Source organism: Anguilla anguilla, chromosome 13, assembly GCF_013347855.1.
Source record: "Anguilla anguilla isolate fAngAng1 chromosome 13, fAngAng1.pri, whole genome shotgun sequence".
In the NCBI taxonomy this organism is placed as follows: Eukaryota; Metazoa; Chordata; class Actinopteri; order Anguilliformes; family Anguillidae; genus Anguilla; species Anguilla anguilla.
Window position 1 is genome coordinate 10009170 of NC_049213.1, and position 71328 is coordinate 10080497.

The window sequence follows — 71328 nt, forward strand, 5'->3', positions numbered from 1 at the left end:
CAGGGGGGACCGGTTTGAGGTGAGCCGACAGCCGGGCGTGACCCTCAGGCGGGGGGGGGGGGGGTCAGACACATTTATTAGCGCTCCCGAGCGCGGCCGTGGACGTCGCGCCGTTTTACGACCCTGGCGGAGCGGCCTCTTCCCACGGACCGGCGGTGGGGGAGGGGGAGGGGGGGGTAGGGTTGGGCGAGCGTCGCGTGACGGGCGCGCGGCCTCCCGCTCGCTCCTTCCTTCCAGCCGGGCCGCAAATCTGTTTCGAATCGCCCGGCCGGCGGGGGCTACCGGTCCAGCCCGCAGGAAACTCAGCCGAAGTACAGGACATTGTTCTCTTTCATGAAGACAAGATGTTTTTTTTTTTTCTTTTTTGGGTGGTGGTGGGGGGTGAGTGGGGGGTGAGTGGGGGGGAGGGGGGGGGATTGAAAGTGTAATAATATCAGAGCTCAGGAGCAGTAAAGACAGGCCGGATTCCCAGGGGCTGCCAGGGACTCTTTAAGACGTGTCTCCGGTGAAGAGTCAGCCCCTGACAAGCAGCCTTGGGCGCCTGAAACCGGAGAGCGGGGAGCTACAGTAAATCAGCCCATCCTCTCTCTCTCTCTGTCTCTCTGCTCTCGCTCTCTCTTTCTCTCTCTCTCTCTCTCTCTCTTTTTCTGTCTCTCTCTCTGTCTCTCTGTCTCTCTGCTCTCTCTCTCTCTCTCTCCCTCTCTCTCTCTCTCTGCTCTCTCTTTCTCTCTCTCTCTCTCTCTCTCTCTTTTTCTCTTTCTCTTCGCTGCGTGTCTTTCTCTTTCTCTCGCCCTGTCCCTCTCCCTCTGTTCTTTATTCTGGAAAGATAATCCAGTGAACTCTGCGCAAACCTCTGCCACCTGCTGCGCCCGTCAGCAGCGCATGCTTGCGAGTCCGCGCACAAACACACTGCGTAGTCACACAGCTTAAACTCTAATGGACGGCGACCGGCCGTCCAAGTACACGTTATATTCCTGTGTATTTTCATGGCGGGAAGTTGTGAGAAATTATGCTTTTCATAATACTATACACAGAATGGGCATTTGCTGTCAATTGATCCAAAGCTATTCTGGCCTGTTTTGCTAACTCTCATCTGAATGGCAACTGGTGAAGCTACCGTAAAGTAGCTCGTCAGATGAGGTCAGAAAGTAAACATGAAGTACTTCTGGGTATAAAATGTCCCTGCGTGCCTTAATACGGCCGACACGAGATGTACTTCAGCAAAGGCTTTCTCCGTGAGTACCTATTAAATCTAAAGTTACACAAGCAGTATATTTTTTTGTTGACAGACTGCATGCATTTCAGTGCCTACTATATAAACAAATGAAAGCATATTTCCATACAGCTGCATATGCCACAAATGTAAACTCAAATACACAACAGGATGTACTAATATCTGCAGAAATCTGTACTTGGCAACCATATCATTCATAAAAATTAAGGAAAAGTATTCTCCTTGGAAGTGTTTGTGTATCTTCTTCTAGTCAACCACTCTAGTCTTGTTCAATTCTAGAACACTAACAAGAATGCCAGCCCTATTTTGAAACTCATGCTTTTAAGTGCGCTTTGGGTCCCTGTGTCTCATACAATTACCTGGCACAAATATGGGAAGCCTATCAGGGTGATTGTAGCCCCTGTTGGCTATTGGTTTCAAAGTCATGTTTTCGGCCATTGTGTACTGATTATAATAATGGGTTTTCCTTTCTGCAGCACCCTTAATCTCATGATCTCACCGTACTTTTCTCCGAAGAGAGGGGGTGACTCACTTCACCAGAACTAAAGTGTATCGCTGACTTGGGTTTGTGCACGGCAGCCATTTCCAACAGAACGCTCATCACAAGTCTGCTAGGGTGTCAGAGCGAAAGAAGTAAAATTTTACTGATTTAATTAAACTTGTGGGATATAACTGAAAGGCCAGGATTTAGATGAACATTTCCGAATGTCAGATTTTGGCCAGGACACAGAGGAATGTCCTACTCCTTGAGTGTCATGGGATGTTAAATGACCGGAGCAAGAAAGGACCTTGTTTTTAACATCTGACGTGGAGGATCGCTTCCCCACAGCAGAGTTTCCCCTTCACTGCACTGAGGCATCAGCTGTTCCACGTGGCCCAGAGAGGACTGCCCCCACCTGGCCCATGAACCCGACATCCTGCTTTTCCCAGGTCTCCCCTTCACACGATAACCAAGCCCTCCTAAAGCTGTCTTACACATGACATTCAAATTATGATCGTAAGACCATCTGAAGAGCTGTTTACACACTAACCAAGGCGTGATACATTCATTTGGTTTGACATTGATTAAAGACAAAAGGTTCTCTTCCATTTTAATATTTGGCGTAGGTCCCCTTCTCAAGTGCATCAAAAAAGTGGTTAGATTACTTGCTATGAAAAAGCTCTTAGCTTTAGCCCAAAAGTTGGGTCGTTGCTGGACGATAAGGATGCTACCCAGATTTTGCAGTGACGGCTAGGAGTATAGGATAGGATGTTCTGCGCCAGCGATGTGTGGCAGTAGTTTAAAAAAGAAGCTGACCTGCTTTTTCCCTTTAAATCGTATCAGCAGGCCCTCTGGCACTTTTCTCTGCGATTTTTCTCAGGCATTCCATCGTTACACCGCACCAATGGAAAATACGCAAACAGTTCACAGCGCTTCATTATCCCAGCTATTCACTTTCCCTCGCCCCTGGCCAGGACTTTTCTTCCCCTTTTACACAAATGATTACCTCACAGCAAATCCGGAGGCGTATCGCTGTTTAGAAATGTCAAAAATATGTCACTGCACGATCTTCCCACAGTCTGTTGTCAATGGGCCGTGCGCGGACCCGTGCACATGCAGTGTGCGAAAACTACGTCTCGCTGCCCTGGAGAAACTGCAGGTCCGTAGGCTACTCCTGCCATGCCTTGTCCGCCGCTCTTGCATAAACCCTAGAGCGCGATACGGATTCCACTGCCGTGGGAACCGCAAAAAGCTGTATGTGAACTTAGCTGTCACACCTCTGGGGCTGCAGGAAGTGAGAGAGGGGAACGAGCCCTGAAAAACAAGAAAGTTCTCACAGCGTCACATACATCATGAAGAGCGGTGACACCATATGAATTGGCTTTATTAGAATTATGTTGCGCCGCAATTAATATCGTGTGAGAAAGCACAGTCACTCTGGTACCTGAGCAGCCACGGATGCATTGTTGCAGCAGGACGTAGATGCTGGTGGATCTTAGGATATATTTTCCCTCCGTTTATGTAGTTTTATCCATTTGTAGCTCTACGAGCACTATGCCGTTTTTTTTATTAATGAAAATTATCATTTAAAATAAATGATCAATGTGAAATGTAAATTGATTTTAAAAAACAATCTGCGTTTTTTGAACGCCTTCCTTGGGGTACACTGCAGCCTCGGCTCACGCTGCCTGTCTCTCAAGTGAATTAAATTTTACAAATTTCACTGCACCCCGTATTTTACGCACCGCCCTTTTATGGCATTTCCGAATAAAGAACAAGAATATTATCTTCATAAAAACAACTCGAATAATACCAATGGCAATAATAATATGCATTTAATTGTGCTATATTTAACAGTGTGTAATATTGTAACAAATATTTAAATATAGGTTTTTAAATTAAATGATTTATTGTCGGCTATATTTCTGCACATTATATGTATAATCTCAACGTTTATCCATATAAACATAATATAGTGGTATTATGCGCGACTACTCGTGTCCTGGGTAGCAAAATACGTATCCAGGTAAAAAAAAGAAAGTAACATAAAGTCACATGAGCTAAGAAACAGATCTGAGGTGGGAAGTTGGGGTGGCCATAGCGGTTAAAGTTTCACCCTGAAAAATGTGTTTTATCTGAGGTTTATGGTCTGAAACATCTGTTGTAATTTCTGTCAAATTGAACTTTTATTACCTGATCATTAAAGGCGCGGCAATGGGAAAAACAGATGCGCGAAGCCCCTCCCGCCACCTCAGCTCTTTATGGTGTTGGTGAAAATTGAACCAAAGGGAGCTCTCTGCTTTATAAAAATTAAGGAAATCATTTCCACACACACCCCTTACAAAGGGAACAGTTCGGAGTTCTCAGTGCGAAACGGGGGGGACGCACGGCGCGGGAGGAATGGAGGAAGGGGGCTGCTGGTTTGCGGGTAAAGCACTATCACCCTCGCTTTACAGAGTTCGAGCTGGCCCACCGTAAAGCCTTGCCGAGTGACTGGCTCAATGTGGGCTCTTTCTGGGGACATGGGGTGTTCCGAGAAGTTTGACAAATGGGGGAGTCACTGATAAGGATCTATCGTGAAGCTCCTTGCTGTGTAATGGCCCACGATTTACATAGTCTCCCGCAGATGTGGGCGTTTGCCCCGTGTGCCCGAGTTCTCTGTGTTGTGTGTGTTCACATATTTTGAAGGAATATGTTTTTGTTTTTTGTTTTTTTTGTTTGTTTTTTTCTGCAAATGTTTAATTCTGTGGGAAACACTCTACATATGGACACGTTAATACTCATTTCGTGCTTTTAATTTGTCAGGATGAGAATGTAACGCATTCCAGATAAATTAGATTAAATAAAAAAGAGTGTGTGAATTCACTTAAAATCAACTTTTGTTAGGGAAGACATCATCAGTAATGAATAATAAATCTGGAAAGGAGCGAAAGTGAGAAACATTAGCACCTGTGAGTCCATGATACCTGTGCAGCGCCTGTGAAACCGTCATGCCTGTGAAGTTCCAGTGTGGCCGGCTATCTGTGCAGTACCAGCGTTCCCCTGCTACCTGTTCAGGCTGCGTGATCTGAGTTCATGACAGGAGGAGCCAGACAATAGAGGCCTTCATTTCTCCGAAGGCACATTTCTGGGTTACAATAGAACCTGCCCACCCTCCCTGCGAATGAATCATAAGCAGGCAGATCGGGAGGATCGCGTTACTTCACCCACTTACATATAAAATTACGGGACTTTTCCACCGCCATTCACGTCTTTGCTTTGCTTCATTTTATTTTGGGTGCCCGGCTATATATCTAAAGAAATAAATATGATTTTTAATTAAAACGAGGCACCAAAAAGGCCGACAATCTAGATGAGAGTTCCACTCAGTGTCATGTATTGCCATTTTGGAATTGTAGGCTTCTATTGTGATCATCTTTTATGATTAGACAAATAAAATGAGATTTTGCGTGGGTGATACAGAGAAGCTAATTTGAGTAGCGTTAGCTATGTGTGTGCTAATATGCACTTTGAAATGACCTCCTTTTAACCTCCCCAGACCTGTAGCTCACAAAATAGAGATGGAGGAGGGTGTTAAAGTTTGATGTTCATGTGACAGATTCCGCTCAGAACGGAAACATTTTTCCTCTTCCGGAATCCACAGGCACAGGTATGGCAACAAATCTCACATTACAGCATGACTCTCACGAAGAAAAATCTGCAGAAAACCACCACACTATTTAAAATGGCTGCTGTTGGTGTTGTTCCTTTTATTTTCTTTGCTGTCTTTTATTACTTGGAAGTAGTGATTACTGTACTAATAACTCCATGTAGCACAAACCAGTTTGACTTGTGTACACTGTATCAGCGTCATGGCACGGTGATAAATATATTTTCCTATATATACATACATATTCATGATTGATTGCTTGGCACCCTTTGCTTTTTTCATTCTGACAGTCTTAGTAATAATGATTTATGAGATGAGACTGTTCCAGTCAGGTATTAGAGAATCATCTCTTTGTTTCATGTCACTGCTGTTGCAATCTCCATTTGGAACAAAAGTAAATTTGTGATTTAAAAAAAGCCAATATTAATAACCATGAAGACAAATTGCCAAGGATGATTGTTTACTAGTGATATGCAATAGACCAATTACACCTACAGCTTAGTGTCTGAAAAGCAGATTTAATTTAAAACAAGAAAGGTATTATGGTTTCAGACATAAACACGCTCAAAACAAATGTGTTAAGAACAACACATAATGTGTCATTTTTTAAACACACCTCTGTGTGTAATTAAAGACGATTCATTGTGTGTTACTTTCAACACTGTCGCCCATTGTGACACATAAATTGTATATTTGTAACATATATTTTGTATAAAAGAGACAACTTTGACATAAAATGTGTTGAAAGTAACACAAAAGTAGTAACAGAAAAAATGTGTCAGATATTAACACATCCTTCTTTGAGAGGAAAGCCGTAACTTTTAAAAATAAAAGCACTGAAGTGATAAAACAGACCCCATTATTGTCAAAAGGTTTATTTTGTGTCAGATGAAATTATTGTATTTTCACGACGTTGAAACTAAGACACATTGCTTTTACATCTAACACCTCACAGTGTTGTACGAGCTTCATATGTAACATAACAGACTGGCAGTGATTATCTGGCATGCCATGGTATAGAGATGTAGACATTGTGCTTAAATACATAGCAGATGTAACCTGTATTACTGCATACATTGACAGTACACAATATTTGTTCATTCATATAAATTACAGTGCACAACCTTTTCATTGTCATTTTTACTGTTTTTCAAACAATGGGCTTACGTGATTTAAGACACAGTCATTAATTAATGTCATTCAGCAGTAGATCAAGCAAGGTATAAACTGATTGGATGCTTTAGTCAAGTGCAGCAGTGCCAATGTATGCAGTAACACAGGTTTCATCTGCGATGCATTTAGGCACAATGTCTCCATCTCTATACCATCCTGACATGCCAGATGATCACTGCCAGAGTCTGTAATGTTACATATGAATGTCCTTCAACACTGTGAGGTGTTAGATGTAAAAGCAGCCTGTCTTAGTTTACACGTCACAAAAATACAATGTTTTCATTTGACACTAACAAAAACTTTGGATTAGAACATGGGGTGCGGGGGTGGGGGTGGGGTGGGGGGGCTGTTTTACCACTGCAATGCTTTTATTTATTTATTTTTAATTATGGCTTTCCTCTCAAAAAGGATTTGTAAATATCCAACCCACTTTATCTGTTACTGCTTTTATGTTACTTTCAACACTGCACTTGGCTGAAGCATCCGATTCGTTTATATGTTGCTTAATCTACAGCTGAATGACATGAATCAACAACTGTGTCTTAAATGGCACAGGCCATTTGTCTGAAGAAAAAAAAAACATAAAAATGACACTGAAAAGGTCAACGCGCTGTAATTCATTTGTATGAATGGACAAATATAGTGGACTGTCCTTAAATATAGTATGATGTACTGAAAAGAAGTAGGCACAAGATGGGCAGTCTGAGGCACACAATTCTCGGTGTAATATTGTAAATTTGCATTTTATTCTGGTATGTCCCACATAAAGCAGACATGTTACAATTTATTTTAAATAGAGGTCCATTTCTTAATTTCTGTAATGTCTATTCTATCCTATGTCTATCCTGCCGTGATTATATATATATATATATATATATATATATATATATATATATATATACTGGATAACATGGTAGACATAACAGAAATAGAAACAACGGTAAAACAAAAATGTTGCGGAGGAGAAATTATTGACCATTCGAGTTAATTTACATTTATTGAAAAAAACTAAATCCGTTGAATAAATCCCAATTTAGTTGGGGTGGAACCTTGAAACAATCTAAACAGCCTTCGATAATTGTCCATGCCATTAATCCGCTTTTCTGATGTGTTAAAGTTTGTCAACAGCATCTTTATTGCCTTTCAGAACGTAGCCCGTGGCGAGGCTTCTCGCCTTTTGGTGAATGCTGTAGACTGAGAGATTTGATCAAAAACTGTGGGTAGAGAGTATGGGGAATTAACCGGCCGGCGAGCTCACGCATTGTACTGCTGTTTCCTTAATCTATTGAAAGGGAAAAACCAACAACATTTAGCGTAATTAAAGGCACTGCTGAAGCCCTGCATACCCCCCACCCTCTCCCCCTTCCACCTCCCCCTTGAAGAGCGAAGCACGCGCTTAGGGGCACATAAGAGGGAGGGCACGCGGAGATCGAAAAAGGAGGTGGATCCGGACTTGAGGAATTTATTTAGCATCACTTCCCTACTGGTCGCTTATCATAACATGTTCTTGAGTGTGTACTCAAGTAGTACCTCTTCTGCGAGACCCTTCTCTGTAGGCACCACAAATGCTTGTTAAGTTAGGCGTCAGATCGGGAGAACTTGATAATACAACAAATTGCCAAAGAACAGCGAATACGAAGTGAAACTTGGGATGCCCCGTAGCTCACACTATACGCAGCTGTAAACATTTTGAAACTGAAACAGTGACGGACATCAGGGCTGAATCTGGGTGAACTGTTTTGTAGCGCACGGCTTATATACTGAGTCCCTTAACTGTGGACCAGTACAGTATACCAATTTCAAACGGAATCAGTTTGCAAAATGGAAAGGCCCGTGGGTTGACGAAGAGTCGCGGATTTCTGTTTTCTTACTCAAGGACGGGTAAGTAATTTAAATGAAGTTTTTTTACAGTCATAATACAATGAGAATTCAGGATAATTTTTGGGACGTGGACGACTCTGTGTCTGTTCTTGTGTGTGTGTATGTGTATGTGTTTTTTTTTTTTGTTTTTTTTGTTTTCAAATCAAACGGAATCATACATCTAAAATCAGTGCGATGCTAAGTTCATGAAATGCCACCAGATAACATTTATGTAAACCTATCGTATTATTACTAGCCTGTGCGTCTAGATGTTCATAATGTATTAATTGTTTGAATACGCAGGGGTATTTATTAAATTGTTATTATATTTTTCTATAGGAATAGCTTACTAACATTTCATCACAGGCCTACTTTTAACGCATACTCGTCAGTATGCTCAAGCTTGCATTGCATCTCGAGAAGTTCCCTGAATCAGCGTAAAATATCAATTAATCTCTTCATCATCTAAATTAAATCACAGTTAAATATATGAATATTTTCTGAAAACGCTGTTATAATAAATTTGTATGTTCAGTAAATAATAGGTTACACTTGAAGCATTCAAATTTAAATCTTTGTTATGGAGTGTCATGTCATTGTTGGTGTTTATTACGTCTTTAAAGCCGCTGTACATCACATAATTTTACAAGCCCAAGGTTTCGGTTTGATTGCTTAATTTCTCCATTTATAAAACAGAGAAATCTTCTTAAAATCGATGTAAAAAGAAATGTTAACGTTTATATATGGGGGCTCCGTTGACAGTCATATGTGTAATATTGATCTACGTAGGCAAACTGAATGCCCTACAGTACATTAAGATATGTAGCAGTGTTTGTGGGCAAGAATATAGTTTCACAAAAAAATCGTTCTTATATTATATAATTTACATAACAGAATATGTCTCCAACTTCATAAATCATATTATAGTGGTAAACGCTGTTGTCTGAAATGTATCGTTTTAGTTTAGCTGACAGGTGATATCTAAAATCTGAAACGAACCATGTAGCCTAATTGTGGAATTGTATTATTCGCTATTAATACTGTACATTACATACAATTCACTCAACACTATATAGTGACTAAAAATATTTTTTTGAAAAATGATTTACCTCTTTTGGGAGAAGTCATATAGTTTAATTTGATATAGAACAACGATTTTAAAACGTAAAGTTAAATTTATTTCTGTTGAAATACATTTTTCACTTTGTAGTGGAATTATTTGCCTGTAAACATTTCAGTTGTTGTCATTTATGCTTTTCATATGTGTTTGCCCACTCATGTAAATCTGAAGTTTCTAGTATCTCTTTTCCTGTCTTATTTAATGCAGTACGTTTGCTCCTTGTTTTGTATAACATTCCTGGTTTCTTTATCAAAAATTTTCTACTTTATCAAAAGTATTTATGATATATTTTCAATATGTGCAGAGACAGAGAGAGTGAGAGAGAGCAAGAGGAACAACAGTGAGTGTTACACACACATACTCAACTCTTAACAGGGTTTATATCAGCCCTATAGGTATTGAATGTACTCTATGGGATTAAAATGTCCTCTATCAGTGTTCATTTAACACTGAATATTAAACTTTGCGGGTGTCCTGTGTGTGCCTGCATGATGGGGGCTTGTATCGGGGAGCTCCAGCAGACGCAGGTGACAGAGGTAGAAGTCCTTTGTTCTTACCCGTGGCTGTGAGGTCCTCCTGTCTGTCTTTCTAAAGTGCTCTAGATTACACGCTGACCTCGCTGTGTCGTGTTGCTACTAGAGACAGAGTACCTAATTATGATACTTCAGGAAAACGCGTGACGCATTCTTTAAAGAAAGCTTTTCATGTTCCTCAAGGTCCTTCAGTGGCTTTCATCTAAAAACAAAAACAAAAGTCCCATTTCCAGCACGGTTCATACACCAACTTCAGACCGCAAAGAACAAGCAGCACGTTGCTTCCTGTGAGTTTAATAAAAATGTTGATTCATATCTTCCTGAAATCGACGTACAAAATATGATGCAGCCATTTTATAACTTTTTTGTTTGTTTCCTGAAATGTAATATAGCTGGGTTAGATTGAGATGATTTATTTAATTGTGGATACGCAGTCATCTAAATGAGCTAACAACTCTAATCTGCTGTTACGCTGACTGATGTTGTTGCTGTTCTTTGGTATTATGAAGAATGAAACTCCACCATCTAGTCCTAATCTACAGGTACATATTTTGTTGTACATGTCCCTGCTTTATTTTGTACAAAATAAAATGTTCAGTGTTAAATCAACTCTTACGGAGTACGTGTGATCCCCATTAGACAAATTAACACTGAACATTTACTGTGTACCAGTTGGGCAGCCATACTGTTGTGGGCTGTTTAATATAAATCTTGAATTCAAATACAAAATAATTCCAAAAAACAGCCTCTCTCTGCACTGAGAGAGAACCAGTAGAGTAAACGGAGAAAGGTCCATCAGGTGCTTAATCTACAACGCTAATCATTCGTTCATTAATGAATGTGACACAACAACAACAAAAAAATCTATGCAAACTCTTCCTGGAAGTTTGAGCTAGGCATATGTTCACATTTTTCCCAACTGAATTATGAACAGAAAGCAGGGCCTATCGATATAATTCTCTCCGCCTTTGTCCTTTGTTCACGCGTGACCTGATGAAAGTAGCCGCTGCTGAAGCAAGGGGCGGCGATGCGGGTGCGATTCGACTCCGAACTCCAGGCCCCATTCCTGCGCTGTTTTTCTTGTCCGAGCCTTTTCCTCCCCTTGCTTCCCGCTACGGATTTTAATAAGCAGGGAACGAGCGGCGCGGGGTCCGGGACAGGGGACCGGCATTCGAGGAGAATTCCCCTTCCTGTATTGAGGCGCCCCCCCCCCCCTTCTATGAAAACACAAATTCGTTCCCGAGTCCTCTGTAGCTCGAGCTTTCTGGAATGATAAATATTTTTATAGGAAGCACCGTTCATCCTGACTCTATCTGAAGGAAATACATTATCCCACCGTGCACCTCAACCCCTCTGTTCCGCTGCTAAGATCTCGCCCAATTCAGAGCGGTAGAAAGGGGGCTCCGTCCAAAAGTCTTCTGGTCATGTGATGTTTTGGCCATGTCTGCCATCCACACACTTACCACAGCCACTGTGTGCCTCTCAGCGTACCAACTGAATCAGTTCTAGTACAGGGTTATTTTTCACGAATGTGCTCCATTTCGTCGTTAAAGAACTTCTTTGGAATCTTCATGAGGGAGGAAGAGGCCAAACTGGATTTGGTCTCACGCAGTTTTCACTTGAGATTGGCCACAATTCCGCCACACTGAATATTTAACTCGACAGCACGCGGCATTTTATGAGGATATAATATGCGGTTGTGAGCTTGAGGGATTTTTAGTTACAGAGATGCTTTTCTCTCATCTTTCAAAAAATTGAGAAAATATGTTGTCGAATTGTAGTCTTAACTTGATAATAGTTTCTATGCCAAAATATTATGACCTGTCAGTCCAATATTAAAGGCTCCTCTGTGCTTCGCTCTGGCTAGTTTTTACCAGTAGAAACTTTCATGTCCGGAATCGTCCACAGACCACCTAATACAATATTACACACGGGAGATTTTTTTGAAGGGGGTTTGGATATTTTCCAAAGATCACAGGAAAAGGGGAAAAAAAATTCTAATGAATTCAGAGAGAAGTAAAATTGGGATCTAATCATTGCAGACTTCTCTACTCTATGTATAGTCTTGTTTGTGTTTTGTATCGTTTACTTCCACATACTCACAGTACAATGCAAACCATTCTTATTTTGATGGGGACACCTGCTAGCATATTTGTTATCAGCCTTAGAAAGCTTACGGCTGCATCCAGTCAGTGTTTGAGTCTAAATGTTACAATTAAACACAGCAGATTTAGATTTTTTCAACTTCTCATGTGTTTATTAGCCAGCCATAGCGAACCATGTTGAGTAAACACGGCAGTTAGTCACAGTTTCAGTGAAATGTCTAACCACCATCAAAGCTCGGTGGCTGCTAGGTAAATAGACTTAAATCCTGCTTGTGTGCCGGGTGTGGGTAGAGCAGGGCAGGCGGGGGGTGTGTGTGTGGGTGGGAGGGGGGGTTGACACTTTCCGTCAGTGTTAGAAGGAACTGGCGGAACTGCTGGGAAGTCACTCTTACGGCAGCAGCTGCGCAGTGGCACTGCAGCTGCGCAGTAGCTCTGCAGTGGAAAAGCAGCCTTCCATAGTCACCTGTGGCCCTTAGCTCCTGTGTTCCTCGTCAAGAGATACTCATCTGAGAGGACGTTCACCGCATTCCCCTCCTCACTTGCTTGCGATCGTGTTGCTCTAGCCCGTTTTCCATTTTATTATCTGCCATTCAGGAATAAACATTGTTGTTTTGTAGAAAATCAAAGTGCTCCCACTTTCTCTTGATAAAAATAAAGAAGCAAGATAAGGCTGAGGAGGAACTAAATGTGCGGTACTTTTATCTTGAAATGGACGTGTCCTCTCTGCTCCAAAGGATAAACTGTGTCCTGTTTTGCCTTGCTCTTATTTATGAATGAAATACCTCCTAGCCTTCACACGCTGTATTCCTTCTCAAAAAGCGTAAGACGGGCATCAGTTTAGCTGTACATGAACGCATTCAGTGGAAGCAGTGTACAAGAACGTTCTGTGGTATTCCACAATTTTGCAGATCTGTACGATGGCCGCGATTTGCAAACAAGATTCAACAAGGAACACTGCAATAAATGCTGTAATGATAATAGGGATAAACAGTTCTCTGTTTCCAGCCGGTTGCCAGTTTGGTGGTTAATGAGTGTCAAAATGTCAAATGTCAAAATGATTTTCAGAATTTTTTTTTTTTTTCGAGTTTTCGCCCTTATCCTGTTACGTTGCTGGTCTTGGTCTGAATATTGCATCAGAAATACTTAAAAGAGGAGGTTGAGTGCATTGCAGCCTTGAGTGACGGCTGGGTACTGTATTTACGGGTCGTGCTGTTTTAAGTTTGGCAGCCTTTCCCGAGGTCCCCAACGTGTTAAAGGCCCCCAGAAAACAGGCCGGGAATCCGAGGCCTGCCAGTTGTCTTCGCTGCGCGTACCGCAAAACTGTACTGGAAGTGCAGGCGGTTCAGGTTTGACTCGAGGCAAAATTTCTGACTCGAAAAATCAATGAGGAATGAAAGGGGGAAACAGTTTTGGCTTAAAAATGCTTAAAAAGTGTCTTTTAAGATTATATTTCTCAACTAAATATGAGCTGTCGGCTTTCGTCTTGTAGCGCACGTACAAGTAGCTTCTTAGTGAAATGGGCTCGTTGAAGCGCGTGAATGTACCTGTTACTCAAATGAGCCGGTTAGCCGTGTGCAGCCGCGGCGCGGGGCGAAGCGCTCAAAGCAGACGGGAGCAGTCCTGTCAAGACAGTGGCTGGTTGCCGTTGGCAGCAGACTGACAGGAACCCAAATGTGACTTGTCTGCTGTCCCATTCAAAAAAAAAAAAGACAGACAGACTTTGAAAATGCGATCATTGTTGTTTTTGTGTGTAAGGGTGTTCTGTGTCTGATTTACAGACGTACAGAAAAAAGCATTGCGGTAATCTCGCTAATAACCAGCAGAGCTAAGTCGTCGTTCCGTGAATGGGACCTTTGTCTGTGAGCTGACAGTGTGCAGTTTAAAAGAACGATCCCTGACACCCTCGCGCACGGTGGTTTGTTGTGGGATCACGGTACACGTGCAAAACAACTGTTGTTTTTGTGGAAGGGCTTCCCGCACACAAAGGCGCGAGCTGTGCGACACAGCCGGCGTGCTGGCTGCGATCTCACGGCTAACAGCGTGTCCTCCGCAGAACTGGAGCTGCCTGGGGTTTATCACAGTCGTCTGACTTCTGCAACACCAACCGGGAATTCACTGCTTAATTTTTCTTTTTATACTGGGTTACACTGGACTGTCTATCGCGTTGTATTTTATCGCAAACATCTGCTGAATAAGTTAAACATGCGAAAATCATTTTTTACTTTTTAATGTTGTAGAACTATTCCACAAATTCGTGATTTTTTTTATCCGGCAGGAATATTGACTTACAAAGGGGTAAATCTTAGCGAAAGCTAGGCTAATCTACGGACGCTTACCAGTGAGCCGCAAGCGCAATAGCAGTGATGCTCGAGGGTATCTTGTTCTCTGCTTGATTCATAAAACAGAGGGTAATAAAGTGAGGCAGGTAGACTGTAAGTGGTTGAGGGTGAGAACAAAGGCCGATTGTGTGGGCCGTGTGGGTTAGCGTGCGGCTAACGCCAGTGAGGAGAAGGTGCTGTGGCGTCCAGGATACTGAGAAACGGCAGGGCCGGATTTTGGTGAGGTCACAGGGCGGCCTTCTTCCCCGGCTTCACCGCGGGGGCACCCCAGAAGTACTCCCCTGTTCTCCTCCCTCCCCCGGGAGCACGCTGGGGGGCCTGAGGCGATCCAGCACCCCCCCACAAAACTCCCTCCCCGGAGCCAGCCCACCCCTCAACCCCAATGTCTGTCAGCTCTTAACGGCAGACAACAGCTGGCTCCCTGGCTGCCACCCTCTGCATCTCATATTTAAAGCCACACACACACACACACACACACACAAGCATGCACGCACATTCACACACACACACACACACACGCACACACACGCACACATACACACACACATTCACACACATACATACACACACACGCACGCACCCACACATGCACGCACGCGCACACACACGCACTCACACATACATACTTACACACATACAAACACGCACACATTCACACACATACACACACACACACATTCACACACACATACACACACACACACACATTCACACACATACACACACACACGCACACACACACATTCACACACATGCACACACGCACGCACCCACACATGCACGCACGCGCACACACACGCACTCACACATGCATACCTACACACATACAAACACGCACACACTCACACACACACACACACACTTACACACATAACACACACACACTTAAATACATAACACACACTCATACACGTACACTCACATACACTGACAGACACACACACTCAAACACTTGCGCACTTGCACATATACACACAAAAGAACAACCCTGTATACACACATACACACACTCACGCATGTACACTCAGTGTGTGTAAGCCCCTGCACACACTTAAAGAACACACACCCGATGCAGACTGACAGTTCTTCATGTCTCCTCTCTGTAGACCGACTCAGCTATCTGTAATCTGTAAACAGTGTTAAAGCAACCGGTTGATACTCCTTTCCTGTCACTCAAGTAGTTATTTAATTACTGATTTTTCTTCTTTGCACTCTTGACCCTGTTGTGCTGCTCCATTATCTCTCTTAGCCTAATCTCATAAAGCAATGTTCTATAGTACCTGGCCTTCCCAAACTAGAGACACGTATTAGTGTCTTCAGTGTGCAATCTCCCTGGCAAATGGCACACAATACTGTATTCTTCAGAAGTTTGAAAAGGTAATTTAAAAAGTCATAAATAGTGTGCGTAATACAGACATAGCAGTTGCCTGGATGTTAGTTAGCATGTTCTGTCACTTCGGCAAGTCCTTGCACGCAAAACGAGGGCAAGGCTGACAGACGTTTTTGATTAATGAGGAAGCGCACTGTATTCAAATCAACACCGGTGTACAGCAGTGACTGTTGGTGAGGACTGGCGCCCTGTGCGTTTGGGGGCATTGAGGGGAATGCAGTAAACCCCCCCCCCCGCCCCCCTTAGGGTGGGTTGTGGTGTGGGATGGGGGGCGGGGATCTTTGCTTAATGAACAATGAAGGGTCTCCAGGGGCGACCAGATGTTCTACCTGGGACCAGACACCCCTCCCCCCCCCGGCCCACCTTCTCTCGCTCACCCCCGCCTGCCCTGGCGCAGGGGAGGTCTGCCAGCTGTCCCCCTCCCTGACCCCCTGTCCCGGGGCAGTGGTTTTGAGGGTGGGCTGTGGGAGGGCAGGCTGCATTAGGGGCAGATAAGGGAGCCGGGATGGGGGGGTGGTGGGGGGGAAGGTAGAAAGAAGGCCGCGATAAGGCCAGAGAGCGCTGTCCTTGTTCTGAGCCCGTGGAGTGGAAAAGAAAGCGGAGCGTGCGTCTCGGATAAAATTTCACTGAGTGGGGGAGGGGGGCCCACCGCTGTGGGTGGGGGGGGCGCGCCGTTCGGATATTACCCGCAAATTTCTCCTCTTTTTTGTTTTGGAATTGCGATGTGGCGGTAGCTGGGTAACGAAGTTGTCATGCCCACCAAGTTGGGCCAGATTCCTGCTAAGACGTAGCAGCGTCGACGCGGTCACACCCAATCTGCTACGCGTCGCGTTCAGCGCCGCGGTTCGCGTGGCCCGTTAGCGTTCAGCGTGCTGGGTGGCAGTGTGCTGGGTGTCCGCCCTCAGCCTCTGCTCCTGAGCGTCTCCTCGCCACGACCCGCAGCTCGCTCCCCCTTTAAAACAGGACAGGACCCGGCCCCGCCCACAGGGCCCTGCGGTTTGCGGGCGGGCGGGCGGGGGGCACAGAGCGGCTCCTCATTAATGAAAGCCCCCGCGTGATCCGCGGGGATAGATCAACCCCCCCGAGCCCATTAACGGTCCGTAATCGCTCCCGGCATCTGCTGCCGTTCCCCCCCCCCTTTCGGAGGTCGAGCGCGGCGTATTTACGGCGGGCGGGGTCGAGAGGCCGCGGGACGAGCCGGCGGCGCTCCGCGGTCAGGGGTGGCGGCTCCCGGAGGCCGTGGGATCGAGGCCTACCGTACAATGGAGGTTCTGTGCCTTTCCGAAACCGCTTTAGTGAGAGATGTTCACGCACCCCCTGCGGGAAGGGGGACCCGCATTCGGGTCGGCCCTCTCTCTCTCTCGCTCCAGTTCGGTCGCCTTTGCGAGTTCTTCCGCGTCGGTAACGACTGCGAAAGATGGCTCCGCCCTGCGAACGGCGATGCTTTTTGAGGACGAAGAGCGGGAAAAATTGTGCGACCTCTTCGGACCGTCAGGCAGGTCCGGGCTTGGTGAAGGCGACAGGGGGGAAGCGGCACTGCGTCTCCTGGCTTGAGTCACGCTCTTAATTTCCCCGAACGGCGTACCGACGCATGGCGCCTCACGCTTCACGCGTCGAGGCCCGCCGTCGCTCGCGCGGAGAGGAAACCGGGCTTTCCGCCTCTCTCCCCGTCTCTCTCCCCGTTTCCCTCTTGCTCGGAGCGCCAAGTGGCTAGCGCGTGCTCTTCGGCTCTGTCGCCACTCCGAGGGCTTCCGGAGGATTCCGATCGTATCTTTACGCACCTCTCCGTTTCTCTGGCCGGCGGCCAGCTCCGTAGCCGTCGGGGGCGCGGGGGGCGACGGTTTTCGGACGCTTGCAGACGGAGGAGAGAGAGGTGCCGGAATACAGAGGGTCTTTGTTGGGGGGGGGGGGTGGAGGGGGGGGGGGGGGCGCAGAGAGAAAGAGGGGACATGTGCCACGGTGTATTTGCCCCCCAGGCAGTGGGGCAGACACGAGCGCGCCCGCTAATCGTGGCAGGTGGGCCCCCCCTCCCCCCCCCCGGCCCATATGCTGGGCCCCCTGAGACCCCCTTTCACCTCACTTCCATCCCAGCTGCCACTTCCTCCAAACGCCTCCCTTTGTCCCATAATGCACCGGCGAGGGGGGCGTGCTCATGGCGGTCGCCATGGCAGCGTCTTTCAACTCATTTATTTCCGCTGTCACATGATTCCAACTCACGTGGTCACATGGTCCAGGTTAACTGCTGGTCGAATTTGTGCCTAACTTTTCACTATTACAAGTGCATATTAATTTGTGACCTTATTATTATTACAACTCATGCCAGCTTATACCAATATATTTTAGCTAGGTTTTGTGCTTTGCTACATTGAGAAACCTATTCTGATTGGTTCAGACAAATCATCGATCAACAACTCTTTGTAACTCCACCCACGGAAGGGTCTGTGAAACCCAACTCCTCCGTCACGAGCGTTAAGCATGTTGGGAACGCGATACCAGCGAAATGAAAAGGAAAACAGTTTCAGCGAACGGGGCTCAGGTGAAGGGCGATTTCGCGGCCGGGCCCGGCCGTGGCGGGGGGTTTGTTTTATCTGGAGCGGAGAGCTGAGGCCCACTGCCGCGCCTTCGCCCGTTCCCATGCTCCCCTGCTCCGCGGGCGCGGCGAGGCAGGAAGCTCCGAGCGCGGCGCTGGCGGAGCGGAGCGCAGGAAGCCGGGGCCTGACGGGGATGTTCCGTGCCCCCCTCCCCCCCCCACCAGCTCTCTTTGTTCCACTGACCTCTGTGTTCCGCAGGGTCTGTTGCTTTATCAGGGGAGGCCGGTGTAACACTGCCTGTCCCTAAAACAAGCACCGAGAGCGGCTCTGTGAGAAAATGGAAGGTGGGAGCGAGTGCTCGGTCGAACGTTGAACGCGCCTCGTGCTTTCCTTGTTGCCTAACAAAGCTAGATTCTGAGTGCGGTGTCGATGGCAAACCAAACACTTTCGCCGGAGATTTGTTTTGCGCACGCTGAAGTTTCCCAGCATGCTCCAGGGGAATCTCGCTAGGGCGGCGCTAGGTGTCAGTGGCAGTTCATGTCGGTCGTGTTGTGGGCCGGGCTTGGCTTGGCGTGAGAGCGTCGGGTCCGTAGGAAACGCCGCGGCTGTGACGGGCCGCCACGAGGCACGTTTCGCTCACCCGCAGGTGAACTCCCCCTCCCCGGGGTTTTCGGGCTCTCTGGCAGCGGGCTTCGCTTCCGCTCCCCAAAAAACATCTTTTTACAGAGATGTTTTTGACAGAAACGGGGCTTATTTTGGCACGTCGCCCCCCCCCCCCGCACACTTCCGCGCACCCCCCCTCTCAGAGCTCCGCCCACGTCCGCGACGGGCCGCCCCCCGCCTCTTTTGGAAAAGAGGAGGAGGGGGGTGATTAATGGCCCTCCGGCTGTCACGATTGAGGGTGTTAGCGCTAGCGCTCGTTAGCGTGGGCACGCTAAGTGTGCTCCAGAGCGTTATTTTTAGCGGCGCTCATCTCTCCAGAGAAAACAAACTGCAGAAGAGTGACTCACGGCCCTGCCCTTCTGAAGCCCGCTCGGAGCACTCGGCGACCTGAGTGGGCACATCGACCTGGCGGGCCCGAGGTGCCAAAACAAGCTCTGCTTCCCCCAAAAACATCTCTGCTAAGTATAGAAAGAGCGGGTTTCTGTCGGCTGTTTTTGGCGAACGCGAGCCTGGCGTTCAGGAGCTCGCTCCTCCGTACCTGTGCGCGGGTCTGAGAGGGGAGATGTGATTGAGTCATCCATTAGGAGAGAAAAGAAGTAGCATCTGTCTGTTCTTTCCTTTCTTCCACTCTAAATTCAGCCCCCCCCCCCCCCCGTTCCTCTCTGTTGTTCCTCTCCTTTCTCCGGGCCCTATTTCTCATGTTTTCCCTCCGTCACTGTCAGTCTCCCGTCAGTTCAGAGGCCACAGTTCAAGCAGCAGTGTTTGGCCTGGCCCGGCTGAGCTTCCCTGAGGGGGGGTGGGGGGTGGGGGGGGGCAGAGTGTCGCCCTCTGATCTAAAAACACTGCGCACCCCCGGGGGGTCGAGGGGGACTGGGGTGAGGGGGGGGGGGAGGGGTGTGGCGGCCTGGAAAAAAAGCTCTAGCAGCGGCCCGTTGTCTGTTAGGAATTCTCCTCAAAATGGACGTGCTGGCTGTGTGCTTCACCCTGTCCAGTAAAATCGTGCACACCTACAGTATACACACTGGTCCTCACTGCTCTTCATTAATGATTTTAATTATGTTTTTAAAAGGGGAGTTAGCCATCTTTGCAAAATAGATGGAGGCCTTCCTTGCAGTTTACCACTAAAACTGCAAAGACTTCAGCCTTTTCAGACCTCCTCAAGGCCACCCCTCAGCATCACTCTTCTTTGCTGCTTTATCTGTTTTTTAAATGTAACACATTCTAAGTGTATCAAAAGTAAGACAATAAATCTGAAACAGACTGAAGCTGTGAATGATGGGGTGGAATGCAGACTACCTCACCACCTCGACTTAAAACCAACCGCTCTGATGCAGCGTGCTGTTGTGCCCTGTATGGCACTTATTCTGTTCCTCATTTCAGGTGGAATAGTGCAGATACTGTAGGTCATTGGGACCAGGATGGCGCTGAATCTGTGGGTCATTGGACCGAGATGGTGCTGAGTCTGTGTGTGTTATTGCGACCAGGATGGCACTGAGTCTGTGGGTTATTGGGACCAGGATGGCACTGAGTCTGTGGGTTATTGGGACCAGGATGGCACTGAGTCTGTGGGTTATTGGGACCAGGATGGTACTGAGTTTGTGGGTTATTGGGACCAGGATGTCACTGAGTCTGTGGGACCATGATGGCGCTGAGTCTGTGTGTTATTGGGACCAGGATGGCACTGAGTCTGTGGGTTATTGGGACCAGGATGGCACTGAGTCTGTGGGTTATTGGGACCAGGATGGTACTGAGTTTGTGGGTTATTGGGACCAGGATGTCACTGAGTCTTTGGGACCATGATGGCGCTGAGTCTGTGGGTTATTGGGACCAGGATGGCACTGAGTCTGTGGGTTATTGGGACCAGGATAGCACTGAGTCTGTGTGTTATTGGGACGAGGATGGCACTGAGTCTGTGTGTTATTGGGACCAGGATGGCACTGAGTCTGTGGGTTATTGGGACCAGGATGGCACTGAGTCTGTGGGACCATGATGGCGCTGAGTCTGTGGGACCAGGATGGCACTGAGTCTGTGGGTTATTGGGACCAGGATGGCACTGAGTCTGTGGGACCATGATGGCGCTGAGTCTGTGGGACCAGGATGGCACTGAGCCTGTGGGTTATTGGGACCATGATGGCACTGAGTCTGTGGGTTACTGGGACCAGGATGGTGACTCAGATGAGCTCATTCTGGGTCCGCACCACGAGCAGCTTCCTATGCCGTAATGACGTCTGTCACCACTGACCCGTGACTCCCACTTCCTTCCTCTCCATTTCCCCATTCTTTTTCCCTCTCTCAATCACTCTCACTCCCTCACTCTCTGCTCTCTCTCTCTCTCTCTCTCTCTCTCTCTCTCTCTCTTTCTCTTTCACTCACACTCCTTCTCTCGCTTATTCCTGCCAGGTCTAAGGAGATGCTAGTTCTGGTGATCGGACAGCACGAACCCACAGACCGCCCCGGACCCATCCGATCTGAGGAGAGCGTATCCCCCACGCCCCGCCCGGCCCCCCACGGCCTCCAGGTCAGTCTGCTTCTCCGCTCCTCGCGCCAGTACGTTCTGGAACACGGCTGTCACAGCCGTGCAGCGGCAAGCACTGAGAAATCCGAGAAGAAACGATCATGGTTTCTGATAAAATTACGTTACTGTATTTGAACCTATTATTGTTTTATCTTTACTTTTCTCATTAAAAATGCTTACTATTTTAATAGTGAGATTTCAGTTATATCAGTAACAGAACTGTAAGAGACTGCAAAATAAATTGTGAAAATTATGATATATATAATATAATATACGTAATATATTATCTTAAACTGGCAATTATTTATATATTTGGCAGTATATTGTGACACGTGGCAATATATTGATTATAATTTTTTTTTAGTATATTTCCAAGTATATGACATTTCCATAAAGATGTTTTCTGTACCGTGAGATTTAAGAGGCTGCCCATTATTTAAGTGTATTTGGGGTGTGCAGACATGCGCCTGGTGTTTTCGGGGTGCTATTGCATACGCCCAGTCCAGTATAGCTCAGTCTCAATGTCACGGACTAAAACGTGTGCTTGAAGGTGTTGTAAGGCTACAGGGTCCATGATTAAAAAAAAGTGTATTTCTCTGCATGTTTGCCTTGGTTCGGCCTTTTCCGCGCGGACGCGTGCCAATGCTTTCTCCTCGGCTGTCGGAGCGGCTTTACACGCACCGCTGATCTACCTCACTCGGCGCGCCGTCGAGAAGCGAAGCCGAGAGAGATATGTACGGCGTCTGGTTCGGTAAAAAAAAAAAGGCAAAGCGTCGGCAGGACCGAGGTGCGCTTCGCCGAGAACTCCGGCGGAGCTTCTGCAGAAGCACGTTCGGCGCGTCCGTCGTTGGAAAAAGCCGCCGACGCGGCGGCTAACGGCTGTTCCTCCGGCCCGAAAGCGATTTTTGAGCGTCGTCGGCGTAGGATGAGTCGCTTCGTGACTCTCTGACTGGCTGTTGGCACGTTTTGTGACCTGTGTACTTTGCTAACGCTTCGCTGAAAGAGCGGAGCAGGGCACGCTGTTATCCTTTCGAGAAAAGCGCGAGGAAAGCATGTCGCCGGGCAAGTTTTGACAAACGGTAAACGGCTGTTAAATCGTGCCCCAGTGTAAACCTCCGTCTGGCGCTCGGGCGCGAGCTGTCTTTTAAAAATCTGCGCACCCTTACCCTCGCCTCAACCCGATCACCGCTCGACTTTACGAGCACCGTAATTACCCCTGCCCCCTCATCCGCCACCCCCCCCACCCCCAACCCGCCCCTGTATTGTTCCAAATGACTCAGCCCGAGGTCGGTTGCCGTGACAGCATCATTCGTCAGCATGGTTGTGGTGGTTATTCCCTAATTCATCATTTTCGCAGGTGAGCTGAAGGCAAGTCGTTTTGAGTGACAGTGGCAAAACAGAGCCCAGCTTTCACAGACAGGTGAGTCTGGATTAATGCATTTGGGTTTCAAATCTTTCTTTCTATTTTTTGTTCTGTAAAAAAAAATTCTTACTTCTTTCCCCTCATGGAGCACCTGAGAAGGAACTGAAAATTGTAGAAAAACAAATTCTTCATTTCCCCATTTCTGAAGTTTCAGAATGTGTGAAGTCATTGATAGCATGAAGCAATGAAAAGATAATAAATTGAGATTATGAAGGAATGATAATAAATGTTAAAAATGTATTCTAAAACCTGTTTCTCTATTCTTCTCTCAGGTCACTTCCTGATCTTCACGTTAGGCTCCGCCCTCCACCCCCTTCCCTAAATTACTAGGTAAGATGTGACTTGCCGATTCTGGCACTGTAGCCATATTTTCCACTACGGCTGATGCCAAACATTTACACAATCTGCAATAAATCTACCCCGGTTTTTATCGGATCTGAAAGGGTGATGCGTGACAAGCAACCTTTGAATCCTTAGCATAAGGGAAAACTCTGGAAAAGAATGAATGAAAAGTGCTTAAAACGTGGATTTGCGATTGTTGTTCTCAGATTTGCTGGTATCGGCATCGCCATGGCAGCATACGGTCAAACGCAGTACAGTCCGGCTATCCAACCTGCGGGACCCTACGCACCGTACGCGCACCACACCCAGGGCTACAGCATGGCCTCTTACAGTGAGTACAGTACCACACACCACACCCAGAGCTACAGCACGGCCTCTTACAGTGAGTACAGTACCACACACCACACCCAGGGCTACAGCATGGCCTCTTACAGTGAGTACAGTACCACACACCACACCCAGGGCTACAGCGTGGCCTCTTACAGTGAGTACAGTACCACACACCACACCCGGAGTTACAGCATGGCCTCTTACAGTGAGTACAGTACCACACCCAGAGTTACAGCATGCACTCTTACAGTGAGTACAGTACCACACCCAGAGTTACAGCATGGCCTCTTACAGTGAGTACAGTACCACACACCACACCCAGAGCTACAGCATGGCCTCTTACAGTGAGTACAGTACCACACACCACACCCAAAGCTACAGAATGGCCTCTTACAGGGAGTACAGTACCACACACCACACCCAGAGCTACAGAATGGCCTCTTACAGTGAGTACAGTACCACACACCACACCCAGAGCTACAGCATGGCCTCTTACAGTGAGTACAGTACCACACACCACACCCAGAGCTACAGAATGGCCTCTTACAGTGAGTACAGTACCACACACCACACCCAGGGCTACAGCATGGCCTCTTACAGTGAGTACAGTACCACACCCAGAGTTACAGCATGCACTCTTACAGTGAGTACAGTACCACACCCAGAGTTACAGCATGGCTTCTTACAGTGAGTACAGTACCACACCCAGAGTTACAGCATGCACTCTTACAGTGAGTACAGTACCACACACCACACTTGTGTCTTTAGCTATAGGCTTCATAGATGTCGCTGTAACCTGACAGCAGTTGACTGTGTGCTTAAGCTGTGTCTTTGCTGTGCTCCTCTGTTGCTGTGGAGATTTGCAGACTCTAATTTGTCTAATTTTTCACGTTCCCCTCTCGCTGCAGACATTAAGACGGAGGACAGCCTGAGCCACTCTCCGGGGCAGAACAGTCTGCTCGGATACGCCTCGAATTTCGGCAGCCCCCCACCGAGCCAGGCCCTCTACAGCTACTCCACACACGGTCAGCCTGTCTCTCAGACCCAACCTCTTCATCGCTCCCTCAGACACACCTATCTCTCTATCTCTGCCGTTCCCTCTTCCCCTCCCTCCTCCCTCTTTCACTCGCCTTCCCCATCTTCCTTTTCTATCTGTCTCTCATCTGCCCATTCTCTCTCCCTTTCCCTCGCTCCCCCCTCCCTCTCTCTGGCCCCTGGTGTTTACAGGTGGCTGTATGGGCCTGTCCTGTCCTCTCCCTGCACCCCCACCTGCTCCCCATTAGCTGCGGTCTGGATCTCTGGCGTCAGCCAGCTCCCCCCCCCTCCACCTCCCCCCTGGGGGTCAGACCCTGTCCCCTCCCCACCCGCTAGGACAACACAGCAACCAGCAGCGAGCACAGGAGTGTGTGCATGTGTGTGTGCAAGTGTGTATACTGTATGTGTGTCCATGTGCGTGCGCATGTGTGTGTGTATGTGTATGTGCGTGTGTGCATGCGTGTGTGTGGGTGTGCGTGTGTGTGTGTGTGTGTGTGTGTAGAGGACATCCACGTCATACAGCAGCTCTCCACATTCCCCAGCCCTGTGGCGCCCACAGATTGCCACGCCCGTTCGTCTTCACGCTTTTTCAAAGCGCCGTGAAATTGGCCCTGTTCTGCCAGGGCTGGAGGTTAAGGGGCACCGTGCTGGCAGTCTGGGGCGAGTCGGGGGCGACCTGGGGTTGGGGGGGGGGGGGCGGGGTGCGAGCCTCCTGGGGGGCACAGGGGTTACCGGCAGGGTAAAGGTGACGCCGGGGTTATGGGGGGGGGGGGGGGGGCTGTGCCTGGCTCACCGTTTTCAAACACTGCAAACTGCAGAGTGCTTTCAGGAGCCAAAAACACTGACACACGGCTCAGTAAAGTACTGCCTTTCAAACATTACTGTAAAACACTGTTAAATAATACATTCCGTAAATGCCCCATTAAAATAACTACTTATGAATGCCGATGTAAAATATCAGCTCATGGAGGACCACTGCAAAATGTTATGTTTTGATCATAATTGTAAAATATCACCTTGAGTCCCACTGTAATTCATCAACTTTTGAATCCTGTGTGAAAAATCTTTGTGTGAACCCCACTGTAAAATATCACATTATGAACATCATTGTAAACTATCAACGTATGAAGATCATTATTAAATATAATGAAAGTTAAATAAAGTTTAAAATAAAGTTTATTAACGCCAGTTCAAATATCGATGTAAAATATCAGTGCATTCATGCGCACTTTAATAAAATTGCTTTTAGGACAAACATAATTATTCTGGACGGTTCCAATACCCAAATACATAGCATTAAGGATTTTTTACATATTGAAACTGCGTGAAAGTGAGTGATGTATAATGGCCCTTTAGCCTCAGGTACGAGCGGCTTCAGCCTGGTTAAGTCCGGCTTTAGCCTGGTTAAGTCCGGCTTTAGCTTTAGCCTGGTTAAGTCCGGCTTTAGCCTGGTTAAGTCCGGCTTTAGCTTTAGCCTGGTTAAGTCCGGCTTTAGCCTGGTTAAGTCTGGCCTTAGCCGGGTTTGGAGCTGGAAAGTGGGCCGGAGGGCTGCACTCTCTCTCTCCCACAGCGAACACACAGAAAGAGAAGGGAACAGCGGTGGCGATGAGAGAGGCGCACCCGCAGGGGGAGAGCTCTCTTTGGTTGTCGGCGGTAGTTTTTTTCGGCGGGTGCTTTGTCGCGGCGAGAGCCCGGGTCTGCGGTAGACGGCTGAGCGCTTTGAAGGACGAGGGCCCTGGAGGAAGGCGTCCCCGCCGCGCCGGTGGACGGCGGCGATGGATTCCGCCTCGGCGGGGATTCGCACCTGTGTCGTTTCGGCTGTAAATCAGCTCCCCGACTCCCCGGCCACCGGGGGCAGGCGGGGGGAGCGACACGGCGCGGGTTCTCCTCTGGCGCCTGGCTCTCAGCCTTCACAGCGCGCGTGTCGTTTGTGTTCAGAGACGTGTAGCGTAGCGGCTAAGCTGAGGGACAGCTCTCTCGGTGACGTGGTGCTCTCGGCGCGCCGTAGAGCGGAAGACCAGCGTTCGGATCTCAGTCTCTGGCGAGTGAGCCCCCGCTCAGCGCGACTAGTTCGCATCTACGCTTCGGACCATTTATCAGAGCTACAAAAAGCTTTTGTTTCAGTTTTTTTTTTAAATACAATTCTTACACACCTGTATTCACTGAAACGACACCGGTTAGCTGCCTTGCTCGAGGGCACAGTGGCAGTACCCCATCGAACCTGCAACCTCCCAGTTACAAGTCCAGTCTCCTAGCCAATATGCTACACTGCTGCCTGTTTCTTTAAGATGGACCGTGGAGCCTTTGCCATTGAATACGCTGGATACACCCCTAACTAGATTCTCTTTACTTTCCAGGAAGTGGAATTTCATCAGGTATTTTCCAGGGAGCCAATGGAATAAGTAGTTCTACACCATTTAGCCCCTCCCAGCAGGTGAGTCTACCATATAAGGAATAGGTACTCCTTACCTGATATGTATTTAAGTATGTTCAATATATCAGTACTTGATATTATTATAATAGTTAATATACTATACAGATTTTTATGGTTTTATATCACTGCCTGTGACCTCAGCATATTCATGTATCTCCTTCCTCTTCTCAGGATTTCTCTGCATACTCGGCCTACAGCCAATCCCAGTACTCCCCTTACTACAGCTCCCACTACAACAACCCTTACCTCACAGCCAGTAACGTCAGCCCCTCCGCCATCACTACCGCCATACCCTATCAGCACCCAGAACACCCCCCTGTGGTGACCAATCACAGTCCAGAGTCACACTCAGGTAAGAGAAGAGGCCAGGTGTTTTTGACGGTGCCTGTTCATCGACTTCATCGAATTTCATCGACTTGGCTTGTTTATAATGGTTAGCTATACACACGCTCATCAGACGCTATTTGTGTGTGTGTGTGCTTGTTCGTGCACGTGTGTGTATGTGTGTGTGTTCCAGGAGAGTATCACCCACCCCCAAGCCCCCCCACCCCAGGTAAAGATCAGGAGGGGGGCCCGGCTCGAAGAGGATCTGAGGGAAAGCTGAGGGGGAGGAAGAGAACGAGTGACCCCGCCCCTCCTCTGGACTCCGACATCGAGGTGAGACCATGATGCACTGTTCCCGTGCTGACCGCGCCGGCCAATCATAAAGCACTTGGCCTGGCATGCACCTTCAATGTACCTAGAGGGGCTGTTCTGTGAGAACTGATCCATAGCTGGCCATGTCATCATAATTTAATGTATTATTATATCTCAGTCTTCAGTAACAAGTAAATGAGAATTTGCAAGTAAACATCGGGACAGGTTTTCAGTCAGACTTTCCGGATCAGCGCATTTCAGATCAGTGGAGACTGACTGATTTATGAAAGATTGACACTTCCAACTAAACACTTTGAGCGGGTGTTATGTTCTCATCAAACCACCCTGGTTAGCACAGATAAACTGGTGTTGTGGCAGAGCTTGCCTGTCTGGCAGCCATGTTTTTATGACCTCACAAATGACTGTGCCAGTTTTAGGCAGGACTGTGTATGACGAAGAAAAAAACCATGATAAATTAAGGAGTGCCCTAATGTGGCATCAGATGAACACCTCACAGGAGTTTGCCAGAGGGGACAGTTTGATAAATAAAGACGTTCCAATACTGAAACTGCATTCTCTCAAAGTCCAGAGTGTATATCAGAGAAACGACACAGCGTGCTAGGCTAGCAGTACTGTTACAGTACTGTGCAAGCTGAGCAAGCTAAGGGACAGAGAGGCAGTAATTTGTACTAAGCCAGTGCAGAGAGGTAGCACTGTGCACAGGGCTAACCCAGAGAGATAGCGCTGTGAGCGAGGCTAACACAGAGAGGTAGCGCTGCGTGCAAGGCTAACATGGAGAGGTGGCACTGTGTGCAAGGCTAACATGGTCAGATAGCACTGTGCACAAGGCTAATGAAGAGAGACAGCGCTGCACTTGGCTAACGGGCTAATGGGACGTGTGTGTCTCCGCTGCAGCGTGTGTTCGTATGGGACCTGGATGAGACCATCATCATCTTCCACTCTTTGCTCACAGGAACGTTCGCCACAAGATTTGGCAAGGTACAGTCCTCCCTCTCCTGCAGGATTTCCCCATGTCCCCTTCTCTCACACCTCTCTCTACTTCAACAGCCTCTTCCACTTGTCCTTTTTCCAGAGTTTGAGAGTGAATTTTGTGTTTTATTTTCTTTACTGAGTACTTTTCATTAAACCAAATAATAATCATGAAACTGAATGCTAACACTTTTTTCTTCTGTGGACTTTTACATAAGTGGTGGATTGCACCCCTTGTCCCGCACCCCATGAGGATTAGCAGTTAGTTATTTGTCCTCCTCATGTTTGATTGACAGCTGACGACCCTTTATGCAATGTTCGCGGCGGCCGATGGGAGAACAATAGCCCCGTTTCTTTTTCTTGGCCTCGGAAATGTTTTGAATTCCCACGATCCCTCGCTGGTTTGACGCGATGCAAATGGATGTTCGGGAAACAGCGCAAGGCCATATGAGCGGCCCGTTGTTTCTTTTTCTTTTTGTCATGGGGGGGGGGGGGGGCTGGGGGGGGGGGGAGGGGGTGGATGACATGCGCTGATGTGCCAAATACTTTCCCCCCTCCCACAATGCTCCCCTGCTGAACCCGGGAGCTTCAATCCGACATGCTCTGACATCGGACCTCAGCCACGCAAAGACCGCTCGCGTAGAAAAACACAAGACGGTAATGAAAAATATTAGCAAAACAGTTCGCTGTTTGATTATTTATGTAAAGAAAAGGCTTAGGGGCTAAAATCGGGCAGGACCGCGTTTAATTTACCTCGCGACGTTGCCGTCGACCGCCAGACAAGGAGCTCTGTTTGTTTAAGTTCGAGTTTCTGTCCTTAAAGAAACAGGATCTTTTTTTTTTTTTTTTTCTATTCCCCCACATTGCGTGTCTGGTGTGGAAGTCTCCGCCCCCCTTCCCATGACAGCGCTGCGAGAGAGCCGTCGCGGTCGGCGAGTGCTCGGCCGTGGCGAAAGTGAGCTTTGACTCTCGGAGCGGGAAGCAGGCCGAGACGCCAGGAGACCGCTGTCTTCATTGCCCGGGAAGAGCCGAGAGCATTGAAGTCAGACTTAAGATTGTTTTTTTTGTTTTTTTTTTTGCTCCTCGGTAGAAGACAAATGGTACCTAATTCAGCACGGGGGTAACAGTTTCTGACTCCTGCCGGGGCCATTTTGTCTGAGAATCCCTTTCGTTTACGGTCCCGTGGCCAAACGTATTCCCCTTTAAGGAGAAAAAAGGGAGTTGAAAAAAAGCTTAATGTCCTGTCCTGGGAGACTAGCCTAAGCTTCTTTTATCGAATGCTCTGGCCCCAGCAACAAGGGTGTCACTCTTTGGCAGGAGATTCTGGGTAATTATCCCAATTAAAACCAACCCTTCTCCCCCCCGCTCCCCACTCCCCGCCTCCACTCCTACAACACGCCCGCCCCCCCCGCCCTCACAATGACTCCGTTCTCTGTTAATCGATAGGAGGGGATGCAGGTTGTCAAGCCCGCAGCGCTAATCTGACACTCACCTCTGGCTGACTCCAACGGGCTTGACAGGCTGCCAAAAAATGCGGCCTCTCCAGCTACCTGCCGCTGCAGCAGCAGGAGGGGGCAGCGCGGGCGCTAATCGTTAGCCGCAGCGACTCCAGCGTCAGCCCTTCGCATCGGGAGGTTTACATTAGCGCTCGTTCTGCTAGCCTGCTCCGCGCCGGGCATTTTTCCACTCTGCCGGAGCGAGACCCTGCAGGCAGTGACATCTGTCTCCACATCGCAGATCTTTATCAGGCTGAAGTCACAGCGGAGTGACTGACGGTTATATAATCAGACTCCTTATCAGGCTGATTAGCCCGTTTCTGATATTAATTTTGACCTGTTTGAAAAGGTGCCTGCTTAATTGTGAAATAGTCAGAGAATTATTCTGAATGTTATATTAAAAAAAAAAAGATGTTGCATTCTGGGAGATAAGCGCTGATCCTTCTGTGTCTGCCTCTTCCTGTCAGGATTCTGCTAAGGCCGTGTCTCTGGGGCTGTGGATGGAGGAGATGATCTTTAACCTGGCCGACTCACGCCTCTTCTTCAACGACCTGGAGGTGAGGACACACACAAGCATGTGCACGCACACACACACACACACACAAGCATGTGCACACACACACACACACACACACATACACACACATACTCACATTCACACAACCACACATACAAAAGCCATTGCGCCTTTGAACACCATTTACAATACTGAGAAAAAGAAAGGTGATGTCATAAAATAAACAGTGTCGTATATATAAACTGAACGCATGCCATATTATTACATTTCAGGATAATATCCTGAATATTTATGACTTTCCCTTTGCTCTGCAAAGCCTGTATATCATATTGTCAGAGAACACATATGTAGCACTGACTACTTGCGGTAACTGTTATATAATGGACTAGCATTCTTTTCATATATTTGCGCCAGTTGTTCACACCGGTTCCAGTGTTAGAAAAATGGCATAAAGCCGTAAAAGTTTGTAACTCTAAATCATAATGATGGTTTGGTTACATCTTCACATATAGCCATGGCAATAAACACAGATCTTTCTCAATGAATTTGAATGACTTAAAATTTCAGTATATTCTACTTTTTCCATGTCCAACATTGTGAGTTTTGTGGTCGCTAAAAACAACATAAAACCATGTGTAAAGAGCAAGGAACAGGTAACGCAAGCTTAATTTAATTGAACTGAGGAAGGAACTGTACACAGTGCGGCCATTTTCAGCAGAAATTTGGTGTGTGAAATGGCGGGATGGCGTGAAGCGGATTGACTGAGAAGCGCTTTTTCTTTAGCATTCCTTGGCCTTGTAAGCACAAAGAAAAGGATTAAACTCGCCTTAAACTCAGAATAGGCGAACAACAGCTGTGTTGGTAATCACAGGTGTGCGTCTTTATCTGAAAGGAGAATTGGTCGGGGGGGAGGAACAGGCATTGGGAAGGGGGCCGGCCGGGCAATTCTAAAGGCAGCTCGTAATGATGGCTTTTTTGTGTCCCTAATTTGCTGCGCTCGTAGTCAAAGCCTCCTCTCGGCAGTCATATACTGAAGGCAGCTGTATAATTTATGTAATCTTCATTCAGACCTGATGACTGAGTTGGGTGTTGCCCGAGGGGGAATAACACAGCGGAGATTAAGAGCTTGGCATTGGGAAAAGTTCAGAGTGTAAAGCAGTTCAATAAGATTATTGAATATCTGAGCTTGCAGCTATGGGGAGAAGCCTTTGTGGGCACAAGTATGCACTGGGTACACATGGTTATTAAGCCAAATACAATAAAGATGTGGTACGTGCAATACTTTTAATCTGTTATATTCATATATACAGTGTGCGCATACTATATACTATATACATAAATATAATATTATATTAATACATATTTTTATTTAAGAAAAAATATTGCAAATGCTAAGTATTTATTTAAATGAAACAGCAGTTATACCACATTTAATACATGCCCTTTAATGCATATTGTATTGCAAACAGGTATTGTGAAACTATATGTTCTTTAATATATGTGCTATTGTATGCTATATGTATTTATAAGTGGTAATAGTTGATCCATTGTAATAGCAGCCACATTCTAGCAACCCTGAGGGCCACGGCCCAGGAAATAAATCGGTTATTCATTATATCTATTTTAAATGTAATATTTTTTTATTTAATGTATATTACATGATCATGTTCATTGCTAGCATTACACCAGTATTCTTGGAGCAGTGTGAATGCACCATTGAGCCTTTGTATTCATTGTATGTGGACTTGTGTTAGCATTAGCACTGGATGTGGCAGCGTTTGCACTGGGCATAACCACATTAGCACTGGGTGTAGCCGCATTGGCACTGGGCGTAGCAACATTAGCACTGGGTGTAGCCGCATTAGCACTGAGTGTAGCAGCAATAGCACTGGGCGTAGCAGCATTAGCACAATGTGTTGCAACAGTGGTACATCGGTCAGGTCTGTATACATGGGGACCTGGGGCTGAGCACTGGAGATGGGGCGAGGGACCCAGGGGTAGGGTGAGGGACCCTGGGGCAGGGTGAGGGACCCAGGGGTAGGGTGAGGGACCCTGGGGCAGGCTGAGGGACCCAGGGGTAGGGTGAGGGACCCTGGGGCGGGGCTCTGGTTGGGGGGACTGAGGGTCCATGCGTCTGACAGCCAGATGAAGTCACGTCTAGGTCTATCTCAGGTTGCCTGAAAGATGATAGCAGGTACTGTCATGGTCGCACAGCGGCAAGACGGAAAGGGTGGAGGGGGATTTAGTAGTGGGGATTTAGAAAGGTAGGCCGAAATGAGAAAAGCAGAGACATTGTCTCACTTCAGGGGACCATATCAGACAGGAGTCAACAGCGTGTGTGTGTGTGCATGTCTGTCCGTGTGTGTGTGTGTGTGTGTGTGCGTGTCTGTGCATGTGTGCGTGTGTGTGTGGGTGCGTGTGCGTGTCTGTGCGTGTGTGTGTGGGTGTGTGTGGGTGTGAGAGAGAGAAAAAAAGGAAAAGAGAGAGAGAGAGAGGGAGAGAGAGAGATGGGAAGCATATGCGACACTACATATTATGAGCAACGATAACAATCCACGAATGAAGCCTAGAAGAGTTTGCTTCAATGCCCTCACCCTCACCCTCGCCAGCTGACAAGGTCTAACACAACCTTGTCACGTGACTGAAGTTTACTAGGGTAATACACATTACGCATTTAATCAAGCATGTACGTGCTGTCTCCATCAGGGATTTAAACTTACACCCCTCTGATCCAGATGAACCGTGTGCCGCCTCTGTACGCTGTTGCCAGGCCTCTGTTGAAGGGATCACATCCCCGAGCGGAGTGACTCGTAGTGTTTTGTTGTTCCGTGCCGTGATTAATTGCAATAGTGACAGGTGATGTGCAGTGTGTCTGTGTTTACGTTAGCGCGCGGCGGCGTCAGGTGGAGGTGGTGAGCTGTCACCTCGCCCCAATTAAGGCGCCTCACTGTCTTGGGCCTCCGCAGCACGTTTCCTCCTCTCTCTCTCTCTCTCTCTCTCTCTTTCTCTATCTCTCTCTCTCTCCCCACCTCGCTCTCTCTCTCCCCCCTCTCTCTTCTCTCTCTCCCCACCTCTCTCTCTCTCTCTCCCTTCCTCCCCCCTCTCTCTCTCTCTCTCTCTCTCTCTCTCCCCTCCTCTCCCTCCCTCCCTCCCTGAGGCTCCCCGGTGTGAAGCCTGTTCATGCACAGCTGAAACAGATCCCTCTCTCTAATATATCCTGGTTCCTTTCATTTCTCAGGAATGCGACCAGGTTCACGTTGACGACGTGGCGTCGGATGACAACGGGCAGGACTTGAGGTATGCGGCTTCCTGGGTAATCTCTGTCTGCGCCGCTCTGCTGCTCTCCAGGTGACAGGGCCAGACGTGATTGGTTCCCCGGGATAATTCATTATGTTTCTCTTCCCTTTTTTAATGAATGACTTTGGCCACTTCCTGTTATTTATTGTTCTTTGATACGTTAAGATACAAGCATTTCTGTGGCTGCGGCATTTTGTCGCTCAGATATGTGTGTCATATGTCTGCTTCAGGTGTGTTTCTTCGTTATATAAATGTTTTGGGACCGTATTTTATAGATCCGTTCCCAGTCCGATAAAAAAGAAACAGTTTGATGTAGTTATTTTGACTGTTTCTCTTTTTTATGTTTCGCCAATTTAAATGCATGTTGTGGTGTAGAGAACCAAACATTGTGGGTTTTCTTGTCATGTAGACAGTGGCAGAGTATAACTGTCCTCTTCACTCAGAGGCTGCAGGTTTGATTCCCAGCTGGGGCACTGTTATTCCCTTGAACAAAGAACGTCACCTGAACTCATACAGCAGGATATTTACTTCAGTAAATATCCTGCTTGATATGTATCCCTGGCACGTACAGAATCACCCCTTGTTTGTACTGGACAGCTCTTCGCGGTTGTCACTTGTTTTTTTGTTATGGCACACATAAGGATGGATCGATGAAACACTCACCTGGTTCTTCCCAGCAGCCAGTTTTCCTGCCGTCTTGCCGCCATTTTGTATTTCCTCTTCCATGGGCTTACTGCTGTTATTTGACTACAGAAATCATTACTGATACTACGAACTGTTTGGTGGCCAACATTCATAGAGTACCATATTTAATCTTTTTTTTTTTTTCAAGTTTGGCTTCATAATTAGTCAAATTTATTATTATAATTATAAATTTTTTTTATTTGATAAATTTGTAAATGACTGAAAAAGAATTTATGAGAACCTAGTTTTTTCACGATGATGCATTGTTGCCTGTTCTCTTGCCTGATTGCAGCACATACAACTTTGGCGCAGACGGCTTCCAGAGCCCAGCAGGGGGCGCCACGTTGTGCCTGGGGTCAGGGGTCCATGGGGGGGTGGACTGGATGAGGAAGCTGGCATTCCGCTATCGTCGGGTCAAGGAGATATACAACACCTACAAGAACAATGTGGGAGGTGGGTACAAACAGGAACCTCCATATTCCAAAAACAAGAAGACGAAACATCATAGACCATCTTTAGGAATATATATGATAGAAATGGCTGCATGTCGTAAATCTCATTGTAAGAATCAGATGTGGCTCGTAACAGTTCAAAGACCACAATCACTACTGCAAATTGTTGTCTTCCCTGCTGTGATTGGCAGTGCCACAGATGAACGTACCATTCTGTGCTATGATTGGCAGTACCGCAGATGAATCTACCATTCTGTGCTGTGATTGGCAGTGCCACAAATGAATGTAACATTCTGTGCTATGATTGGCAGTACCGCAGATGAATCTACCATTCTGTGCTGTGATTGGCAGTACCGCAGATGAATCTACCATTCTGTGCTGTGATTGGCAGTGCCACAGATGAATGCACCATTCTGTGCTGTGATTGGCAGTGCCACTGATGAATGCACCATTCTGTGCTGCGATTGGCAGTACCACAGATGAACGTACCACTCTGTGATGTGATTGGCAGTGCCACAGATGAACGTTTAATCTGTGTTATGACTGGCAGTGCCGCAGATGAATGCACCATTCTGTGCTATGATTGGCTGATGAATGTACCAGTCTGTGCTCCGAGTGGCAGTGGTGAAGATGAATGTACCATTCTGTGCTATGATTGGCAGTGCCGCAGATGAATGCACCATTCTTTGCCATGATTGGCAGGAGCTGTGGGTAAACGAATCGCTGTGTGCTGTGATTGGCAGGTTTGCTGGGCAGTCCTAAGCGGGAGGAGTGGCTCCAGCTGCGGAGGGAGATGGAGGTCCTGACGGACCTGTGGCTCACTCAGGCACTGAGGGCTTTGGCTCTCATCAACTCCAGGTGAGGCAGAGCCGAGCGAAGCAGCTTCTGCAGCCACCGTGTCTGCATACAGCTGAAACAGCTCTGTGTGTCCTGATAAGAGCCCTTTAGCCATTATTGCTGCTTTCACAGGTGAAAACCTTCCCCAGCCTCCCGTAGGTCCTCAAAAACGTGCAACCATTTAGCCCCGTTTTTAATTAAGGTGCCTATCCAATTACTTGCGTATTCATTTCATTTTTATTCAACATGTCGAATATCATTGATATCTTTACACGTATTTATTTAATGAGCCTAAGTCAAATTAGTTTTTTTCACTGTTGAATTTAATTACAGCCATTTAGCAGACACTTATTCAGAGAGAATTACAAATCATTTGACACAGTATGCATTAATACAGCAAGATATTTACAGGAGCAATTCAGATTAAATACCTAGCGCAAGGGTAGAACGCTAATGTCTCACCTAGGAATCAAACCTGCAACCTGTGGGTTACAAGCGAGATGCACTACCCACTATACTACACTGCCATTGCTGGTCATTCTGGATGGTGGCCCCCTCCCAAAAGCGCAGTTGTTAATGAAAAATAAATCATTATATTCTGTTTTCCAGGCCAAACTGTGTGAACGTGCTGGTCACCACCACCCAGCTGATTCCAGCCCTGTCCAAGGTCTTGCTGTATGGCCTGGGTGCGGCTTTCCCCATAGAGAACATCTACAGCGCCACAAAGACAGGTCAGTCACAGAGTCACGGCGAATATATGCACTAACTTGTAATTATATTATATCATATACAGTAATGATAAAGCATAATACATATGCTACACCATGCGATACCCACCTTTACAATTTATTAACGTTTTCTAAATTTCCTCTGACGCGTCATCCCATCAGTACTGTGGTGTAGCAGTTAGTGTGCTGGGTACAAGTCCCTGCTTTCATCTGTGAGCGAGGCATTTTGCTTCTATAATTCAGGAAATATCCTGACTGTGTTCCCTGGCACAGACAAGCGTGTCTGCAGTAGGTGTGATACCTAACAATGCGTGAGGGTGTTAGTTATGGTTTACATTTTAGTTTATGTAAAATCGAGCTTTGTGTGTTCTCAATTATTTTGGTGTGTTTTATTCCCATAAGGAAAATATGCAACTATATTTCCTTTAATTGTAGTATAGCAAATTGCACAGATGTCTATGTATATTTTGCTGAGAATCTGACGGTAGTCTTGATAGGATTATGAATGCCCCTGCTGTAGAGCTTGTGCTGTGCGTTTGTCTGTTGATAACCGTACTGCCTGTTTTCCAGTTCTTTGTGCTAGCGGTCTGTGGTCATGTGTCTGTGGTCCCGTCTGGTTTTCGGCAGGGAAGGAGAGCTGCTTTGAGCGTGTGACTCAGCGGTTCGGCCGACGGGCGGTGTACGTGGTGGTGGGCGACGGAGTGGAAGAGGAAACGGTGGCGAAGAAGGTAAAACGAGCCTCCATTTAACTACCCTCCTCCTTTGCGTCTTCGCGATCCGCACATCGGGACGACCTGCGGGCTTAGCTTAGCTTCCGGGCGCCGCCAAAGGACTGATCGGTGGTGAATGGAGGCAAATGGAGTTTTGCTGAAGGGGGTTGGTCTGCCCGGCTGGGGAGCAGTTTTGGATTCAGGTCCAGTCATGCACACGTGAATGGATGTACATACTGTATGAATCAGAGAGTGTCCCGGAGCCTGAAGAGGCTGGGTCAGCATTTTATTAACAGCTTCACTCAAGGCTGCTGGGTGGCTCATCCTGTTAAGGCGCTGTTCCGGAGCGCAAACTGGACGGTCTCGTATCGAATCTGGACCGTTCCAGCGCTGACTGTGATGGGCTGCCCCACATGGTGACGCACAATTGGCTCTGGTGTCAACCCAGGGATGGGAGGGTTTCGGTCGGCTGGCGTTACTGCATCTCATCACTCAATAGGGACCCCTGCTGGTCCAGCCAGTGCCTGCAGGTCAACCTGTTCATCTGCACATAAAAAGTTTTTTAAAAAGAGATCAAATTTTCTGGCTATGTATCACACCAAAGAAAGGGCTCCAAGCTGACCACACAAGGCATTTGCATAATTGTACGCATGGGACCACACTTGTTATGTCTTTGGTTCTCATGCTGCGAGCTTTGCGCAGATTCTCAGTCGTGACGTTTGTCTTTCCAACTCTGTGTGTTGCAGAAGAACATGCCGTTCTGGAGAGTGTCCTGCAGGCCCGACCTGGAGGCCCTTAGCCATGCACTGGAGCTCGACTACCTCTAGTGGGCGCCAGATGTCCTATCTACACGTCCTCTTCCTGCCTGTGTCTTTACAACCAATCAGTTGACCAACGAGCCCCCCCCCCCATAAACCGCAAAAACGAAGAGAGAGGAGCAGGGAATCGCAATATTGTTGAGAACCCCCCCCCCCCCCCCCCCCTCCATTGGGCCTCAGTGCATCAGTAATTTAAAAAAGACTTCTATTGAAGGAGACACATCCTGTGTTGATTTAGAGAAAATGCAGAACGAGGACCTTTGATGAGGAAAACCAGTTTCTGTTTTTTTTTCGTTTCATTTCTTGGACTGCTCGAAAGGAATCCTGGATTTTTATGGTAATACGGGGGAACTGTTCTGTTTTATTCACGACTACGAGAGCAGACAGAAGTCCCACACTTAGTCACACAAGGCCGTGGGTGGTGAATGCGATCATTAATGTATCTCCAGAGACCTGGGTTACTGCGTTGGTGTTCGTCTTGTCCAACTCTCTCTTCTCTAGGACTGCTTTGAGTGCTGAAAGTTTGGGGAAATGTGCTGTGGTCAACAAAGAGCCTTACCGAATGCTCTCAGGCTCTCTGAATTCATAATAAATAGGTCTGGGGTTTGCCATTGTTTACGAAGTTGTAGGAATAGTCAGTCGGTGGACTTATTTTCTGTTGTCCACGTTCCATGCTTCATTTTTTATGCTTAAGAATGTCATGTGAGATGAGAAAAGGGAAAAGTTGTGTATGTTTTTCTGTTTCTGGAATGGGTGAAACTAAGACCAGAGAGCTCACTAAACAGCTCCTCAACACGGACAGTCTTGCCTGCTCAGATGAAAGGGAAAGTGGGAAAAATGTGCACGTTTTGATGGTTGAATGCCACTGCCATGGCTAATGTGGTGTAATGAAAATCTGAATGTTTTTCAGTCGAGGAACACTATGACATCATCTCCTGAAAGTGCCATCGCAAAAAATTTAATTTTCAGAACGAGCCTAAAACGAATTCACTGGAAACAGCAGACCTTCGGAGAGACTCCCCCTGGCCCCTGCGTGGCTTCAATAGTGAGGGAGCTCACCAAGAGCACGGGCTGGGCCAATGGTGGCCTCCGGTTCTGGCTCAGCTGACTCTAACCGCGAATCCACAGCGGCGGAAACGCAGCACCTCCCTCACGGGGTAGGGTGGGTTTAGGTCAACCAGGATTCCTCTGGCTGCCGCTACCTTAGCTCCTCCTAATGACACAGACGGGTACCCTTAGCGCAAGCTACACCTGTCCTTCAGTTAGCATTAGCGCTTTCCTGTAGCACTGTGCAGCACTGCAGTGTGGCAGTTGGGGCAGGGGGTGGAGGTGTGTATCAGTAACCCAAAAGGCACAGTTAGAGAATATAAAAAGGGGGGGAAATGGTTTTTTTTAAATGAGAGGGAGATCTTGAATTGGACCAGGGTAAAAAAAATAAAAAATAAATACACGGGCAGTGCCAAAACACAGCTGGATCTTGGGCAGCAGCTACTTCCTTCTTTCCTTTTCTTTGCTTGACCTTGTAGAACCGTAAAGGACGAGAGGCACGTCTAATAAATATGATCATTAGTGCAGTGTGTACTCTGTCAAATCCATTGGACCACGTGGGCAAAGTCTGTCTGACAGCACAAGTCTTGTTTGATTTTGAGCTTTTTTCAAAGTGAAGTTGCGGTCTCCGTGCCCGCCCTGGCTTGAAACTGCGGTGGGGGGGGGGGGGATGAACGGGCGGGGCAGGGCAGCGGAAAAGTATCTCAGGCCAGGAAACAGAGCCGGACCATCTGCAGCAAGTCGCTCGGACGCAGTCTGACACAAAATCCATGAGCGTCATCGATCACACGGCCTGTCTGCGCCATCGCGGGACCCGCTCAAGGGGGACTATCGCTTAATTTATGAAATACCTCGCCACCCGGGAGGTCCCGCCAGCACTGGGACCCGTCCTGAAAGATGGAGGCGGAGCGCGGACGACCGGATCTTCCTTCTGCACAAGTGGGGCGTCTGGGTGTATATGTCGTTTGTTTCCTTTCTTTTTCCTTCACGGAGTGTTCATGCGTAACCTGTATGTAATAAAGTGGTATGGGTTGCTTTTGGACTTTGCATGTGTCTGTTACAGTTTGCCCTCTGCCTTAGCGATGATTTGTATATAAGGTTTTTTTTTTTTTTTTTTAAAGGTCAAGCATAATAGAATAATAAAAATTCATTAAAATCTTTGGTTCATTAAAAGCTGTGGAGTCACTCTTACTGTAAGGCACTTGTTTACACATTTATTCCGCAGTCAGGTTTTGAAGCATTTTCTTTTCAGAAGACATAGAAGGCGCTTTGTACCTTACGTATACGAAGAAAAATGCCACTTTGTATAGAAATGGCATCCATAAGAGTATTTTTGGCCCCTGAGGTCCTAAGACTTAGTAAGTTGATTAAACTGAAAGATAAGAACATTCAGTTCTCCATTTGCTGCAAGATGTTATCCTTAAATCAGAGAGAGAGGTGTTTAACTCCCCCTCGCCCCCCTACTTGGGGATCACTCTATCCCTCTCCCCCCCCCTCCCTCAGCGTCTGCCATCTCCAGGAATTCCGGGTCACCCCCCCTGAAATGGACCACCCCTGCGCCCGACGCCCCAGACGTCTCTCAGCCACTGCGCGACAGATGGGCAAGAGAAGGTTTCAGACTGAGAAACCAGAAAACATGAGACAGAAGAACTGGAGCACGTTGAGAGTGGTAGCAGATCAGGGTGGAATTCCTCAGAGTGGTAACATTTTGGATGCACAGACATGCTTTGGGGAGGGTGGGGGGGGGGGTGGAGATGGGAACAGAAGGAGTGGCCTGAGGTCTGAGGTTAAAAGACCAAGGGGACCCTGGGCCCAGCAGAGGGATGGTTTGGCAGATCTCCTGGGAGGAGGAGGAGGAGGAGGAGGAGGAGGTTGCCCGCTAGCTGTCCATCACTTTGCCAACTTTCACGAGACCCCTCTCTTTTTTCCCCTCTCTAAAAAAAGCGATGGTCTGTTCGGAGCTTCTGTACCAAAACATATGCTTTGAGTATAAAAAAACTGCCAGCCGTTTGTCCCTTCCAATGGAGTCCGTCAACAGTAGACAAAGGATTAGGAGAAACCTTAGGACATGTGCCTTGAGAGGCTCTGGGCCTTGGGCTACGCTCAGGAGCTGCTCAAGCCAAACACAACACGGAGGCAGGCGCTTCAAACGGCCGCAGTCTCGCGCGAGGCCGAATAAGCCCGGGGCCCCTGGGGGGGGGGGGGGGAACGCCGGTGGGGTGCCGTGGCAGAACGGGGCTGAAGCGCTGGCTGACCGCAGGCAGGCCGGCCCGCCGACTGTTCCAAACGAGCCGCGGAGCTGCTAATGCTTCGCGCGCACACAGGCTGTCGTGGGCTCATTACGAACTGCCCGTTTCCACATGTAGCGTCCAGCGGGCTAAGGGAATGCTGGGTGCGGTCTCCACGCCTCTGGCCTGAGGATGAGAGATGAAATGAAATGAAGCATTGAGCTCCCTGTCCTGGGTCTGGATGAGTGTCCTGTGTAGCCAGGAGGAGTGCCAAAAACTGTCCCAAAACTGGTGAGATATAGGGGGCTAGCTTACTCTATGTAGCTTCGTGACACTTTTAAGACCTCAGATTAAAAGTCTGATGCTCTACCAATAAAGTGAACTGGGTTGGTAGCTCTCAGCTTAAGTTACCAGTTTCAGTTTACCGTCATTAAATACTAAACCTTGAGTCCAAAGTCTTGAGTATGAATCATATTTTAAAACAATGATAAACTTTATTAGTACTTTATCAATATCACATTTCCAGCATTCTGAGACAGACAGCCTTTTTCATAAGATCCCCAGGGGACATCTGTGCTTTTTGCAATATATTAAACAGATCTTATAGGGACACTCTGTCACTCATATGTATTGACAGCAATAATGCTTTAACACAGTGGTACCACAAAGAACATTCAATAATTCTCAGTATTACACTTTTCGTTTCTTTGATGTTTGCCGTGTATTCAGTGGCTCTTAAATTTATTATCAGCTTTAAAGCCACTGAATAAACTTTTTACATTACATTTCGCTGAGTCGCTGAGACTTACAAAAAATATTAGCTATCTTTCAAAATATCAGGAAGCATGAACGAAATTTGCTGTGGTTTATGATTATTATTGACTTAAATTAAATTAATTACTAAATCGTTATTATTTTGGGTAAGGAGTCAGTTAAACAGATCTGCCTCAAAAAGATCAAATCTTTTCAATCTTACCAATAGTACTAATAATAATAATAATAATATTGTCAAAAGAACACCGAGGCATCCTCATTCTGTTTGTTTTCATTACCGATGAAAGAGTTGATGTGCTGGGAAATTGTGCCCTCTGGTGCACAGACAATGAATTACAGATGCGGAGGGAAGGCACGTTGACCCATGTGATTATCGGCATTTCTACCCTACAAGAGGGTGAAACTGAGCTGTCAGCAGTGGTATACATGAGGATCCATGTCTTGGACAAACTGTGATTTGCAGGAGTTTGACAGGTACCTAAATGGACCCAAAAGTGACGTGCTAAATATATAAACAGAGAGAGTGTGAGTGTTTTCATCCTCTAACACTAAATACAACGTATTTTTTTAAATAAGAACATGTCTTATTTTATTAGTTTTTCTATTGTCTCTCCTGTAATTATGCTGATGATAGGGTAGTCAGCTGTCGGAAAGGGGCAGGATACTTTCTTTTCTTGATGCATGGAATATTGAATCTTGTCACATTTCTATGGTTGTCCGCCAGCAAACGAAAAACGATTTCCTGTAAACAGGAAAAGGTCATCCAATCGCAGGGCAGTATTTCTTACGCAAGATCCAATAGTCTTTCAAGGGTTGCCCGTGTCTGACGCCATGCTCACTGTTTTGCCCCAACTTTATCGTGTCAGGTTTTGTGCGTTGTTGTCGATTTGGAATAGGTCTCTAACTTAATGTAATATTTGTTTGTCGACTGATAACTGTAAGATAATCAGAGACTCATTTTCATGCCCCTTGGATTTAAACAGGGGAACGGATTGATTCTGTTTGCTCCATTTCGCATCGCAATATTTTAGCAAGAAATTGCTAGCGCAAGGTAAGTAGCCAAGTGATAGCTTAGTTGGCTAAGTGACATAGCTAGCGTGCTGATGTTCGCTTAGTTGTATCGCTAGCTAGATTGGTTTATGAAGTATTGGAACAGTCTTGTTCGTCTTTATGTGGTTAGCTAAGTACACATTAGCTGATGTTGTTTGCCAACGTTTGTGAGTGTTGGTAGAGAACCTTATAGCCAGTCGTTGGTGGGTAAAAGCTAATTTAACAAGTCAAATACGTGTATCTGATTAACTGAATTCGTTAACTTGTTTAGTTACCTGGCTAACACTAAAGTATCTTTCTATTGCGATTATTTAATGTTGGCTACTTAAGCTGGTAAATGTTACTGGTATGAAAGGGAAGCCTGGGCCTTTCGTTGCTTCATCGCCATCACTGGCAATGTGAATTGAAGAGTTCGCTCTTACAATGTTAGCTAGTGTTACCAGATTGACAGATTGGACTATTATCTGTCTAGCTAGCTGAACTTTTGCACAGTTTAACCTGTCACACAGTGTCCACATACCAATTTATGTACCGATTGCTATTTTATCGAAATAAATAATTTGCCTATATAGCAGTGATATAACTGTGGGGAATTTTGTATGTTAAAAGCGTTACCTTGCTCAAGTCGCAGTGTCCTACCTGCAAATCGAACCCTCAGCCTCGTGGTCACGCCCATTTTACGACGTTACCCGTGTTCTCTTTTGATCTAAACTCGAATCTACAATTCTTTTCCCAATCGAGCATGGAAGGGTCTTGCATTTCTTAGGTACCTCTCACAGCTAATCAGGAAGTTTGCCTGGATATATGTGTCTGTCTGTATGAGTTTATGACTGGAAATATATTTGGTATTCATTAAATAAGTTATTAATGCAACTTTTCCAAACTGAGTTGCATAGAGAGGCTATTATTACATAGTGTAATTTGTGCTGTGTCAGTTTTAGGGGTTGGCTGAGTGGAGCGTTGGGGTAGGTGTCGGGCGACCTTAGCGCCCGCTCTCGTCGGCCGTGCTCCGCCCCTCCCCGGGTCCGGAATGGCGGGTAATTTCCGCAGCTACATCTGGGACCCGGTCCTGATCGTGTCGCAGATCCTCCTGATGCAGTGCATCTACTACAGCTTCCTGGGGCTGTGGCTGGCCGGCGTGGACGGCCTCGTGCAAAACAGCCGCTCGCTGGACCAGATCTTCAGCTACGAGGCGAGTCCCTGCGTGCGTCACCGTCCCTGCGGCCCCCCTGGCCCTGTCGCGTGTTTGCGGGGCTCTGCAGAGGGTCTGTAACGGTACCGTTTCTTTTTCCGGCAGGTTCTTGGATTCTCTACGCTCCAAGGCCGGCTCTCCATGATGGCGTTCATTCTGAACTCTCTGACATGGTAGGTGTGTGGGAGGCAGAGCTTTAATCGAGTCCGACTATGAACCAAGAGAGTTTGAAGTACATTAATGAAATTTATGTATCAATCCTGAATTTACCGATGGCACAGATTGAGGTGAAAGAGGGAAGGTAATTTGAGGTGCAGATGATAAGTAGTCACACCTAAATGGTCTTCTTGGTACTTTCACCGACAATTTTTAGACAAACTAACTTAGACAAACTTTGTCTAAACGTAGTTGGTCAAGGTGCCCTGAAGACCATTTTTTGATCAGTTTCGTTGTTTTTCTTCCCAGCAAGCTGGAATGGCACAAGCACATTCAGTAATTCAGTAATATCCACTCATTCTCATTCAGTAATTTGGAAGTCCTGTCACTTCTTTAATTGAACTTAGCGGTCCCAGGCTGTATGCATCACAGGAAACGGTTCTGACCATAAATAAGATTAAATGTCATCAGGTAATATACACTGGTACAATTCCTGGAGGCATGACATCACTGTACTTGTTTCTTTGGAGTTACACAAATGTGTTTTTAGTTAAAACCACAAACCCCATGCCAGCCATTGTAAAGCCAGCGGGTTGTCAGTAAATATAAATATATTAAAAAATGTATTAATCACACACGAAACTGTCTGGGCCAATCAGAAACGTGCGTGTGCTCTCTCGTCCGTCCCGACAGCGCTCTGGGCCTGTGGTTCTTCATCCGGCGCGGGAAGCAGTGCCTGGACTTCACCGTCACGGTGCACCTCTTCCACATGGTGGGCTGCTGGGCGTACAACGCCCGCCTGCCCGCCGCCCTGTCCTGGTGGCTGGTCAACATGGTGTGCATGGCGCTCATGGCCGTCATCGGGGAGTACCTGTGCATGCGGACCGAGCTCAGGGCCATCCCGGTCAACACCGGGCCCAAGTCCAACCTCTGATTTCCCCCCCCCCCCCTCCCCCCGACGCCCAGCGCCGGCGCCGCCAGGATCCGCCCGGTGCCGAAACCTACTCGCCGTAACCGTGGTGGCGACTGGGACCGCGGCGGGATTCGCGGCTGCGGGGAAGAGATGGGTTCGGTGATTGTCGGTGCCCTTTTGCGAGGGGGGGGTCGATAAGCTGAGTCTTAACTGTCAGCGTTTGCCCTCCTCAGGGTGGTTTTATTTTCCAAACTGTCAAGGTATTTATTTATGAACCTGTACATTCTGTCGAAATGCGGACTGTCAGCCTACCTACCTAACTGAAGTTCCTGCTTTCTTCACTAAAACTAAAAAAGGGATGCGCGTTCCCGGAAAAAGAGCCATTTTAGAGTCTCTGATTGCGGAGCGGTGGATGTTGGAGGCGCTCCAAAATGGTGTCCTCGATTCCCCGGAAAATAAGAGCTTAGTCACCCCCGGCAACAGAATGATTAATCTCTCCGATCATGTTTCCATGAGAATATACAATGATATTTTTTTATAGAAATAAATGGCCATTGCTGTGTTTGCGTCTGAAACGTATCCCAAAAAATTCTAACCTGCTGTAATATAATAATGGCTACCGAGGCTGGGTTCATTTGGTTGTGTGTACTGTAGCGCCTGGCTCTGTTGTATGCACTCTCTGTTGCCTGACCTGCAGTTTTGGTGTAGCCTCAAAACAGAGATAAGAAGCACAGCCCATGGGCCATAAATGCCTGTTTTTGGAGGAATGCGTCGACAAGGCTTCATGCAGTCAGCTAAGATGCTATGGTGTTTTGAGACTACATACCCCCCTTCCCCTCCCACCATTATAAATCTTGGTATAATTTATTCAATTCCCTGTTCAAACATGTTTGAAAATGTATATGGATTCAAATTTAATGTATTGGTAGGCGGACTGTCTAATTTTATTGAACCAGTGTTTTTTGAATCAGTCTATTGAGCTACTGTGGGTGGGACTTACCTGCTGTTGTTTTGGCTCCTCTGTCACATGATCAGGTCATGTGAGCGCTGTTGAATCTGTTGCTTGCTTCGCTTTCTCAGTCAGCCATACAGATTAATCAAGGAAGCGCGGAAACATAAAAATCTCAGTTATTAGCCATTTGTAGGCAACATGGACAGGACATTTAAAGGGAAGGCCCTGTCTTAGTTGCCTAAAAATGGCTAATGGTTGCTTTGGTTTTTTTTTTTTATAAAACTTGATGCTCTCTTGGTGCAATCTTTATGAACTCATCTCTGTTTTCATCTGGAGGCAAACACAGACGAACGTTACAGCTTTGGCAATTCATTTCAAAGTGAACACATCTGAACAACCCGTGATGAGTATTGACTTTCTTAAACACTGGGCATTGGACACCAACAGGAACTGGTGAGAAAGCCGCTCGCTCTTGAGTAAACAGTACAGTTACGTGTAAAGAATGGACTATGTAGTGACTGATCTAATGTAAACCAGCAGACTCTGACAGGGAACACGCTCTCTTTGTCTGCCTGAAACAGACAGAGGCTTTTATAGTAATCCTGGCCTTGGCTACAGAGGAAGGACGGCATGGTGGTATCACATTATGAACTATTGTAATCACGCGTATGGTTTTAACAAGTAGAAACGTGTTTACATGGGCATGTGTCACTGCGTTCGCTAAAATAAGGGCATTTTTTGAAGGCCCCTTCTGTGTCTGTGGTTGCACATTTTAACAAAAAAGGTAAAGGACCAACTGTTGCAGTATTGTTGGCTGTTCAAAACTTCCCACGCTTGCCGTCTTTACAGTACACAGTCATTAGTGAAGGATATACAGAATTTTCAATTTCTCCCAAGTAGAAATTACAAGCTGTCTTGTTATTATAAGCAGTACAGTCTATTTTGCTCAAGTTATCCTAGCATCTGTTTTATAATTTAATGGCAATTTTGGGTTTCCCTCCTAAAATAGCCTGTGCTTAACGACACATTTTCTATATCGAAAGATTCAGTCGTGGTAACGAGGGGGCACGAGACCGCCAAGATCATCGTAACAAAGAGTTATTCAAGTCATGCTTTGTGCTGCCATTGGGCGTGGTGTTATATTACATCCAGGTTACAGCATCTTCACTTCCATACAGACCGTCTGCTTCCTGTTACATTTCAAGAGTACATTTTCATGACGTTTCTGTGCCAAGTGTATTAATTCGCACTAAACTAGCTCTTGTTTTTATTTAAGTCCAGATGTTATGTCTGAGGGTGACCGTGTTTATGCAGCGGCTGGATTGAAGTCCTCAATCATTTTGTCTGCATCTGCAAGAAGGTAAATGAAATTGAGCGGGTTAATCTGTTGATTTTGATTCTTTTTTTCCCTCCAAAGCTCCAGATGTGGTTTGTGTAGCACGTTAGCACGAGTCTGTGTTTGTGCAGAGGTGGTAAACAGTGTTGCAGTGCGTGTTATCCTCCATTTCTTAAGAGTCATTCAAACTTGCATGCTGGAAACTTGAATCGGTGACCATTTCAGTGACCACTTGAAGTTAATATTTTGATGTATCTTGTTTGATGCGGAACCAACCGCAAGCTTTTGTGGAGGCAGTGGATCTTAGCGCTGTAGCGTCCCAGATTTACAGAACGAGCGCGGTGCTCTAACCCGATTACAAGAGCCTGATGGGAGAGTTCAGACTGTGTTCTGAGTGCTTTCATGTGAACCTTTTCAAAGCCATTTTGTCTCTCTTTCAGTGTGAAACACGAGTTTCGAAACCAGGGTCATGAATATTTTATGGTGGGGATTCTAGCTTGTGAGCAGTTTTTTTTTTTTGTTTTTTTTTTTTTGGAACAAATCATTGTCGAGTCAAAGATTTTGCAGGTGGGCGGGTTTGACATTTTGGATATTTTCGATTTTAGAAGATGCATTGTGGAAACTAATCCTACTCCATACTTTAAATACTTTCTATACTATTATTTTCCAATGTATGTTGCTGCTAAAGATCAACTGGGAAACGGTTTTTTATGCAACCAAGAAAGTGAATCATTGTAGTCGCAGTATAGTCAGAAATCTTTAGACCGGAGAAGGAAAACATCTGCCACTGATGTTATTTTTTCCCCAACCCAATCACCTTCTGCTTGAGAATATCTCTGAAATCTCTTGTGTTGTAAAGTAAATAAAAATAACGTGTCGGTCTACAACAGCACTTGCAATGTTTTTGATGATTTCGCTTTGTACATCAATTTTCCTGTATTTTGGCCTGCATATTGAATGTATATGTACATATACTGAATGCTATATCAGATTTTGACATTCCTTATGCTCTGTGGTCAGAGGAATGTCGTTCAAGAAACTATGAAACCTCTTCCTTCCATCCATCCATTATCTGTGCCCGCTTATCCTGGGCAGGGTTCCTGGGGGTGCTGGAGCCTCTCCCAGCATGCATTGGGCAAGAGGCAAATGCACCTTATACAGGCTGCCAATCTATCGCAGGGCACACGCACCATTCACTCACACACTCATTCCTGTGGGGAAATTAAGAGTCTCCAATTAGCCTACGTGCATGTCTTTGGACTGCGGGTGAAACCAAAGTATCCGGAGGAAACCCACATGGATGCGGGGAGACCATGCAAACTCCACAAAGAAAGGCCCAGGCTGGGGCTCAAACTATGGACCTTCTTGCTGTGAGGCGACTGTGCTACCCAACTTTACCTTTTTTCTTTTTTTTTTTTTTTTCGCCGATCATCAGCTAAAACTGGTCTGATCAGCTCTTTAAGGACAGAAGAGGACTTTTCATTTTTATTAAATTCTTCAGTAGTTTCAGTCTTCAGCAGTTACAGCCATGCCTGTGTACGGACTGCACCTGAAGCACAATAACTCGGGACCTTCAACTAATGGGTTTCCATGGCCGAGCAGCCGTACTCAAGCCTAAGGTCACCATGCGCAATGCCAGGTGTCGGCTGGAGTGGCGTAAAGCACACCGCCATTGGACTCCGGAGCAGTGGAGACACGTTCTCTGGAGTGATGAGTCACACTTCACTATCTGGCAGTCTGATGGATTCTGGGTTTGGTAAATGCCAGGAGAATGCTACCTGCACAAATGCATAGTGCCAACTGTAAAATTTCATGGAGGAGGATTAACGGTCTAGGGGCTTTTTGTCATGGTTTTGTGATGGCTAGGCCCCTTAGTTCCAGTGAAGGGAAATCGTAATACTACAGCATGCAATGACATTCTAGGGAATTGTGTGCTTCCACCTTTGTGGCAACAGTTTGGGGAGGGCCCTTTCCAGTTTCAGCATGACAATACCCTGGTGCGCAAAGCAAGGTCCATATGGGAATGGCTTTGTCGAGAATGGTATGGCAGAACTTGACTGGCATGCGCAGAGCATTTACCTCAACCCCATCCAACACCTTTGGGATTAATTGGAAAGCCAGTTGTGAGCCAGTCCTTATTGCCCTATGGGTGCCCATCCTCACTAATGCTCTCTGGCTTAGTGGAAGCGAATCCCTGCAGCCGTGCTCCAAAATCAGTGGAAGGCCTGCCAAGAAGAGTGGAGGCTGTTATCGCAGCAAAGGGGGACCAACTCCATATTAATGCCCATGGTTTTGGAATGAGATGCTCAATAAGCACATATGAATGTGATGTTCAGGTGTCCACATACTTTTGGCCATATAGTATACTTTTTTTATATTTTTGCAACATGTACAAAGTACTACTGCCTGGGTGGGATGAAAGGACTGTACACAATGATCTGTGGCCTGAGGTCATGCATGTTTTATACAACAGATGGCGCTGTAGAACAAACCAGAAACTAAAGCTGAAGCCATTTCAACTCTCAGTGTTTCTCGAGACAGGGCTCCACACATAATGTACCTACACGTGATTCACACATACGTCACCTGAGATGTCCTTCAAATTCAGCTGTGACAGTTTGTCTGCCCTTCTTTTATGGTCTGGATCCATTTTAATGTGACACTGTCCTCTGCTTTGGCCCGTGGGGTGTATGAGGGAAATGAGAATGTGATTCACTATCGGTCAATTGCCTTTGTTTTGATTACATTTTTCTATCCAGTGTTACTGTACGCCCTGGGGGATAATGAAGGCTGGCGGCTTGTGGCTTGTACCAAGTAATAAAGCATCGACACCCTGGCCTCTAACGACGTTCGCTCGTCCTGCCAAACTTAAATTTGACTTTCACGTTGGGGTCGATAAAGCCGACCTTAAAAGCAACATCTATTCAAGCGCTTTTCGCTTTTCGTTAATTAGTCCGCTAACTTATTGATTTAAAATTGAAGGAGAAAAAAAAGTCAGATTTTACTGATTAGACACGAGCTCAGATCGAGACCATTAAAAAAAAAAACATTTGAAAAGGAAAAGGTGGCGCGTTCCTGTTTTGAAATGCAAATTTTTGTTGATTGATTTCGCAGGAACGGGACCAAAAAATAGCGTCACGATGAAATATCAATGAGGATAAAAGGGATTAGAAAAGGACGCGTGCAGTTCCATTACCCCTGGGGCAGCTCCCCGGGCCAGTGGCTTTTACGCCCCCATCCACTCCTGGGTGGGGGTGGGTGGGAGGGTGGCAGGGGGTAACAGATGGGACCGGACTAATTAGAACTTGATGAGGTGCACTGCTGTCGGCTGAAACGCGCGTTTTCGTTATTAACGGCATCTGGGCCCACTTTAGCGTGGTACACGGCCGCAGGGAGACAAAGAGGCGCTCAGGCCGGGGAGAGAAAGCTCAGAGGGCCCTAATGTAGCAGCTCCCAATTATCCTCAGTGTTTACAAGCCCACCACATCCGGGCTGTTTCCTTTTGCGACGTGACCCGAATAGAACCTCACCAGGAACTGCAGGTGAGGTCCAGCCAAGATGAGGAGAACACGACTATACGCTGATTGCCACTTTTTTTGGCCGCACCATAGAAATTTAAAAAGAGAAATCGGAACGGAACTTTGCGCAGATTTGATGTCAGGGATGAGCTAGAACATCGTTCACGGTGCTTTTTCCCGGTTAAACTTGGGTCTGTTCCTCGGCACAGATTTTTTTATTAAATTTTTTTACCTTTTTTTAAATCCTGGGAAATTTCACTAACTCGGTTAATGTACAGCAGACCTACAGCTGCCTTCACACAGTGTCTACCAAAAGAACAGGCTTGTTCTCTCAGATGAGACTTTAGGCCTATGTGAGTGCGTGTGTATAAGTGGTGGCAGGAAAATCCTCAGTTGTTTAAAATAAAAATATGAACTCCAGCATATCCAGTTTACAGAAAATAACAATAATAATAATAATCATCATCATCATCATCATCATCATTTAAACACAAGCAATGTATAGCCACTGGGGTGATACATTGCTTGCAGGTGGCAATGTAATATGAGTAAGGAACTGGTCTTTTAACCTGAAGGTCGCAGGTTCGATTCCTGGCTAGGACACTGCCGTTGTACCCTTGAGCAAGGTACTTGATCTGCATTGCTTCAGTATATATCCAGCTGTAAATGGATGCAATGTAAATGCTTTGCAAAATGTTGTGCAAGTCGGTCTAGATAAGAGCATCTGCTAAATCGGACAGATTTCTACTACTGTGCACCAGTGACCAGTTGCCAAGCCCTTTCAAGGTATTTTCCCACACATTAAAATGTAGCCAACTCTATCAGTGCTCACTGCTGATAAGAGTGCATTAGACCCCTTGTGGACTCGCACAAACTCTGTTAAATAAACACTCGGCATTTCACTGTGCTCATTCTGTAAAAAAAACCCAGACTATTTAGTGCCACAGTGTATTTAATGCTTTTTTAAAATAATATATACAGTACAATCTGTTCATAACAAAATGAACGTTCAGCCTTAAAGATGTTGAAGCACACATCCTATAGTCATTGGAAACTTGGTTTTGTCTTCAAACTTACGCATTAAGGGATCAGAAAACCATCTGTTTCTATGTGTACAATAGCATTTTTACAAATAGGCCTATCAATATCAATGCAACAGCGTTTTAGATTTAAATATCATTTGTTTTTTCTGTGTACAGTTGGACCATATAATAATAATATATAATAATGTAATAATGCACATAGATACTGGTAAGATCTGCTTTCTTTCGCCTCAGTGTGAAAAGACAATGTCTTCGTGTGGCTGACTGGAGGAGTGTGGGGGCGGACTGCAGCGGTTGCTGTACCTGTGTGAATGAGAATCTTCGCAAAAACGCGTATCACGGCAACTCAAGAATTCGAGTTGAGAAACACGTTGCCATGGCAATGAATAAGGCTGGGTTATCACGCGGGGACCGTGCCGTTGCTGCCCTGCTGCCCTTTCGCCGGTTAAACTCGCAGCCGGATCCCTGCTCAAAACCAGCATCGCACGCAGTGCGTTTCATTAATCGCTTGTCTGGACTTAATGAACCGGCACACCAGCATTTACCATAGCCGGCATTGGGTTTAACCAGAACTAAGTGCTTTCGGTGGACACGCCACAGGGGAGAGCCGGTGTGGAAGGGGACTGGAAGGAATGCCAGATTCCCAAAATCAATGAAACCTTTTGTTCTGACAAAAATGTGTTTTTTTTGATGCAAGCCTCATATTCAGGGGTTCTTTAAGCGGGGGAGTTTAGGATGATTCCAAGGGCCTTGACTGACAGGAGCCCTCCAAAAATATTAGAACATGCAATTTTCTGGGGTGAAGGGGCCCAACGTGAGGTCTTTTCACTGAGCCCAAAATCCCCGGTGGCGCCCCTGCTTGGATTAGCTAGTAGATACCAGTGCATTATTAAATACAAGCATTTATCCTCGTACTGATGCCAAAGCAAATCAGGTCCTCACTAGGATATGACCAGATGTGTGTGCACAGGAGTCTGTCAAACAGGAAGTTTGTGTGTGTGCGTGTGTGTGTGTGCGTGCATGTGTGTGCTTGTGTGGGTGTGCGTGTGTGTGTTCTGTGTGCGTGTGTGTGCGCGCGTGTGTGCGCATGTGCACTTTTTACATTTTAATGGCTTTCAACGTGTACACATCCTGATGCACATTAGCCAGTACTAATAAATTAGCACTTCGATTCTGCTATCTTGATCAAGCAGCAGAGCTGCAAGCTGCAAGGCTTCTGCACAAATGTTTGCCCGTGCCCGGCTCCCAGATCTTCTCATAAATCTCTCTGCTCTAATCAGATTTTCACGACTCCTCAGGGAACCCCACGGGCTCCTGAATTTATCTTTCCGCCACTTCACGCAAAATAAAACGTCAGACGTTCCCATTTCTTCATTAAAGCCTTAAACGCCACCGCGCCGTCCCGTGTGCTGTTCTTAGTCCCGTGGCCACCTGCACACGGACTTAGCTCTCGGCTGTGAGCGAGTTCAATTTGAACCTGCGCTGGCCCTCAATCAGAAAGGAGCAAGTGCATCAGTGAGGACCAGGCATAAAAAAAGTCAGCACGTCAAACCGGCAAATGGATTCATTTCCAAGAAGGCTATGAAGAAAGCGAACAATATGCTTGTTATCAAGTTTGCGCTCAAAGTAAAACATTCTTAGTAAGCACTCCAGCTTTGTGTAGCAGTGGACATCGAACGGTCAACTTTTCAGCTTTGGGTTACGCATATTCATCATCACCAGAGGGTTAGAGTGAAACCGGGGATAAATACAATGGAACAAATGTAAAAAAAGAAATAAAAAAAACATTTAAATCGCTTTAGAGTGTTATGATTGACATGCTGTTTACAGATATTTCAAAGGATTTTTCAAAATGAAAAATAATAATGGTGAAAAGTTCTCCATCTGATGGTTATTTTATTGTTTAATCAGCAACTACCTGCACATCCTGCAGGCTTTGTGTAAGTATTCTCCTTGAGACATGTTCATTGCAACAGTACAGTTTCAGCTATAATAATGACTACGTGCTGAGCTTCAGATGTTTGCAGTTATTTATTTTTTTGAAAAACAAAAAACAGACAGCCCCGTGAAAAAAAGGGGGGGAGGGGGGGAGAATATAGAGGAGATGTTAGTGGGCATTGGAGAGACATAGTGCTTCTCATAGTGCTCTCATTTTGTTCCTCACTGTTACTCCATTGTGTATTTAGCTATATGCACAATGTACATTAATAGTATGACTAAAATGTCACGGGTCTGTTATTTTTGAAATGTTGAAATTTCACAAATGAGAATTCACTTCTCGGTTGACCAACATAGCTAATTGTAAGTAAAGGCTAAGCAAAGGGAGATCAAGGGGGATTTGTTTGAATTCTTAAATTTATTAAAGGGATTATCAAAATGAACAGTAAAATATTTTTCAGACTGAGGTCTGTCAGTAGAACTAGGGGGGCAAAGTTATGCGTGGATATTGAGAAGTAGTATATACTTTACAGAGGTTTCAATCCATGAAACAGATTACAGGGTACTTTCGTATAGGCAGACACCCTGGGTGTATTCATGTCCTGGCTTGATACAATGCTAGATACTCTCTAGTATGTAAGCGAATGTGCTGAATAGCCTGTTCTCTTTGTTATGTATTCTTATACTTTAAATGCTTATAATTCTACAGTTAAACTGGTGCAGATCCTTTCATTGATTTCATCTCTAGGCAATGGCCAAATTGGATGCTGACTGATATTTAGTAATTATTAAAGTGGATAGACCTAATCTGGGAAAGAACAAAGATAGCTTTTACAGTTGTAAATGACATTTTAACGCAATACAGGCTGCACACATCATCAAAACTGAGATTTTAAATTCTCTGAAAAATAAGTTGTTTGTCCAATAGACGAGTTCTTAACACATCTGCCTGTCCAGACAGCTTTCTTCATATTTCTCAGTAACATGTCTACTGACTGTGACATGTTCTTATATTTACAAGATTGTGGATGTGGTAGGCAATAAGAGATCCTGTTTTGGTCTTAACAGATGCACATTGTGTCACATGGGGGGGGGGGGGGGGGGGGGGGGGGGGCGTAATGGATAGAAATTTTTAATTTATCCCAATCTAAATTTAACATTTATCCCAAGGGATTTGAGTAATTAGCTTGCTCAAATTAGTTTGCATGAATAATTGTTTGTTCCTCTTGATGCAGAGAATAAATCACTTAATAGAGACGTGACAATTGTTCCATCTGTGGCTTTGACTACACCTCGAGTAAGACTATGGGAGTGGCCTCCCCCCAGGAATGAACCAATGAAAATATTCAGCTTTATTCAGTCAAAATGGGGGGAGAGGCAGGCGCCTAAACCAACCGAATGAAGACTGCAATTTTTCCCCCCGTATATCTGCAACCAAAATCAACGTTTTTAGCTAATCAAGTGATTGCATAGTTGGTAACATTTTTAATCATCAATGTACCGCTTTCAGTGTTTTCATGTTCTTAACATGAATAGATATTAAAATTGATCCAACACAGATCCAACATAAAGAGCTTATTTTCGAAATGTGTCTCTTTTTATATGTGTTATAGCCTATTTATTAGGCTACGGTTTCACGTTTTTTATTGTAATTAATAACCCGCGTTGGATATAGATAATGTATTAAATGAAAAGCACTCAGATATTTATATAAAACACAGTTTATGACAAAGATGATAAGTGTAAAACTCATATTTCTAGCTAATGTTTTATTATAAAATAAATATGCATTTTATGTATATTTATTTTATATCACACGCGTGTGGGATACATTTCATTCATACTTTGTTAATGCAATGTCGGTTCTGTAGAGTATTTTGTACCGGTGAGGTCGCAGTGTAATTCCCTGGAAAAGGCCGCGAACTAAGGTGTCATTGTGACAAATCACTTGATGACCGGAGAGGCAATTGGCCGCATCTTGTAAACAGTCTCGGTTTGTTAAGCAGTGTACACAGGCTGATTAAGCTGTTAGTTTTAGTGATGTTCCCCTGCAGAGGAACTGAGTTGTTTTCCGATTCAGTGAGCTGACAGCATCCGCACTGACGAGCGAGGCAGCGAAGAGAGACATGCGTGGCCCCGCGGCTAGAGGGTAATTACAGTCGACGAGAATCGGCCGCATGATGAGACTGGGGGTCAGTGGACTGGACTGCGCTGTGCAAAAGCTCGTCTGCGCAATAGTCTGAACAGTAGATCAGCGTTCGTAACATTATATGGCAAAACAATACAACGAATCAATGAAGCTTCGATTAACCATTCTGGGCGGAATTTTATCCCAATGTATTTTGAAATAATTAAATAATTCTCAACTCATTATTAGCCTATCAAACATCATTTCATCATCCTCTTTTCCACAGTGACATTGTTACATTTAAATGAATTTCTATTTCACTATTAAAGGACATGTTTCAAAATGTCCTATTTCTTATTTCATGGCAACACTTTTCATTTCATGACACTTTTACTTCATGGTGTGGTCATCTGTCGGTCAACACGAGTGGGTCGAGGTCAGACCAGATCATTCGTTGTTCACGCATTCAGGCCAAAGCAACAGCACACCAAATTCTTACCAATAGATAGCCTGCTTTCTTTTGAAGACTGGTGAAACAGTCTTATTTTACAGCATGGCAGAGGATGAGAAATCTGTTTCTGAGCTACTCAGATAGGTCAGCAACTGTATAGAAGATGGCTCTGTTAGGCTGTGGGGGGCATTTTTCTGGCATGGTTTGGGCCCACTTGTCCCCTTAGAGGGAAGGGTCACTGCAAATCAATACAAAGTTATTCTGAGTGGTCACCTTTATCCTATGATGAAATATTTCTATCCTGATGAGAGTGGTCTCTTCCAGGATGACAATGCCCCCATCCACAGGGCACAAGGGGTCACTGAATGGTTTGATGAGTATGAAAATGGCGTGAATCATATGCTATTGCCTTTGCAGTCACCAGATCTCAACCTAACTGAACACCTATGGGTGATTTTGGACTGACATGTTAGACAGCACCCTCCACCACCATCATCAAAACATCAAATTTTGGAATACCTTTTGGAAGAATGGTGTTCCATCTCTCCAGTAGAGGTCCAGAGATTTGTACAATCTATGCCACGGCACATTTAAGCTGTTCTGGCGGCTCATGGTGGCCAAACACCTTACTAAGACACTTTATGTTGGTTTTTCCTTTAATTTGTATGTTCATTCTGTACTTACAGTGTTAATTTTGTTCAGTAGACAGGCTTGGGATATAATAAGTATTTTGTGAGGTGAAACCCTTCACTGTGAATACAAGGCTACTTCTGCCAGATGGGCCTGTTCTATTTCTTAATAATACCCTGCAGGGTTGCCAGAATCACAGAATCCCACACTGCCTGCATCTGTCACACAAAATCGCTGCAGGGTTGCCAGAATTGCACATTCTCCACATCTGGATCTGCTCAGCAACGGTCCCACCTGGATAAAGACTACTGTATTCACAGTAAAGATTCAGTTAATTGCAGCTTGACTAGACCCATCTGATGTCATAGCAGTAGGAAAACAGCTTTAACTGGGCTGTTTCAATCAGTTGTTTTTAACAGGCCTTCAGAATGGCAACGTTTGATTCTGAATAAATTTGAAGCCGAATCCTGCTGGCGTAACAATATTTGAGCGGTTAGACTCTGTGCCCATCCTGAGGAGACCCATAGAATTAAGAGTATAAAATACTGCGATCAGTAAATAACACCAGCACTAAGGAGAACAATATGCTAAAACATTCTTATCTTTAGCCTCATATTTACCGAAAAACTTGAGCATGGGTCTTTCACTACTGAAGTGCGGTGCATTTTGTTAATGCATCTGTGTTTTTCCGGCACTGTACCACTCTTGTCACCGGTTAGCTAAGTTGGCAAAGATACAGTAAGCTTGCACTGCCCTGATTGGCTGTGGGCCTATGAAGTAATGCCATGATTTTAGTTCTTGGGTGACAGTCTGTCTTGGCCAAGAACTAGTTCTCTCATTAAATAACAAGCTGTATTAGTGCTCATTCTTGAAGATTATTTTACTCTTCTGAGATTTGTCCACTTAACATATTCCACCTTCTGCTTTGGCAAATCCCCTGATTTCTAAACGAATTCAGAACTAAAGCCACATTTTGTGATTTTGATCGCAGCATGTGTTCAGTCACAGTTGCAGCCAGACACAAACGCACAAAAAACTTACAGAACAAACTTCAGTGCACGGTTTTATTTTATAAATAAGATGTATTTTTTAGATGTTGGTGTGTTTTTTTTAAGACTACATACAGCATATCTTATTTGACATTCAGTAGCGTTTCTTCAAAAAGCACTCTTGACATAGCTATTTTCTTCCATACTTTGAATTAATACCCAAAATGTATTTATTTTTTATGCAGAGTGGCAGCCTGTCCTGTCTTGTTATCGAAGCCCCTGTTCTGGCTGCCCAGCAGGGCTGCAACAGAACTCTGTGCATCCCTAACCAGAGAGAGCAAAACACCAAGCTTAGAGACTGAGCTTTGGGAAAGGCAGTGCCCTTGTTTGCTTTGCCTCTACTGCCTGTCTTGGACTGTGGGATTACCCATCATGCCCTACTAGCATACTGGCTGAGCCACAGGAAAGGGGGCCGCTGGGGGTTGGGGTCATGGCTGAGGGTCCGGGAAGCCAAAAACAGGGGCGCAGAGCCGAAAACAGGACAGGCTGCCAGCAGAGACCGCTACGCGTCTAAAGACTTCTCAAGACAAAAACCATGCAGAACTCCACAATAAAGGAACAAATGGACCCCATTAACGAATCAAAACGGAGCACACGTCGCCACGAACCAATCAGAATAAGAGTTACAATATCCAGAGGAAAGAGAAGAAAAGAACCATACAACTTCTTGGCATTCCGTGACGGGAGGGAGGGGGGGAAGACTAGGCTTCTTGGCATCGTTATTTGGCTTCCGCTGCCGAGGAAAGAACTGCTTCCGGGTCGTGCACATACAGAGACGCACACTTCCTGCTCACCACACAGGGCGGCAGACACTGGCCCTTTCAGCCAAGGTCTCCATCAGAGGGTGACATGCTTTTAACAGGGGGCAAACAGTCCTTAATACATCCCAGATGTAGCTGCCTGGAGAAAACAAGCATATGACACTGATACTGGGCCACCTATTACCCACAATGCACCGTCACCGTACAGCTTCCTGTGCCCTTGGGAGACACCTTTTGGGCAAATTCCATATTTAACTGAGCTACTCCTCTCTCTGCTCCTTCCCCTCTGTGCTTTCATGGTTGGTCATGATGGCATTTACTTCAGCACTGACCAGTATTTTCTTATGCAAAAAACAGCTTCCTTAGGCTCGGGTATAATCCACTCGCAAATGTAAATAATATATTTTGGCAGGTGTTCTTCTTTTAAAAACACAGTATTATGAGTTTAGTGGTCACTGGCATTAGGAAGTACAGTATGTCAAGGATGGGGGGAAGCAGTGGGGGGGGGGGGTATAACACTACTTTAAATGCATTACTCAAAGTACACATTGCTAATGTTTGAATGAACATGGACCTTGGTTGTTTGTTTCACTTGCTCACTTTGATGATAAACAGATATCTCAAGTGCACTCCCTCCCCCCCCCTCTCTCTCTCTCTCTCTCTCTCTCTCTGTCAAATGCAATTATACATTTAACATGACAATAACTTGTGTAACACAGTAGATAGCTGACCAAAGAACCTGTGCTATGGGAACTAAGGACATAGTAGAATATGCTTTCTTTAAAAATACAATAAGTGGAATGTGCCAGAAATAACATTTGGCAATTCTGAAACAAGCACTGAGGACGATGTTTGATATCTCAGATGTAAGTACTCAACAAGATATACGTAGCTTGAATGAACAAAATACTATCCTTCCTTTAATGTAGCCACTTGGGTCAGGTGATTAGTCAAAAATAAAAAATGAAATTTGCACTATTCATTAGAAACAGAACTCACATATTTATCTTTCGTTCAGCAGGAGTGAAAAAGATTTTGAGAGAAAATGAAAGAGTTAAAAGTTTACCCAGGACATACGATTGCTGTTCACTTTACAGAGTCATACCTGGGCAAAGTTAGATGTTCTTCTGCCAATGTACTTTTTTTCATTCGTTTTATGTTAAAAGATGTACTTGTGCTGTCTTATTGTGCTGTGGAACACATTTCTTTGATTTTGTTCCCTGGGGGAAATGCAGAATGTCACACACATTGTTGTAGTTTTATCTGTTTTTTCCACAGGAAAAAGGACTGTTTTTCATTCTCTGTTGTGGGTATCTGTAAAGACGGGAACATTTTTATTATGAAGCCTATTAGCTCCACACCAAAAATGAACAAATCAGTAAATAATCAAACAAATAAACATGTAATCAGACATATAATATATAGTTATATTGCACTACAGTCACTAATTTATTGCTGTTATTCAGTGATCTGTTTTTCTTACCGTAACTAGCCTTATTAAATGAAACAGTGATGTATAATGTATGCCAGTGAGTTCTCTGATAAGGCTAATCTTATCGAAATACTCCGCTCATTCCTAAGTAATATAATCTAACGGCTATATCTAATTAGATTAAAACAGTAGTGATAAGGTCACCTGCGATGTATCCCATGCTAATATGTTCTCATACTGTATTTGCACTTACTTTATCCCCTATGGCTAGGCTAGGGCCCTCATAACTACTACGTTCATTAAGAATAGCCGTTTAACTCACACACTTACATACTATGCAGATGTCGTTTTGGTCTCCGTAGGATTACAGTGATGTCCTCTGTCTGGTCATTTAGGGATAATCCTAATTACCAGCACTTTAAAACCCATTACAAGCTCACAGAGCTTTATAGTGTGCTATTCAATTATATTGGAGCAATTCCTTTTTTAAAATATATATAGAAAATAACTGAAGTTTTTCAAATGGAACCCAAAGAGATGTCAGTCCAACCTCCATACACAGAACCTAACCTCCAGTATGTCTCTTCCACTCATGGTGTCACTATCTAGTTCATCTTTTTTATAATTTATAATTTTATAATTTTATCAACACTCACTACGTAACCTTTTTTTTAACTTCCATCAGAAAATGGAATTAACTCTGGCTGTGCATTCCAATGCACAAGGGTATGCATCTTATACTTTGTAGATGTCACACACACAGCCCCTAATATTTCACATGGCTCATTTACACAACAGTATTATACTGTAGTCAGTCTCTATGATACCTGCAATGCGCTTGTATTGCTTGAGCGTTGTGTGTAACGGTAACCTGGTTTGAGAGGAAAGTCAGACCAGTGAGCAATTAGCTGTCGAAGAGCATGGCTTCCAGTCCGAATGGCGTGTTTCTCTAAATCTTGCTCAAATCTTGCATGTTTGGCTTATTTTTGGGTAGAATCCCTGATTGTCTACGGCTAAACAGAACTGAGTTTACAGGGGATGTTTCACAATTTTTCGCAAAAAAGGCTGCATCTACGCTTCTACGCGAACTCACATGTGACAGCTGTGCTTTCAGGATGTGGTGACCAACAGGAAGTGCTAGAATGGACTGAAGCAAAGCATAGTGGGTAACTACGTCAATATCGTGAGACTACAGCATTCTGTCTGAACATAAAGCACTGTGTCCTTACACTTCACGCAGTAGTTACGTCTCCTTGCTTGTCGCCCAACCATTTTCATTAAGTTTGGCTTTTAGATTAAACAAAGCCAATGGTAACAACACAGTTAAACTAAAACATTATGGACAAAGCACTCTGGTACTAGATCGGACACAGGCTTTTGATGACTGCAGAATTAGCATGGTAATAATGGATGCAGGTGTGTTCGAGTATAAGAAGAGGAATAAAACTAAGACGTTGATCCTTCATTCACAGCCTTATAGTTCAGTACCTTGAGCAAGAAAGGGCCGTCACACCAAAAGATCATTTGACGCATTGTTCCTGTCCTTTTGGTGTAGAACCATTTTAAGATGAGCTCAAAGATGTGTTTAAGGTGCTCAAAGCTTGGAATGATAGTCAGACTTGTGTATTACCTGCATTTTACCTGCTCTAACAAGACAACTGAAACTTCCTTTAAGTAGAACCCAAATCCCAAAGCCTGTTCTAAAGTTTTTGGTTTCTTGATAGCAGCTGTTGAGCTCCAGCCTTAGGGGGCGGAGCAGGAGAAAGAATGGCGGCCGGGGGTGGGAGTGGGGGTGGGGGGTGTCGCTGGAGAGAGGTTTGATTGTCATGTCGTGTAGCTGCTCTTATTGGTAGGGAACTGAAACACTTATCAAATCCATGGCATCCGAACAATTGAAAAATACGTAAACTGCTCCTTTCCTTTATCCATTTCTGCTTGACCTGTCCTTAAAAGCCTACCCTACCCTACTCCACGCGCCCCTCTCCCCTTGTCTCAATGGTTTGTTCCAAAGACTCTGGAGAGTTTCTGGAGATCCACTCGAACAGGCCATATGGGGAGTTTTGGGGCGTGCAGTGGCAGAAGGGAACCTACAGGGGGAGCCAGACGGGGGAGCCCAGCAGTAGCAGCAGCAGCAGCAGCAGCAGGGGCAGAGTGCGGGTTTGTGGGTGAAGGCTGGGAGCCGCGCTGGGGGCGCACAGGTCAAACAGGCTCCCCTGGAAGCGGATCTTCTTGGAGTCCTCCTTCAACCTCTCCCAAATGCGACTCACGTCCTCCTGACACTCCGACAGCGCGTTGGTAGCGCAGGAGTGGAACGCCTCCCAGTGGCTGCAGGCAGAACAACATGTTAGCGTGTCAGTGCTGTGGGTACAGAATTTTCTAGATCCTGTGATGGAGAAAGCAAAGCACATTTCACATCTCAGTTTGGCTTATTGTGTTTTGGCCAAATTTCCCTTAGTAACCCACCTTAGCTTTTTGCCAATTGGCCAGTCGTGAAATTTGTATTTAAGTCTGTATACGTTTATGGTCTTTTCCTTCGTATGTTCTCATGTATTTGTCCTCAAAGGCAATAGTTGCCTCTGCTATTTCACATTCATCCACCTTCACCCAGTCCCAGTGTCTCATAAAATAGTAATTGTATTAGTGATGCTGCAAGTGAGCAGCGTTACGTGTGCTACTTGTCCAGCGATAAGCCCGTCCCCCTGTCCTGCTCGGGCCCCTCCCGCTCGGGGCCCCTCCGCGCGTTCCTAATTTCATTCAGGGTGCGAGACGCACTCTGGGGAAATATGCCGGCACCGGAAAACACACAATAACGGAGGGAAAAAACACAAACACTCGTGATGCCCTCTGAATTTCATTTAGTGCCGCAGTAAACTCATCAATTATTCAGGCCCTACACGGTCTCGTCTCCAGTCCCCTCTAAGATTACAGCTGCAGCCTGCCTTTCTCTCTCTCTCTCTCTCTCTCTCTACCTCTCTCGCCTCCCCCCTCCTCCCCTCTCTCCCTCTTCCTGTCCTTCAGTTTACCCCTGACTTAGTATTGTCCCCCGTACAGTTTAATCACACTTTAAATACCCAGGCCATCACTCAATTCATCGCCTTGGGTGAGTGGGGTGACATTTTCCACACATAAATGCATGCCCACCCTCCCCATGCACACACACACACACACGCACGAGCACACACATACACACATGCATGTGCACACACACACACACACACACACAAACACACACACAAAAATACCCCAGAAGCCTGAACAGAAGATATAAGTTTCAATGTGCTGGGTTTCATCTTGTGGGGGGGGGGGGTAGAAGATACATAAGGTAATACTTTCCATTGGGAATTAATGATCTATTCAGAAATACTTCCAGTTGTCATTTGTTTCCTAAATGTATTTGGATGTATTTATTAGCTTTTATTTATTAACTATTCTCAGGGTGGACAGTCAGATAAGCCAGACGCTTAGTCAGCACACACACACACACACACACACACACACTGCGCTGCTGCTCTCACCTGCACACCACCTGTACTCCGTTCTCACTGTCCTCCTCCTCCTGGTAGTTCGCCATGCCCTCTCCCAGCTCCAGCACGCAGTCGGAGAAGCCTTTATAAATGCTCCCACATTTCACCTCTGCTGAAACGCCGGCGACGACCAGGAACACTGAAACACAGGGCACAGTCAGCACAGGAGAGCTGGAACACTGTGAAACACAGGCACAGTCAGCACAGGAGAGCTGGAACACTGTGAAACACAGGCACAGTCAGCACAGGAGAGCAGGAACACTGAAACACAGGCTACAGTCAGCACAGGAGAGCTGGAACACTGAAACACCGGCTACAGTCAGCACAGGAGAGCAGGAAAACTGAAACACAGGGCACAGTCAGCACAGGAGAGCAGGAACACTGTGAAACACAGGGCTGCAGTCAGCACAGGAGAGAAGGAACACTGTGAAACACAGGCACAGTCAGCACAGGAGAGCTGGAACACTGTGAAACACAGGCTACAGTCAGCACAGGAGCGCTGGAACACTGTGAAACACAGGCTACAGTCAGCACAGGAGAGCAGGAACACTGAAACACAGGCTACATTCAGCACAGGAGAGCTGGAACACTGAAACACAGGCTACAGTCAGCACAGGAGAGCAGGAACACTGAAACACAGTCAGCACAGGAGAGCTGGAACACTGAAACACAGGCTACAGTCAGCACAGGAGAGCTGGAACACTGTGAAACACAGGCTACAGTCAGCACAGGAGAGCTGGAACACTGTGAAACTCAGGGCACAGTCAGCACAGGAGAGCTGGAACACTGTGAAACTCAGGGCACAGTCAGCACAGGAGAGCTGGAACACTGAAACACAGGGCACAGTCAGCACAGGAGAGCAGGAATGCTGTGAAACACAGTCAGCACAGCAGAGCAGGGACACTGAAACACAGGGCACAGTCAGCACAGGCGAGCAGTAAAACTGAAACACAGTCAGCACAGCAGAGCAGGGACACTGAAACACAGGACACAGCATAGGATAGTAGGAACACTGAAACACAGGGCACAATCAGCACAGGAGAGCAGTAAAACTGAAACACAGTCAGCACAGCAGAGCAGGGACACTGAAACACAGGACACAGCACAGGAGAGCAGGAACACTGAAACACATGGCACAGTCAGTCTTCATTTTAGTAATGATAAGTTGAAACAATAAAAACCACAATTCGACTAGATAATTGTCGTTTTTATTGACAAACAATGCAACATCTATAACATATATGAATTAATAAGGTCTGCAAGCAAGCATTTGGGCAAATTAACTAATATGTTATAACATGTTAATGCACATTACTGCATAATGTGTGAGATTCAAGCTTTAGGTTAGGTAAAGGGAATTGTAGCAGAGATACTGTTTGTGGTGCTTGATCAAGGGTTATATATTATTGCACACGTATTTATTTTCTTCTTAGAAATTAAGTTGAACTTACAACACAATTACAATGACAGTTTGGCTTCTTAATGTAATGTTACTCTGCAATAGATTGGGGGTCTGTCCCGGGTGTATTCCTGCCTCTCGCCCAATGCATGCTGGGATAGGCTCCAGCACCCCCCGCGACCCTGCCCAGGATAAGCAGGTATAGATTATGGATGGATGGATGTAATGTTACAATAACTAATTGCGCTAAGTGAGAGGGCAGAAAATGATGATCATTGTGCTGTCATTGTGATTATTGGATGTGCCATCTGTTAAGCTCAGAGTTGGCATGACATGTTTTATATATATGAAGTACTTTCAGGGTTTTCTACATCAAAAACCACAATGGCCGCAGCAGGTACATGTACCAGTGCAATAGTAATCATTTAGTGAAGAATCAGAGAGGAAGCCATAAGTGTCTTTAACCTTCCCAGAAGCCTTTAGGTTTAGGTGAGCTTTCCGCTTCCCCAGTGAAAATGTGGAGGCTGCAGGAGTGGCACCCGTATGAGTTTCTCTGTTTGCCTGTTTGCTGTAAATGCTGACACAGGCGCTCCCACTAGCTTTCCCTCAGAAATGTAGGTCAGCTCTTCCCCACAGCTGGAGGGAGGGAACAAAGGGTTCTTCTCAGTTTAAAGAGAAGACACCCCTTTTATCTTTCTTACTTTTGTCTGGCAGCGTGGCGCCACAGTCCTAAGCAAAAATCACTGATTGGGCTGCGCGGCCGAACGGTCAAACTCACAGACGCGGTCCTGAACCAGGCCTAAAGTCCACATGCGCCCATAAACGTGACGTGTGTCTTGACATGACGTATGGATTTTTAAGGTCAGTGATTGCCATGGTCTGCTCTCCCTGGTACACCATCACATCCTATGTTGCCTACTAGTTACTGCAAAAGAACACCTACAACAGCTGTGAGCGTAGATAACTTGCTCTTGTGCTTCTGTGGTGTCGCTTCTTTACGTGCTGGTCTGAGAATATTGTTAGCTAGTAATGCTAATGTTGTTAGCTGGTAATGCTAGTAATGCTAATGTTGTCAGCTAGTAATGCTAGTAATGCTAATGTTGTTAGCTAGTAATGCTAGCAATGCTAATGTTGTTACTGTAGCTAGGTAATGCTCATATTATTTGGGTGAATGCACTTACGTATCTCCTCTATTGTAAGTCACTCTGGACAAGAGCATCTGCTAAATGCATGCAATGTAATGTTCTGTGGCTGAGAGCAGTCTGGATTCAGCAGATTACAAACAAAGTGCAGCCTTTTCTGCATCCATTAAGTACATAACTCTTCATCAGTCATATAACTTACCACCCACCACTCTGCTTCACCATGCAGCTCCCTATCAACCACACAGCCTACTGTCATCCAAAATGCTCATTACAGCAAGTAGCTTTATCATTTTATAATGACCCAGCTGCAGGCCCAATGGGCACTGCAGTTATGAAGCTACAAGCAATGGCGTGATATTTCTTGCAAATATCCAGCTACCATTCTTTCACATTGAATTATAGATATCCGGATTATTACCTGCTTTGTTTTTATCACAAAAGCATCTCTTTCATCACCAGCAAATCCTGTTTGGGGTAACTGAAGTAAGTCTGTGGTGTTGAGTTAAAGCCAATCAGCAATACTGCACAGATACAGATCAGGAACAGTTTGCTCAAAAAATTATATTTATTTATTTATTTATTTATTTATTCATGGATTTTTTTTTAACGATACAGTTTAGCCCTTAGCTTTAACAGCCTGTGCACCATTCTGGTACAGCCCAAGATGGTGAGAATGATTTTCACTGCTTAAACACCGTGTGATCAGAATAATAATTATTATAGTCATACATAAGCAACCAAAGGAGGAAAATTAAGATATTAAATGATACGTAAATGTGAAATGTGAGATGTCTTGTTTTTCTTTTATGCAGTAGGATCTCTCTGATCCAAGACAATGTTCTCCCTTTGGAGACAATAAAGTAAACCTTAATATTAACCTTAAATGTTTTTTTTTTTTTGTTTTTATATCTGACAATTAGCAAAGTGTTTATTTTGCCCACTGCAGGAGGATTCGTTATTAGTGATTTGGAGACCCCGGTCATCACATAATGCCATATCATGCCATTTACATTTTAACCAATCGGTAGTGTGGTCATGATTTTGACTGTGGCCTGTCAGTCAAAAGTGAACTTGAAGTGAACAGCCATACAGAATAAACGGGCCGTATCAGACCTGCGCTGCTTGCGTTTAGAAACAACATACTTTAGATTGAAAGGAAATTTAGTTATTTTTCTGTTTATATATTTGGTATACAAGTATTCATCTTAATCTTGTGGCTTCATGAACATTTTAAATTCAGTTAAAAAAAAAAAGTATTTGCACAGGACGTTCCACTGGAACATAAGCATATGCAGTGCTGGACATGTCTGCTGCAGCTTCCTCCCACACACATCACGTTAGTTTCTAAACGAGCGAGAAGAAAAATCACTGTGCAAATGTGTGAGATTCCTTGCTGGTTTCTGATGGACGAAGAATGTGCTTTTGCTGTTCGTGTTTGAAAAGACCGTGTTGTGACGAGTACTTCTGGTATGATTTTGTTTTATCCTTTTCAGAGAAACAAACAGTTTGCAGGGACTAATGCTGATTGCTTGCTGATCCAGTGCTCACCTCCGGGAGCAGAAGGTTTGCTTATTATCTATGCTGTTCTCGGATGATGTGTGAACAGGGCCATGCTAGCTACTTAGCTAGAAGGGAGCAGTGAAAAGCTGTGTTTGTATATGGTAATTTATACAGCATAAAGATGTCTGCTTCTGCTCAACTCTCTAAGGATTTGCCATTCTCCTGCTGTCTAACACTGTATAATACATGGAATTTCCCATCATGCTTTGGACTACAAACACCAGTTTACCACAGAAACACCACCACCTAATCTCAGACAGAAGGGAGGAAACAGTATTCATATGATACACTGTATTTTTATTTGGTTGCCACCCGCCCAAGCCTCATTAGCTTCCATGCTACTGATATAGCTGCAAAAAAGTTAATGTTTGGCACAAAATAAATGTGGTGTAACGGACATTTGTACCCTTCTTTGGATAAAGACAGGTGAGGCTAAACTTTTGACTCAAGCTTTGCTTGATGGGTGATGTTCATTTTGTTATGAAATTAATGAATTTATTTATTTTAATTTTTTGTTTATTTCATGCCAGTGCTAGTACACGTTTCATAGTTATTAGCAAAAATATTAAATTCTCTGTAATATGCAGAAATCAGATAGAAGAATGGTCTGCATATTTTGCAAAAAGAAAGAACAAAGAAATGACTCATTCGTAAAATGGTTGTCATGGCCATTATCATTATCATTACACATTTTTAATATGGCTTTATGCAAGGATGACTCAGTTTCTCAGTGTGTGGCAGCATCCCTGACAGTGAGTTTTAACGAAGTATGAATAATCTCTTCAACCAAAAGATTTCACGAGCCTTTTGAAACAATCATTTTCAATTGCTCCCTGTTTACTGTAATGTAAACAGGTAGCAGTGAGAAGGAACAATATGGTACTGAAAGAAGTATTCAATATGGTAACAAGCTTTCAATTTGGGGGATTATGATGATATGCAGCCCAGATTAATGGACTGATTGCAAATAAAGATGATTGATGGGAGCGTGATGTATGGCTCTAATGTCACTTCCTTTCTCTGGGACAGACTCAGTTTTTTACCCCACGCCTGTCACATTCCGTAGAAAATTTAAGTTATTTTTTCGTATTTCTTAGCCGCTTTCCCTGCCGTAGGATGTTATTTGGTTTGCCATAGTAATTTCAGTGCGTCCAGTGACAGAGAAGAGGGTTATTCCTGACTTGTGGATTACGTGGAGGATGAAGGGCCTCGTTCCTGGGTGTGAATTAACGGCTGGCTGTTCGCGGCTCAGCTGTCAGCCTCGAGCCCTCCGGGGTTTAATGAAGCCTGTTCTACACCAGCTGGTACCAGCCCCATGTGACCTCGCTCCTCCCCGGGGAGAGAGACGGAGCGCTCCGCGTGTACCTGCGTCGCCTGGCCCAATCCCAGCCAATTTGCAACTCAATCAATTGTCACAGGCCAATTTACTAGGAGTCTTTTTTTTTAATGTCCTGACAATTTTTTTTCTCAAGCATCTCCACCAATCCCTCGTAACACAGTGAACGGCGGCGGTTTAAAGGGTTCGATTCGCTCAAAGCACGAAACAGTCGGGCAACCTGGGTTGGATTGCTCCCTTAGTTGTATTCGGTTGAAGAAATGAATAGATTAAAATGTCAGGCCGTATAATCATGACCTTTTCTTTTGCATTTGTATAAATAAAATGCACCTGTCTTGGGTTAGACTGCTGCAGTGTAGAAAAAGACTATGAGCTCTGTCCTATTATAAATGTTAAATGTTAAAAATGATTTTGAGATAATGCGTTATTGAAATAAACAGGATTGCTGAATCCAAAAAAGTAATTTATCAGTTGTCAGTTCTATCAAAATAAATTTTATTGATAAAATACTACATTATTATATATTATATTAGTATATATTATACTATATTCTTGTAAAGACCTTTAAAACTACATGAGTGTGATTTCATTGTCAAATAATGTATATTTTATTTACCTCACAGTAAATTATTTAATTGAATATAAATAAATAAATAAATAAATAAATATGTTAGTATAACAGTAAAGATACGTGTAAGTAAAATGTATTTAAAATAATGCAGTGTGTTACACGGTTTAAGATGTACAGGTAAGCGAGCACCTAGCCTAATTACAAAATCTATTTTTGTCCCATGGCATATCAACTGTTAAATAATTATATATTATTATATCTGTAAGTGTTTCCAAGACACGAGTGTAATTGCAGTTGACCATATTCGGATGAAAACCCGTGGAGGTTGCGGTGGACCAGATGTGGCCAAGTCAATAATGTCTAATTTTGACAGAGAACAGTCACGTGGTGATGGAAGGAAGGCAGTGAGAAGAACACAGAGACACAAGAAATATCAACAGAATATTGGAGCGTGCGATAAGCCCCCCGCCTCCATTTTCCTGGAGAGAGAACACACATCTGGGCCATCCTAATTGAGACCTCGACCGGCTGCTGAGGAGCGCTTTGAGCGAGTTGTATCGCAGCGAGAGCATGCTGACCTCCGCAAAGGCAACTCAACGAAATCATATCTGACGATGCACATCTCTTTTACACGGAAAAAATAAGAATAGGCCTACTTAATTAGTTCAACGTTTCGTAAAGCAAGGTGTGTCTTCAAGATCCATTGTTCGGAATTTGCGATCTGTGCGAAAAATCACTAGAAAATAGTCAATAGTCATGTTGTTTTGTAGTGTAGCCTACAGACACTGCAAATGGTATATAAATTATTAAGTATATTTCAAATCTAGCTGAGAACTGCATACACCACAACTGTGACCACAACCTCGATAGAAG

The 71328-nt window shown here is 45.5% G+C and overlaps 3 protein-coding genes across 6 annotated transcripts in view; 2 read left to right on the forward strand and 1 right to left on the reverse strand.

Moving 5' to 3' along the window:
* Positions 1–8010: 8010 nt before the first annotated feature.
* On the forward strand, positions 8011–40484 carry eya2 (EYA transcriptional coactivator and phosphatase 2). Of its 3 annotated transcripts, XM_035386735.1 has the most exons (17): positions 8011–8418; positions 21479–21596; positions 22951–23013; positions 23289–23346; positions 23565–23689; positions 24597–24713; positions 27081–27157; positions 27329–27509; positions 27675–27814; positions 28709–28792; positions 30747–30836; positions 34035–34093; positions 35070–35230; positions 35973–36087; positions 36676–36797; positions 37422–37522; positions 38251–40484. In XM_035386735.1, exons 5-17 carry the CDS (start codon positions 23587–23589, stop codon positions 38329–38331), a joined length of 1431 nt encoding a protein of 476 aa, XP_035242626.1. In that variant the 5' UTR covers positions 8011–8418; positions 21479–21596; positions 22951–23013; positions 23289–23346; positions 23565–23586; the 3' UTR covers positions 38332–40484. The 3 variants fall into 3 exon arrangements, with proteins under 3 accessions (XP_035242626.1, XP_035242625.1, XP_035242627.1); XM_035386734.1 differs by lacking the exons at positions 8011–8418; positions 21479–21596; positions 22951–23013; positions 23289–23346; positions 23565–23689 and adding an exon at positions 24086–24236; XM_035386736.1 differs by lacking the exons at positions 8011–8418; positions 21479–21596; positions 22951–23013; positions 23289–23346; positions 23565–23689 and adding an exon at positions 24260–24287.
* Positions 40485–43193: 2709 nt separating this feature from the next.
* On the forward strand, positions 43194–48859 carry sys1 (SYS1 golgi trafficking protein). 2 transcript variants are annotated; one of them, XM_035389129.1, is made up of 4 exons: positions 43194–43422; positions 44357–44613; positions 44719–44786; positions 45463–48859. In XM_035389129.1, exons 2-4 carry the CDS (start codon positions 44452–44454, stop codon positions 45701–45703), a joined length of 471 nt encoding a protein of 156 aa, XP_035245020.1. In that variant the 5' UTR covers positions 43194–43422; positions 44357–44451; the 3' UTR covers positions 45704–48859. The 2 variants fall into 2 exon arrangements, with proteins under 2 accessions (XP_035245020.1, XP_035245021.1); XM_035389130.1 differs by having other exon boundaries at positions 44363–44613; positions 45463–45703.
* A 9869-nt stretch (positions 48860–58728) lies between these two features.
* LOC118210766 (neuritin-like) overlaps positions 58729–71328 on the reverse strand; it is a 15092-nt gene continuing 2492 nt past the window's right edge. Inside the window, exons 2-3 of the mRNA XM_035387179.1 lie at positions 64436–64583; positions 58729–63245 (exon numbers count right to left, since the gene is read on the reverse strand). Of these exons, the coding sequence (XP_035243070.1) occupies positions 63008–63245; positions 64436–64583 (386 nt within the window). The 3' untranslated portion in view covers positions 58729–63007. The remainder of the gene's footprint in view (positions 63246–64435; positions 64584–71328) is intronic.

Bases quoted from the DNA above. Each gene is read 5' to 3' on its own strand.
- sys1 (XM_035389129.1), top strand. From the start codon at position 44,452: ATGGCGGGTAATTTCCGCAGCTACATCTGGGACCCGGTCCTGATCGTG. The intron at 44,614-44,718 runs GCGAGTCCCTGC...TTTTTCCGGCAG, and splicing joins ACCAGATCTTCAGCTACGAG to GTTCTTGGATTCTCTACGCT. The intron at 44,787-45,462 runs GTAGGTGTGTGG...CCGTCCCGACAG, and splicing joins ATTCTGAACTCTCTGACATG to CGCTCTGGGCCTGTGGTTCT.
- eya2 (XM_035386734.1), top strand. From the start codon at position 24,122: ATGGCCTCTTACAGTGAGTACAGTACCACACACCACACCCAGAGCTAC. The intron at 24,237-24,596 runs GTGAGTACAGTA...CTCTCGCTGCAG, and splicing joins CTACAGAATGGCCTCTTACA to ACATTAAGACGGAGGACAGC. The intron at 37,523-38,250 runs GTAAAACGAGCC...TGTGTGTTGCAG, and splicing joins AGGAAACGGTGGCGAAGAAG to AAGAACATGCCGTTCTGGAG.